At 35.4% G+C, this 72,089-nt stretch overlaps 4 protein-coding genes across 4 annotated transcripts; 3 read left to right on the forward strand and 1 right to left on the reverse strand.

The window, feature by feature from the left end:
- Window positions 1–20,548: 20,548 nt before the first annotated feature.
- On the reverse strand, window positions 20,549–21,257 carry LOC127135879 (uncharacterized). The gene is made up of 2 exons (XM_051062507.1): window positions 20,906–21,257; window positions 20,549–20,741 (listed from the first exon to the last, which is right to left on the reverse strand). Exons 1-2 carry the CDS (start codon window positions 21,192–21,194, stop codon window positions 20,692–20,694), a joined length of 339 nt encoding a protein of 112 aa, XP_050918464.1. The 5' UTR covers window positions 21,195–21,257; the 3' UTR covers window positions 20,549–20,691.
- Window positions 21,258–41,154: 19,897 nt separating this feature from the next.
- Window positions 41,155–43,512, forward strand: LOC127135884 (pentatricopeptide repeat-containing protein At5g43790). Its single transcript, XM_051062511.1, has one exon. It carries the CDS (start codon window positions 41,256–41,258, stop codon window positions 43,035–43,037), a length of 1,782 nt encoding a protein of 593 aa, XP_050918468.1. The 5' UTR covers window positions 41,155–41,255; the 3' UTR covers window positions 43,038–43,512.
- A 2,281-nt stretch (window positions 43,513–45,793) lies between these two features.
- LOC127106122 (uncharacterized) lies at window positions 45,794–48,663 on the forward strand. Its single transcript, XM_051043414.1, has 2 exons — window positions 45,794–45,877; window positions 48,127–48,663. The coding sequence occupies exons 1-2, from the start codon at window positions 45,794–45,796 to the stop codon at window positions 48,661–48,663; spliced, it is 621 nt and encodes a 206-aa protein (XP_050899371.1).
- A 3,688-nt stretch (window positions 48,664–52,351) lies between these two features.
- LOC127106132 (uncharacterized) lies at window positions 52,352–55,776 on the forward strand. The gene is made up of 7 exons (XM_051043424.1): window positions 52,352–52,914; window positions 53,125–53,642; window positions 53,685–53,780; window positions 53,884–54,005; window positions 54,103–54,121; window positions 54,241–55,098; window positions 55,199–55,776. The coding sequence occupies exons 1-7, from the start codon at window positions 52,352–52,354 to the stop codon at window positions 55,774–55,776; spliced, it is 2,754 nt and encodes a 917-aa protein (XP_050899381.1).
- The last annotated feature ends 16,313 nt before the right edge of the window (window positions 55,777–72,089 follow it).

Below are 72,089 nucleotides of genomic sequence, written 5' to 3' on the forward strand. Positions count from 1 at the left end.
ACATCATGCAGGGTTTTGCAGTTGGTCAGAAAGCTCTGGCTGATAAAGTTGAAAAGCTCGAGCGGGCTTCAGCGGCGAACAGCGGTGTTAACCTGGATGGTGTCTCCAACCAGGGGCAGGGGTCTCGTGATGGTGGAAAAAGAGAAACTGTGGGTATGGTGAACAACCCTGCTGGAGGTTTTGGTGCTGGTGGTCAACCTGGGCCCGGTCAGGGGCAAAATCTGAAAGACGGCCTGTTATCTCCATTCTTCGGTTTTGATGAGGACCGAGAGGAAGACCGAGAAGCCGATCAATTCTCAATGCACAACGAGCCATTTTGGCAATACAATACCCAGCCACAGAGCAAAGAGATCCAGTTGCTGGCAGAGAAGGTAAGGGCTCTGGAAAGCCATGCTACTCCGGGATTTGTCAATATGTCCAACATGGGGCTAGTTGAGGGGATCGTGATCCCACAGAAATTCAAAGCGCCGGCCTTTGACAAATACAATGGGAGTTCCTGCCCGGAAACTCACCTCCAAGCTTTCGTACGTAAGATTTCTGCCTACACGACGGATCAGAAGCTGTGGATGTACTTCTTCCAGGACAGTCTGTCTGGAGGATCTCTGGAGTGGTACACCAAGCTGAAATCTGCTGACATCGAGGGTTGGCAAGATCTGGGAGATGCTTTCTTTAAACAGTATCGGTTCAATGCTGATATGGCCCCGAGTCGTACCCAGCTGCAGGGTATGTCTCAGAAGAATACTGAAGGGTTTAAAGAGTATGCTCAAAGATGGAGGGAGTTGGCTGCCAGAGTGCAACCTCCTTTGGTGGATCGGGAGATGTCTGATCTCTTTATGGGTACTTTGCAAGGGGTCTTTGCCGAGAGAATGGTGGGTTGTCCCGTCACCAACTTTGCTGATATTGTGGTGGCGGGTGAGCGAATTGAAAGTTGGCTGAAAATGGGGAAGATCCAGGGTGGTAATGCTTCGTCATCGGGATCAAAGAAACCATTCGGGAACGGTCAGCGCAAGAATGAGGGTGACTCGAGTGCTGTGTATGAGCAAAGAGGATATAGTGGGGGTCGTTATTATCAGCATGCTGCTGCGGTAAACATCCCTGTTGGTAATCAGTCAGCCAGACAGCAACGTCAGCCACCGCAATCGAGAGCCGGGTACCAGGTGAAAGGGAAAGGAGTTGATCGTCACTTCGACAAGCCGCCCGTGTCATATGCCGTGCTGTTCAAAAAGTTGAGGGATTTGGGGTTGGTCCAGCCGAGGGCGACGGTTCCGATAAGAACAGATCAGTGGCCTCCCGATTACGATGAGAATGCCAAGTGTGAATTTCATTCTGGTACGCAGGGGCATAACATTGAGGGTTGTAGAGCATTCAAGAATGTCGTCCAAGATCTGGTGGACTCCAAGGCTATCAATTTTGCGCCATCACCGAATGTTAATGCTAATCCCATGCCGGTACATGGTCAAGCGACGGTGAGTGCAATTGCTGAAGATGCAGATTACACCTGTGCAGTGGGTGGAGAGACCAACAGTGACTGCAAGCTGAATGGTTGGGTAAAACCGTGTGCACCAGGGCAACAAATCCTGAACTGGAGGGTTTGAAAGATCAACATTGTTACTCGTCTGGAAGAGTATTATTTCTTGTTTTCAGTTTATTTGCATGAAAGCCATACGTGTTGCCCGACACGCAATGGTCCATTGTAAGGGCCACCTCATGTTTAAATTTGCATTTCTGCATCATTAATAAATGGATGTTTTTCAGTCAAAAAACGGTGTTCCCTGTTTTTCATTTATTTTGCAGTTTAAAAACAAATAAAAATGGCAATGTTTATTTTCATTTTTTATCTTTTTGTTTTGTCTCGTTCCGACTTCAAAAACAAGTTTCCGGATCTCGTTGATAACAATTTGGTTACCCCTCATATGACTTCGACAAACCGATCTATCTTGCTGAAGAAGAAGACGAAGAAGACTGTGATCTGCTGGAATTAACCAGATTGCTAAAACAAGAGGAGAAGGTGATTCAGCCGCCCGAGGAGCGGGTTGAGATTGTTATTCCACGCACCGCCGAGGTCAGGAAGGAGATGAAAATCCGGGCCGTTTCAGAGGCAAGTTGAAAGCAGAATGGTAGCCCTGTTAAAAGAGCATGTGGATATTTTCGCTTGGTCGTGTCAGGATACGCCAGGGTCGAACACCGATATCGTTGCTCACAAGCTACCACGGAGAGAAGACTGTCCTCTTGAGAAGCAGGGCGCCGATGTCGCGTATCAGGGTGACTTTGTTTCATGATATGATTCATCATGGAATCAGATGCTATGACATGATAGCAAAGTCCCAGTCAGAGAGGGGCATCTGGCAGACCGGGGCAAGTCGGTTAACCAGTTAAGACAATTCAAACTGAGGTTGAATTCAAGCAAGTGCACTATCAGAGTGCGATCCGGTAAGATGTTGGGGTTCATCATAAGTGGAAAAGAGGAATCGAGGTTCATCCTGCTTAAAAAAAAAAAAAAAAAAAAAAAAAAAAAAAAAAAAACGCCTGAACCGAGGATAAAGAAAAGAGGTTCGTGGTTTCATAGATAGATTGAACTACCTGTCATGGTTCATATCTCATCTAACAGCCACGTAGGAACCCATATTCAAGATGTTGAAAGAAAAAAAAAAGATCAAACGGTCAGGTGAAATAATGTGTGCCAAAGGGGCATTGGAAAAAATAAAAGAATAAATTGCAGGAACCTCTGATTCTGATATCTTCTGGGGAAAGAGCAATTGTCAAATCGGTGCTTGACGGCCTTCGAGGGGTCTATGGGGTGTATTGGGTCAGCATGGCGAGTCTTGTCGAAAAGAGCATGCAATTTACCTTAGCAAAAAGTTGATCGACTGTGAAACAGTACATTCACTGATCGAGAAAACTGGCTGTACTTTGGCATAGGCTGCTCGCCGACTGAGACAGTGTATGCTGATTCATGCCACTTTGTGGATTTCCGAGATGGATCCGATCGAGTATGGGTTTGAGAATCCAACATTGACCGGACGGGTTGTGAGAGGAGTAAAATGATGTTGACTGATTTGGGATACTCTCAGAAAGCAATCAAGGGGTGTATTGTCTGATTACATCTCTCTGCAACCCATTGAGGATTATCAACCGATGAGGTTTGAGTTCCCTGATGAGGACATCTCGAGGTACTCAAATCGAAAGATTGAGAGTGACCGATCCCGGAGGAGGGGCCTGACCCTGAATCCGAACGGATTCTGATGTCTGATGGGGAGGTTAAGGTGAATAAGCTTTTGTTGCACGGATAATGTCTGAAGGACCAACGATGGTGGTAGAGTACGAAGCTGGTATCCTGGGTACCGTACCGCGGTACGTACATCAACTGGGGCAAACGCCTTTCTCACTCAGAGAGCTTGATTGAAGAGAAGAGGCTAGCAGCCATCTGTCATGGGCAGTTATACCAGCAGAGGATGAAGCGTGCTTTTGACAAGAAGGTGCGACCTCGGGTATATCACGTGGGTGATATGGTGTTGAAAAGGATCCTTCCTCCTCAAAACGATCGAAGGGGCAAATGAACACCGAATTATGAAGGTCCATTCGTGGTCAAGAAGGTTTTCTCTGGAGGAGCCTTGTTGCTAACGACCATGGATGGTGAGGAGTTTCCATCCCCTGTGAATGCGGACGCAGTTAAAAAATACTTCGTATAATAGACCCGCTGGACGAAAAGAACAAAATAGTCCAGGCAAAAAAGGGCATCCCGGCGAACCAAAAAAAACAGAAAGAAAGGTTCGGGCAAAAATTAGGGATATAGATGAAAAATTGTACACCCGGCAAGTCGAAAACCTGAAAAGGCGACTTGGGCAAAAAAGGGGTATCCCGGTGGACTGAAAACCCGAAAGGGCGGTCCAGGCAAAAGAGGGATTGAAACGAACAACTGCGTCCTGCATGATCGTTTGCGCTTTGGTTAAGGCATCATGGATAATACCCGGTAGGGATCAATCAGAAACGTCTTGTTCAGAAGGCAGAAAGCATGGAGAGTCTGAGGACATATGGGGTGTAACCGAGTTGGAACTCGATGAGATCATGGGTTTCACATTGCCATTAGGATAGATTTTTCCTTTTGTGCGCAATTACCTCTTTTCAGGAATTGCTTCCTTTTGTATTGCTCATTTGAGCCACACACTTTTCCAATCAATAAAATGCATATTCAGTCAAATAATTTTGTTTTTGTTTTTCATTACCGCTTTGATTGCAAAAACATCCAGAAATTTTTGATAAAGAATTTTGCATTTTAAAACATACAGGTTTCCTTCCAATGCATGTTTATAAGATTGAAAGCTTGAAATCTTATTTGGAAGGATGAGTGACCCAAGTGTTGAGATCTTGACACGCCTGGGGCACGGTTTTATCTAACGATCTGTTTTGCAGGAACTGTTAGATGTTTTTCACTCACTTGCAGGTTGTGATGTGGAAGCTTTGAAACAAATCCCCGGAGAGTTCGTTCAGGAACGAATGAATGAAAGAACGACGAAGTGACGTTGCGGCGCACGACGATCCTTGATGGTAATCAAGAAGACTCTTCAAAGTCGGAAGATTTGAAAGTATGTAATTCCCCGCAGAGCCCGATCAGGGGCGAGTGCACGAAGAAGGGCGACGAAGAGACGACGAGAGACGCCCGACGACCATTGAAATTAATCAAGAAGACTCTTCAAAGTCGGAAAATTGAAATTTCTGTATAATCCCAGGAGTACGTCTCTCGTCGAGCGCGGAGCGACTTGGAATGCAAGATGATGGAGCAGAAAAGGTCCAGACGAGTCTGGGAGTTCTCAAAAGTGGAAAGCTGGTGCGAGATTAGGAGGTGGATACCTTGGTTCGATGAGTCGACAGGTGTTGTGCCAACTTTTCTTATTTCCCCAGCTAGTTCCCCGAGTGGAGCGGGTTTTTTCAATGACATATCTCTCCAACAGTGTTCATTCTACCAGTGGATTGAACGAGTTTCCGTAGCAGACGAATATCTGCATCCCCAGCCGAGGGTATCCTACATGTGGATTGATTGGGTCCTCCCCAGCGGAGTAGTTGTCGTTCCCCTAGCAGGGTCTGGATGGTATTCCCCAGCAGGTTGAAGATTGCTCATTTCCCCAGCGGGAGTATCTGTGAGGATTCCCAAAGCAGAGTTGGGATCTATATCCCCAGCAAGTCAAAGACTGTGGTATTCCCACAGAGTGCAGTGAAGGATCTGTATCCCCAGCATGTCCTCGAGAGGGTGGGGTGCAAAGGAGGTATTCCCCAGCATGTCCTCGAGAGGGTTGGGTGCAAAGGATCTGTATCCCCAGCAAGGGTTGTCTATTTCCTAGCAGCAGTGCTATCCCCGGCAGGGTGGAAATCGGAGCAGTGGCGAGTTCCTCAGCAGAGAGTCTCGTTTTCCCCAGAAAATTCCCTTGAGGGGGATATTTTTATGCATTCATCATGTAGAATAAGCATTGCATATTGCATAGAAAAATAAATAATCACGTAGCATTTCCATAATTATGGAGCATTACGCAGAAGAAATCAAGCATGCATCATTGCAAACGTCAGCTAGTCTCAAGCCGTGGTTACTGTTTGAGAGGTATTTTGCCAGAAAATGAAAGTGTTACTCCGAGTAGTATAGCCTCATGATTGGATCACAGGTATTGTCCCAGTGGTACGACACTGGAGAAGACTCCTTCTGTCGGACGGAGATGGAAAAGGGATGTATTCAACGCAACCCAAACTGTGGTTACCGCTTGAAGATTTGGGGTTCACCAAAGGTGAAGATGTTACTCTGAGGAGATTAGCATCACAACGTCAGATCAGCAATGTTCCCCAGTAGTGCGATATTGGAGGAAATGTTCCCGTCGGACAGAGATGGGGATACAGTCAGAAGTCGTTACGCGATCAACGCGATTCAAGCCGTGATTACCGCTTGAGGTTTGGTTTTGTCTGACAGCGAAGACGATGCTCCGAGGAGTTCAGCATTGTGAGTTTGGAACCACCGTTTCTTCCCAGACATCAGTAAGTGTTTGGTCGATCATTGTTTGATGTCTGTCCGCATCATTGTTTGATGTCTGTCCGCATCATTGTTTGATGTCTGTCCGCATCATTGTTTGATGTCTGTCCGCATCATTGTTTGATGTCTGTCCGCATCATTGTTTGATGTCTGTCCGCATCATTGTTTGATGTCTGTCCGCATCATTGTTTGATGTCTGTCTGCATCATTGTTTGATGTCTGTCCGCATCATTGTTTGATGTCTGTCCGCATCATTGTTTGATGTCTGTCCGCATCATTGTTTGATGTCTGTCCGCATCATTGTTTGATGTCTGTCCGCATCATTGTTTGATGTCTGTCTGCATCATTGTTTGATGTCTGTCTGCATCATTGTTTGATGTCTGTCCGCATCATTGTTTGATGTCTGTCCGCATCATTGTTTGATGTCTGTCCGCATCATTGTTTGATGTCTGTCCGCATCATTGTTTGATGTCTGTCCGCATCATTGTTTGATGTCTGTCCGCATCATTGTTTGATGTCTGTCCGCATCATTGTTTGATGTCTGTCCGCATCATTGTTTGATGTCTGTCTGCATCATTGTTTGATGTCTGTCCGCATCATTGTTTGATGTCTGTCCGCATCATTGTTTGATGTCTGTCCGCATCATTGTTTGATGTCTGTCCGCATCATTGTTTGATGTCTGTCCGCATCATTGTTTGATGTCATGTCAACATCATTGTTCGGTGCCTGTAAACATCGAGTTTCCTCCCGGTCATTGGTTAATGTCTGGTCGAGCTTTTTTTGGTGTCAGTAAACATCATCGTCCGATGTTCAGTAAACGTCGAGTTTCTTCCCAGTCATCAGTCAGTGTCTGGTTGAAGGTGTACCCTCTGACGTGTTGCCCTTAGAGTGGTGATTAGTGAAGTTTCCGACTATCAGGTTGAAGCACTTATGGTATTCAGGCCAGTTTTTCGGAGTTCAGACCGAAGTGGTTTTCGGACCAGGTAGAAGAAGAGAAAATTTTCGGGGTTCAAGAAAATAAAAAAGAAAAGAATGATAATCCCGAGTGGATGTGTGGTGATCAGACCATGGTTATCCCTGCGTTACCATTTATTTTGGCATCCAGGTCGTCGGTTTTTCGAGTTTTTCTTCGCCGATGCTGACAGGCGTTGTTAATTATTATCCCATCAGAGTGCAAATTGTTCGTCTGTTCTTGGTATTCAATCACTCTTCATCCTGATCATCCGAAATCCGAGGCTATTTCGTATCGACAGGTTCACAGTGGATTGAATAGGGGCAGCTGTAACACCTCAAAATTTGCCCTCCTCTCTTGGGACTAGCATTAACATATTTGCATATCATTTTAGGACATTAGGCATCTCATATTGCATAGCATGTGGTTACATAGTGCAAGCCATCTTCCCAAGTCTTGATCAGGAGATGAGGAAGTTCAAAGGTGCAAGCCTAGGGTTTATTGACTGATCATGGCCATCTGAGGATTGGGCTGTGAATTAGGGTTTCATGATTCTCCAAGGGTATTGGTCTTCATCTTGTTTGCAATGATACATCATCATCATCATGATTGGGTGTCATCAGAAGATTGAAGAAGATTCCTTGAGATTAGGGTTTTGACCACTGGTCAACCCTAATCAGTTGCATTGGGCCAATCAGGGCTGGATCAGGAGATGAGGTCTGTGATGGTTATGGGGTTCATTTTGTGATTATATTGTGCTTATTGAGGCTAGGGTGTCACCCTTGAGCCATTTCAGTTGGAGATTGGGGCTTAAATTGATCAATGCATTGCCAAATTCATCTATCAGATGGAAAAGTCAACTGTGGTCAACTGTACATGATCTGATGGATTTGGAGGTGAAAATGAGTTGAAGACACTTCATTCATGTTGGATTAAGTGTTAAATGACATTGCAAAGCTTGAGAATGAAGAAAATCAGGTCAGGACAAAAACTGCCAAAAATAGCAATTGACCTGTAACTGAAGTTTCCAAAAATGGAAAGTTTTTGACCTCAAAAACAGATGTCCAAGGAAGCTTCAAATGAAAAATTGTTCAACATGAAAGTTGTAGATCTTGTTCTCACCTTTCCAAAAAGTCCAAGAACTTGAAAATCCAATGTGTGGTTTGCAAAATATGGCTCAGTGAATTTCAGAAAAGACCCGTAATCAAGAGGCCATAACTACCACATACTTTGTCCAAATTGCAAGTTCTTTATATGCACAAACTCCATTTGACATGTACTTTGAGGGTGCATCATTGGATTTTCCCAAAAATGGCCAAGGCAAAAAGTCACTTTTCAACTGGACAGCTGAATTGGACCAGGGGCAAAATTGTCCAAATGTCAAAATAATTGGAATTTTTGAATGGGACTTTTTCCAACACCTCAGGAATGGCATTTGGAGTGTGTTTGAATATTCATTTCATGCCTAGGCCTTTTAAATTGAGATTTGGCTTGAAAAGTGAAATGGGGAAAATTGGACAATTACCACACATATGTGAATTTGAGAAATACAACACCAATGAGCATGGGACAAGTTTCTATGGTTCACATATGACATTTGGAGTTTGCATGAGCTGTCAAAACAGCTGGCAATGAGCTGTACATGGAAATTACATTTTTGCCCTTATTTGCAAAATAACCAATTTCACTTAACATGCTAATTTGGTTAATTAAGTGGATTAGTGGAGGATTAAGCATCCATATAAATTCTAAAACACTTCCTAATCATAACAGAAAATCATTCACCAAAAATTCAGATCAAAAACCTCTCACATTCTCTCAATTTTCATCAAGAACACTAAACCCTCAAATCCTTCAATCTTCCTCAATCTTGAACCAAATCTCGAAATTCTTTTTGCTTTGAACTTGTATCATCATGTGCTAGGACTGTTTTTGCTTCTCATCATCAATCAAGCTTCGAATCATGGCTGTTCCAAGAAGCTCCATCAATGGTGAAATCGGATTTTGAGCGATAGAAGCCGAGGCACGTGGATTTGGATGCATCAATCGTCTTCACCATAGCTTTTCTTCATCTGTTTTGTGGAAGTGAGGCTCGAAGCTGCACGAACATACACGGCCATTCCAGGTTTGAAAGAAATTCGATTATCATGTTTTGCTCGATGTTCATATGCGTTTTATAGAGCTTGCTATGTAGATCATGGTGATGTAATTAGTTTTGCAAATGATTAACTGTAGCTTGAGAAATCTAAGTTTGAAGTTATGAACACAAACCCTAAGTGATTCGATTCGGTTGATATAGGAACAATTAGGACAAATTGAGTTGATATTTGGAATGTGCTTGGTGAGACGGTTCGAGTGGTTATTCGCTTGTCCATTTTGGTGATGTTTTGAAATTTGAGTGTTCTTGAGTGGTTGAGTGGAGAAGACGAATTTTCTGGGCAAATAGGGGTGTTTGATCCGAAAAATCATTTGAAAATTCAAACTGGAGGTTTCCCTCCCGCGCCTGTTTTATTTACAATACTGCCACTGTGATTTTTAATTAATTCATTTAATTCTTAAAAAATTACCATGACCTTAAAAAATTCATAAAAAATAGTAAAAAATTCAGAAAATTGTGAGGATTTTTTCTATGACTTTGTTGACTTGTGTAGGATTTTTTTGACCTATTGGTCAAAGTTGTGCTCGGTAGAAAAATCATTTTTCTTAGGGTTTGTTCACACATGTTCATAATTGATACATTTTACCATTTGGTTCATGAAATGCTCATAGTGTTAAATAAATTCTTGAAAATTTTTGTGATGATTCTTGACTGGATGATGTTTATTTCCATATAAATTTCATGAATTTTTGATACCTGGTCAATGAGCAGCAAATTCTGGAACTTAGGTGTGACAATTTGTGTCACACCTCATTATGTCAACTTGCTGGATTTTTTTGAGTGACCTATACTTGTTGGATTAATGTGAAATTTTGCATGATGGTTGATTAACATGTCAAGATGCTATGTGAATTTTTGTGGAATTTTATGTGGCATTTTCAAATTGATTGCTATTTTTCATCTCTGGTGATCATTTATGCAAGCTCATGTGACATAGGTTGGTAGAATGATTGGGAAATGCTCATGTGGTACTGGATAATCATGAAATTTGACATGCTTGTAATAGACACATGATAGGACCTCCCTGTTTTGGTCTCATCCATTTCTTTTTTGTTTTCAATGAGATATGAATTTTTGATGTGGATGTATGCATTGATGGTGTGAATTGAAGCATGAAATTGTGTCTGTTTTTGTTGATTTTCATTGACATGGTTCCAGTTGCCCAATTAAGCTCAAATTTGACATGGTAGACCTTGATTGATCCCTGTTTAGGTGTAATTAATTTGAGAATTTTTGGATGTGTTTTGACGTGGTTTTGAATGCAATACTTCTGTTTGTGTGTTTGATGCTCCATATGGACCAATAGGGATTGTTTTGTGCATGAATTGAACATGATGGATGATATAAACATGAGACCAATGATGTTTGCTCTTGTTTGATGTTAATTTGAGATTGGTTGATGAATACCTTGCTGTTTAAATTTTTTTCTTGCTTTTGGACCCTAGGCTTGGCCTAGTGGTCTAGTTGCTAATGTTTGCTTGATTTTTCAGGATTAAAAAGCAATGCACATGGATAATGGTCCAAATCCATTTTAATTGATGTTGTGGATGTTTGTACACTAACATAACATTGTTTTGCAGGTGTTGAAGCTTGGGCTTAAGCCTTGAGCTTGCTTTGTGTTGTATAGTTTGACTGGTTAATTGTTTGTTGTTTACAGTTTGTCTGCTTGAGTACTGACTGAGTTTGATTGTTTCCAGGTACTTTAGTTGCTCAGTTCCTTGTGAACTATTGCTTTGCTTTGCTTTGCATAAGCAATTTTCATTGAGGTAACTTCTTAAAACTTCATGTAGTCTGGAGACCCGGCTGTTACCGGGCCGGGCAAATTGTCTGAAGTCCTCCTTAAGAGGCAATGCTTGTGTATGTTTATTTTTAAGCCAAGCAGGAAAAGCCCTTCAAGTAAGGCAATTGGTGGAAGGTAGGGACAAGCAGCCTGTCCCCCACTATTCAGTTGAGTCTTCTCCTTGCTCCCATTACATGGTTGTAGCATTGAGATCAAAAGCCCAAGATCTGTTGTGTCAGAGTCATCGAGTATAGGAGGGTTCCCCCATTCTGGACCCATGCTCATTTGTCAGCTCTCCCTGGTTAGGGATAAGAGCTGTGAGGTCTGATCCTCACTTCATCCTTTCATCTGCTTCACCTTAGCCTCGTAATGGCAAGGTTAAGAGCAAACATAGCCTGTACAGACGACTTGCTTAGGCAGTCAAACCTGATTGATTGAGCCCCCTTGTTTGGTTATAGTGGGTGCTATGTGGATATCTGATTGACATGTTTGTTTGAGATGCCTGTTCTCATTTAATGTTGATATATGATTGTATGCTTGTGTGCTAGCTTCTTTCCTGGTTAGGTTAGTTTGCTTACGCAAGTAGGATAGAAAACTGAACTTAGGGTAAGCGATGCATGACAACATTAGGCTCGAGTCTCAGCTCCCTAGTCGTGTGTCTTTCCCCGGTTTCTGGTTAGCAATTCAGTCCCTTTCAGGGGAACTACATCGCCCTGATCCTCGTTCCAGACGGGGTATGTAGGCAGGGGGTCGTACGAGACCTCTCCGGGCAACCTTTTTCTTTTTTGCGTGTGTTTACTTGTTATCTGATTATATGTTTGGGTTCGGATGCTGACGTAAGCCCAGTGATTGGCAGTCGGGCTCCACGTTTGCCCTTTTGAGTGTGTTTTGGTTCGGATGCCGACGTAATTCCATCCAGTGGTTGTCGGGCTCCATGTTTGCCACCCTTGCTTGTTTGTATGTTTTGTGTTGTTTGGCGTGCGTAAGCCGAACTACAGTGGCTCTGATTCTTGTTCCAGACAAGATATGTAGGCATAAGGTGCGATACCTTATCGAGCTCGTTCCTCTTAACCCCACCTGTGTTCCCCGTGTGTGTGTGTGATGTTTAGCAACCTTTTCTTTATTCTAGGACGTGGATCCCTAGGAGTACCTAGGACGTGAGGGGTGCTAATACCTTCCCCTCGCGTAACCGACTCCCGAACCTTTTCTCTCTGGTCGAGAGACCATGTCTTTCCAGGTTTCTCTGAGCGTTTCCTTTCCCTGTCTTGGGATAAATAACGTTTAGTGGCGGCTCTGTGTGTTTTTATTTTTAGGCTCGCCGGTTGATTTTTCGCAGGATGCGACAGGCAAGGATGGCATCGTTCGTCCCTAGCTCAAGCACTCCCGACTTCTTCAAAGAGTTTCCTCGACTTTGACTCTGAAGATCATTTAAAGCCATTCGATTTATAATGTTCGTGGCTTCTTCGACACTTTTTGACAATAAAGAGCCACCCGAGGTAGCATCCAACAACGTTTTGCAGTTTGGTTGAAGTCCATTTTTGAAGATATGGATTTGAGTCAATTCATCAAATCCATGCCCTTTACATTTCCGAAGCATGGACTTGAATCTTTCCCACGCTTCATTCAAAGATTCACTGGTTCCTTGTGAAAACACCGAGATGGCCGTCTTGGATTCCATGAACCGGTTATGGGAGAAGAATCTTTCGATGAATTTCTCTTCTAACACGTTCCAGTCTGTCATTACGGCTGGTGTTTGATCTAGGTACCAATTCTTTGCTTTACCGAGCAAAGCGTGGGGAAATAATCGTCTGAACAACGGAAGCTCCTGAGCCTGATCCACTCCGGCAGCCAATGCTATCTCATAAAATTTTGTGAGAAAAGCAAATGGGTCTTCATGGTCCATTCCGGTGAATGGACTTCCATATAATAAATTTAGAGTTCCCGTTTTCATCTCAGCTTGCTTTCCTGTGTGGTTGGCAAACTGAGCGGTGTTCCTTGGACTATTTATGCATGGAGTAGAAATAGGTGGTGGTGGTGGTTGCTCCATGTTTGGTATGAATGGTGATGGATTTGTGGTCGAAGAACTTTCTCCTTGCTCTTGGCGTTGTCTAGCCTGTTGCCTCCTACGTCTCGTTTTGCTATTGAGCCTCCTTGCGGTTCTCTCGATCTCGGGATCAAAAAGAAGTTCGTCCACAGGGATTTTCCCTCGCATAAAACGTAAGCTGCACACTAAACCAAACAGATTACAAGCACAAGTCAAAAATTCACAAGCTAAACTTAAACAACCATTGCGATGCTCGCAATATCAATTTACAATCCCCGGCAACGGCGCCATTTTGTTAGTTGTAAATTTACGTGTCGGGTTTTTGTTATCGTATCCACAGGGATTGTAAGATATCACCGCCGTTCGATGGTTGTATTAATCTTAGCTTAAGTAACAATAAGGTTTTGGTTGGTTGTCACGTTATCTTGCACAAAAAGGTAATAAATTGCGGTAAAAGTTATGGTTTGAATAAATGAGAAATATTGCCAAAGTTAGGGTTCGATGATCACTTTGCATGTATTTGTTCGGTCAACAATCATATAAACTCCTTTAGATGATAAATCATTTCACAAAGTCCTCCCAATATGTTTCTCTCGAACACACATTGTGAGTTTTCCCATTTTGATCCATTGTTTCTCTCGAACACAATCTATCAAAATGACAACTTTTTGGTTCAACCTTATGGTGAACAAAATCATTCATTACTATCTCTAGCTAACAAACAAGATTGGATGAAAACCTAGGTCAAGAGTTGGTAAACATCTCTCGATCATAAACCAACACAAAGAGTTTTAAATATAAACAAAGTTTTCATCATATATTCACCATTAAAGAGTTTACACATGAAGATCCTTACATTTACACACAAAGATAGTAATCACCTACATCTAACCTTGACAAATGGATGACTTAGCTACTCATTTTCATGGTAGCTTGGTCGGCAAGTTTCGGAAGAAGGTTGATCAACATCCAAGTCGGATAATCGAGATTGGATGGGAATCCACCTTCTTTTTGTAGAAGATGGTTACAAGATGAAGAGAAATGAAATCTAGGGCATAAAATCTCCCAAGAACAATGCTGTAAAATATCTCTAAGAAAGTACAAAAGTGGAAAAATTAGGTAAAACTAAGGTATGGCTCTCAAAAGTGACACTTGCTACTTATAGAGCTGTACTGGGCTGTCATGCTCGCTAGGCGAGCAGAATTTCTCGCCTAGCGAGGGTCTAATTGAGGCACCAGAGGCCCCTGCGCCCAGAGAAACAGCCTACTCAGACTGTCATGTTCGCCTAGCGAACAGAACCTTCGCCTAGCGAAGGTCACGCTTCAACCCTCGCTCCAGCGAGGTTGAGAGGTTTGGCTACTGGAATGCTCGCTGGGAACTCGCTAGAGCCTCGCCTAGCGAGTGAGTGCTGGCTGCGCTTTTCACCAAAACTGAACGAACTCGCTACCACCTTCGCTAGCAGCTCGCCTAGCGAATTTATTGATATTTTACTGGAGCTTTTCGCTAGCAGCTCGCCTAGCGAGCAGGCTGATGAATGCTTGTTTTCTTTGGTTCCTTTGCCAACTTTCTTGTGTCTTCATTTTCAATTATTTCATGCCTTCTTCCTGCACAATAACACACAAATCAAAGGTACCAAGATCGTTTATCAATGTAATGCATTTCATGTAAAACAAAGGTGGTTTTGACAATTTAGCAAGGAAATAGAGTGAAAGATGCCCACATATGATAGCTCAAATAAGCACTTTTGGGCATCTAACAACTACGTATTCTCATCAAGTGACGATGAATCAGAGTCTGAGTAGTTCGCAGTTGTTTGGTTAATTGTTTAATGGAACGATGTTGGGTCACCTTCGAGCGATAAACCTATGATACCTTTCACAATGGAGGTTTTATGCTTGTTTCTAGTTTGCATTTAAGGGATCGAACTATTCCTTTTTGGAAAAAAAGTTTGGCTTTTGTTAAGTTAGTGAAAAATGATTTGATTGGTTAAATGTTTTTTATTTAATGGAAAAATAAATTTAAATTAGAGAAAGAAATATTTTTGTCATTTTGAATATTTGACCACTCACTGTTTATTATGTTAAATACGTGATTTAATATAATTGTCAATATCGCGAAAACCTAAAAGGTCACATACAAAAGGACAGATTGATGAGAGACAAAGCAAATAAGGAACACAGACAGATACAATGCATTTAAGTGAATTATAGAACATCGTAAGGTACGATGCACTTAAGTAGAATACGAAATATGGTAAGGTACCACGCGCTTAAGTGATTTTTGGTATACCATAAGATATGTGTCACATACACTTAAGTGGACTTTTTAGCTTGCAACCCACATAAGTGGTTCTATAAATAGAACCCTTGTGCAAAAGCATTTCACTTGATGAAATTTTGTTCTCTCTCTCTCTCTCTCACTCACTCACTCAAATCCTTCATTCATAGCAACTAACATTAAGACTGAAGGAATCCGTTCGTGTGGACTGAGTAGAGGCGTTGTCACCACTCAACGCTCGTGATCACTCCTTAGATTTGTATCAAAGGTTTCAATCGCCACAAGAGGTAACGGTTTCCATCACTGATCATGCCCATTTGTAAGGATCACTAAAGGAAATTTTTTAATTTCCGTTGCATTTTGGATCGCAATTTTCCTTCAGATTTCAGTTGAAAATTATGGACCTACCTAATCAAGAAGAAAAGTGAAGTGATCGAGGTATTTGTCAAGTTTAAATATATGGTCAAAAGACAAAATGGTCAAAAGCTCAAGATCATGAGGAGTGATGGGGGTGGAGAACATGTGTCAAAATAATTTGACATGCTATATGAGAATGAGGGGATTATGCATGAGGTGGTGCCACCATACACTCCACAGCAGAATGAAACTGCAGAAAGGAAGAATATAACCATCATGAATATGGTGATAAGTATGTTGAAAGGAAAGAATCTACCCAAATAATTATGGGGAGAAGTTGTGTCGATAACAACATATATTCTGAATAGATGTCCGACGAAAAAAGCTAGATGGAATCACGCCAGAAGAATGTTGGTCTGGTATCAAGCCTAGCTTGAGTCATCTGAAAGTATTTGGATCTGTAACATATAGACATGTGCTAGATCAATTTATAAGAAAATTTGATGACAAGTCGAGTCAAATGATTCTAATAGGATATCATTTCTCTGGAGGTTACAAGTTATTCGACCCAGTGAAGAATCAAGTAGTGATAAACAAGGACGTGATCATAAATGAGCTTAAGGAATGAGATTGGAATGGAAAGATAAATAAGGATTCAATGAGAATCTTATATGAAGAACTAGAAAGTGAAGTCAAAAGAGAAGTTCAATAAGAATAAGTCATAGGTCAAGCAAGCACAAGCAGACCTCAAAGGACAAGACACATGCCTGCAATATTGCAAGAATGTATGATTACTTCAGATGATATGGTCGATGACGAAGGTGAGATGGTACATTATGTTTTCTATGCAGATCTCGAACCGGTCAATGCAGTTGAGGCATTGAAGGATTTGAAATGGGTGAAAGCAATGAATGAGGAACTGGAGTCCATCAAAGTCAATAACACTTGGTCACTTGTAAAATTGCCTCAAAGAAAGAAGGCAATCGATGTGAAATGGTTATACAAGGTGAAGTTGAATACCAAAGGAGAAGTAACTCGACACAGGGCAAGGCTTGTGGCGAAAGGATTTTTTTAGAAAGAAGGAATCGACTTCGATGAAGTTTTTGCACCTCTTGCTAGGATCGAAACAATCATGTTGGTTGTTGGTCTATCAAACATGAACAACTAAAACATATGTCAGATGGATGTGAAATGTGCATTCCTGAATGACCCCTTAGATGAAGAAGTTTATGTTGCACAACCAGTTGGGTTTGTGAAACATGGCGACAAAAGCAAGATATACAGGTTGCATAAAGGCTTGTATGGACTTAAGCAAGCTCAAAGAGCTTGGAATAAGAAGATAAATAGATTTCTAAGGGAGAAGGAATTTGTTAAGCGCACAACTGAGCATGAACTGTATGCAAGAAGAAGCAATAGTGAATTGCTTATACTCTATCTTTATGTCAATGACCTGTTGATAACAGGAAGTTGCAAGAAGGAGACTGAAGACTTCAAACATAACCTAAGTCTGGAGTTTGAAATGTTAGACTTGGGAAATCTCTCATATTTCCTTGGCGCCGAATTCTACAAGAGCAGTAGAGGGTTGCTGATGTAGCAAAAAAGATATGCATGTGAAATACTCAAGAGATTTGAGATGTAAGATTGCAACCGAACTTCGACTCCAGTTGAGTCCAGATTGAAACTGTCGAAAGACACATATGAAGATGATGTCGATCTAACAGAGTATAGAAGAATCATTGGATCACCTCGATACATTTGTCACATAAGGCCTGATCTAGCATATAATTTATGTATGAGGAGTAGATTGATGTAGAAGCTAAAGGTATCACACTTAGCAGTAACGAAGAGGATACTAAGGTATCTGAAAGGAAATATCGACTATGGAATTTTGTTTCCTGCAAATGATGAAGGAAAAGAATTCAATTTAGTGGGATACACCAACTTAAGTTAGTGTAGTGATGTTGAGGATAAAAAATCCATAGATTGCTATGTGTTTATGCTAGGTGGTGCATCAGTTGCTTGGAGTTCGAGAAAAGAACCAGTAGTATCACTATCATCGTGTGAAGTAGAATACATAGTTGCTTCTCTTTGTGCATGTCAAGCAACATGTATGGTGAATTTGGTCGAAGAAGTTACAGGGAAAAATCATGGAGTAATTACCATGAAGATCGACAACATGTCTGTTATCAATCTGGAGAGGAATATGATAGCGCATGGACGAAGCAAGCACATCGAAATCAGGTTCCACTATTTTAAAGAGCAAGTGGCACATGGGAAGCTAAACTTGGAACAGTACAAAACTGAGAATCAGATTGCAGACATCATGACAAAAGGAGTGCATGTCAAAGTGTTTAAGAAGTTAAGATCTATGATGAATATAAATAGCTTAGACACAACGAATTAGGTGATGTTTTAAATTGTAATTCCTTGTGTCAAACTAGGTTTCTCGATAGAAGCAAGGAAGTGTCAAACTGTGTAAATATCGAAACGTCGAAGTAGTGTACCTCGACAGAAATTTCGACTTAGGTCTAAATTTGTAGTGTTACCAGAATTAGGTGTTTTAGGTTTTGCTTAAGGAGTAAGCAAGCTCAAATCTATAAATAATGAGTAACCCGTATCATTGTAATAACTTGCAGTTGTAAAGAATAAAACTCCAGTTTGGAAGCAGAGAGAAGCTCTGCAGAAAATCTTTTTTTTCCCTATTTTTCTTAAACCCTAATTTCTTCTTTCTTCAATTTTATCTTTTTTCTTTCTTCTTCCATTATCGATTGTGCAGTAAAATCTTGCAACCAAAGTGTGGTTGATTCACTCGAGTGAAGAGTGAAGGACAAGACGAGTAATCAATCAGAAATATTGATTTTTGTTCATCAAAATTTTGTACGGAATTCATCAAGCTTTGGTGAAATTCTTGAGCGGGAATTAGCAGATTTTCAAAAATATTTTCCGAAGACTGTCTTGTTGAATTCTTTAAAATCTTTGAATCTCATTCATCCTTTTTATTATATTTTGATAATCGATCCCTAGGGCATTTAATGCATCTTTCTTTTCTCATCCTTATACCCCATTGGAATTTGGCTAAAAATGGTTTAATATCATGACATATGCCATCAGGAATTTTATAGCAACTCATAATGTAGTTTAACACTGCATGGGAAACTGCTTCGACGAAAACCTCTTTTCTAGATCTCTAAATGGTTTCTTCCAATAGTACAAACTCAACATGTCTTTTTTCACTCTCTCTAACCTATCCATGTCATCTTTCTCAGATGTCCAACTTCCTTGAGATTTTTTCCCACACTCACTATCTCTTTCAAATATTTTTGACTTGAAAATCCTCAAAGGCGGAGTCAATTCTATAGACTAAGATATTTTTAATATAAGTAAATTATAAGAAAGATTATTCTAGTATTGTTTTCAATTTTAGAAAAAAAAGTTCTAGAAAGTTTTTAAAATTGGCCATATCAGGAAAAAAAAAAAGGAGAGAATAGATAAACCTTATTCTTTTCTCTTTTAAATGTATGATGACAAAGTTTAAGATTTAGAGAAAAAAAAGTCATTTTAAAAAAATTAAAGGTTAAAATAGTTTGTTGGTTCATGTAAGTTAATTTTTTTTGTCTGAGTTTCTATATCTCACTTTTTTTATTTTACTTTAATCCTTAAAGTTAAAATTTACAGGATTCTTTCGAGTTTTATTTTTAAGAATTAAAACCAACAAAAATGTAAAATATAAGAACTCAGACAAAAACAATATATCAAAAACTCATTAACTTACCAATTGAGATAAAAAAGTTATTTAAGTTAAAAATATATTTTATTGGATAAGAAGCTAATAAAAAGAAAGTAAAAAGTTGAGAAGAAATAAAACTTAATATAGAATTAAATGAAAAATGGAAATAAAATAATAATATTTTAAATAGTGACTAAAATTTTAATAGTTAACAATTTTTTTAAAATTGTTTTGTTTGAGCAATAAAAAAGGGATATTAGATAAAGAAATATAGGAAAGTTTTGACCAAAAATTTAAAACTGAAGAGATTTTAAAATCTTAACAAAGAGAATGTAGGAAGATAATAAAGAAAGTAATAAAAATATTCAGAAAGATAGAAAAGAAAAAAAAATTGATAGTGATTAGAATTTCAATGGCAAACATTTTCTACTAGTCTGACAACTTAACGCATTGGATCTAAAATATTTTGTCACTAATAATTAACTAACTTTTTCTTTAAAGATAGAAGTTAGTATACTTTAAATGTAAATTAATTTTATATTATAATCTAATAGAATTATAACATACTATCTGTCATATTAATATTTTAAAATTAAATATATAATTAATATAAATTTATAATTGATTGATAATGTAAAAATATTTTATATTATGAATATATATTTTTTTATCGATTTAATAAAAAAATAAATTTTATTTATGAGTAATTAGTGTAAAGTGACATTTAGTCTTATTAAATCAACTCAATGTCACGTTAGAATAGAATGTAAGAACACATGAAAAAATGAAATTTCAATCATCGAAAGAAATAGACTTATTTTCATAAGTTTTAGATAAAATTATATTAGAGATTTTTAAATTATTTTTTTTATAATAGATTGTTCATTTAAATTATTTTTTATAATAATTTTTTTTTACATTTTAAATATTTAAATATATATTTGTTATATTTTTTGTTACACTTTATCATTTTATACCATTAAAAATAATTACATTTATAATTATCACATTCACTCTATTAAAAAAGATAATGATACAACCGCTTAATAACTCAAATGATCAAATTATTAAAAAGAAAATTAAAAGGATTAACTTGTTACATAAAAATAACTTAAAGAATCTTTAATATAATTTTACATAAATTTTATAAAAAGATAATATAGAAAAATTTATACTAAAACAAAATATTAATTAAAGATAAAATTCATGGAAAAATTTAAAACTAAAATTCAGAAAAGAAAAATAACAGAGAAGAGTTTGATTTATTGATTGCTACATATTATTCCAATACAAGTTTTTAAGTTCAAATTAACGACTGTATTGACAAAGTTACAAAGTCGATAGACAAAATTCATACTTTTTGATTTATTGATTGTTACATATATTCTAGCAAGTTTTCAAACATAAATCGACAATTGCGTTGACATCACGAGCATCTGAAAAAATAAAATATAAAAAATATGTATGAGATATAATTAATAAATTCAATAGTACTAGTATTTTATAAGATGAATTTAATATCAATAATTCTCTTCCATCACTATCATATTAAAGTCAAATATAACAATGATAAGAATGAAGAGGTAAACTAAGAGCATACCAGTATTAATATTATTGAGTTTGGAGTAAGTACAGCTTCTAGTACAAACATATGCAGCTTGCGATGGCTTTTTACTGCATAACAATTCACACAGAGCCATACATATTCCATATTGGACTGTATTTCCCAACTGAGGTGCACATTGTAAACCACACTTGACAAGACAAGTAATGTCACCGATTCCATTTTCTGTAGCCTGAGGTGGAAGAGAATGATTAGCTTCAACAAAAACCAACATAATCATTGTGATAATCATCATAACAACATTTTTCATCTCACTTCTTGCCATATTTTTTTCTTTATGTAAATACTGTTTTGCTCTTGGTATATATCTTGTGTTTTTTATTCGAGTGGACAGTACTTTAGGTTGAAAAAAAATCTCTATTTTTAATTAAATAATTCAGATATAATTAATTAAAAAAAGTTTTTATCTTTAATACAAGTCTTTATAATATTATCTCCGTTTTTTATTATAAGTCGTTTAAAAAAAATATTTATACCACAATATAAGTCGTTTTATAATATCAATAAATTATTAATGTTATTTGTCCTATTATATCCTTAAATATTTATTATTTTCTCTTATTTCAATTATATCAATTTATCTTTTCAATATCATTAATAAAGAATAATTTTATAAAATCTTTCGTAATTTATCTTTTTCATATCATAATTATTACATTTTTTAATAAATATGAAAAATTAAAAATAATTTATAATAAAAAACAGAGGGAGTATTGTTTTAATATCATTAATATGTATATATTGACTTGCAATAAAGATAAAATCTTTTTATATTGACTATGATGTGAATTTATTTAATTATAAATAGAGATTGTTTATTCAACTTAAATTATTATTTATAATTTTTTTAATTATTAATTTATATTGGCATTAAATTAATAATTATAAATGTTATAGTTTTATACAATATATGCATAATTAATTTTAAATATTCAAATAATATTATTAAGTATAAAAACGTCTTCTATAAATTATGTCATCTTTGATATCTTACATTGATATGTTGTTTACTTTATAAAATACTTTTATATTAGAATATATTTTTATTTTAGATAGTCATATTTTTTTTTGTCAACAAAAAAGGTAAAGTTATTATTATTATTATTATTATTATTATTATTATTATTATTATTATTATTATTATTATTATTATTATTATTATTATTATTATTATTATTATTATTATTATCAAAATGGTTTTCTGATTGATATTATTCAATCAATAATAATATAGTAAGCTTAAATAGTTTTTTGATCCTAGTAAATTGGCAAGGTTTTGGTTTTGATTCCTATTTTTTTTTTGGTTGAAGTCCTTATTGGTGTTAGTCATTAACGTCAAAGTTCTATTAAAAAAAGTCTATGTGGATAACGGTGTTGGGTTGACTTTTGTTTTTAAATTTTTATCATGACACATATTATTACACGTGGGAATGCAACATGTGGGTTATTAAAAGGAGAGATGCAACATTCTTCTTCATGGCTTCTTGCTCAATATCTAATTGTAATCCAATTCAAATTCCATTATGTGGTTGCAATAGATCAATGGAATTGTTCATCTCAAACTCACTTAAATACCCTAAACAAGAGATATTGGAAATGTCAAAATTCTAGGTTAATGTCAAGTTGCAAGTTGTTTATATGGGATGATGAACTTGAACGAAACACGTCTAATGAATCTAGAAATTTAAGTGGATGCAATTACTCAGAGGTTGTGAAGGATTTAAGTATCATTGTTAATGAGCTTGAGATTAGGAAAAAACAAAAGATGAAGTTGAAGTTGGAAAACGAAAGGAGAAAAGCCAATTTGCTCAAGCTCTTGTTGATTGTGTCATGGGGTTTCTTCATTGCTTAATAGAAATGGTGATGATTCTCAGTCGAATATGTTTGTAATTTTTTGTTTTTATTTTTAGTCCATGCAACAAGCACTCTTTCTGAATGTCGTCCTTGGTTCTACATGTAATGAGTATATAATGAATGTGTCACGGCGGGAAAAATCACAGAGTCTCCACCATCCTTTATTCGTTCCTAAGTAACAATAGAAATAATGAGAAAACCCTAAAAAGTAAAGATAAGCCGTTATGGTTCGGCATTCGATTAAGTGAGGGGAAGGTACTAACACCCCTCACCTCCATTGTACTCAATGGGAACCTTCTCTAACTCTAGGGTACTATGTTAAGGCTTGTTTGCTATGTTTAAGTTTATCTATTTATGCTATTTACAAAGGAAGGGATATTTACAAGGTTTATGATGGGAAAAGTTAAGTTTTATGTTAAGGGGCTCGCCAAAGTTTCGCAACTTTGTGCCTACGTATTCTCATCAAGTGATGAGGAATCAGAATCTGCATAATTCACAGTTGTTTTGTTAATTGTTTAATGGAACGATGTTGGGTCACCTTCGAGTGATAAACCTATGATACCTTGCACAATGTTGGTTTTATGCTTGTTTCTAGTTCGCTTTTAAGGGATCAAACTGTTTCTTTTTGGAAAAAAGTTTGGTTTTCGTTAAGTTAGTGAAAAATGATTTGATTGGTTAAATGTTTTTTATCTTTTTTTGTTTTTTGATTTAATGGAAAAATAAATTTAAATTAGAGAAAGAAATATTTTTGTCATTTTGAATATTTGACTTAAATATAAAAAAATATATTTTTGGTTTTTTTATGATTTTATTACAAATTAATTAAACTAAAATACCCTAATAAAAGCCCAATAACAACCTAAAGAATTAATTAATTAATAACTAAATTAAAATTAAAAAAATCAAGCTATTAAAATAAAGATAAACAAAATTGTAAAAAAAATATACTGGAGGTGTAATCGTTTTGGGGTCAGTAATTGAGGGTGTGCAGAAAGCAAAAATATAAACGCGCAAAGGTGTTAAGGCCTAGGCGTTGAGATAAGGGTTGGAGAAGAGTCAAAAGGTTAACTCTAAATACACATCGTTGGATTGATCTAAGGGGTCTGGACAGATTGAACCTCATACGTTGGATGTAAGTACTAAGGGAAGTAAACGAAACAAATGGTTGAGATTTAGAGTCAGAATGAGAATATGGTAGGCATACACATATGGGATGAGTCAGATTCATCTAATCAAGAGGCATCATCTAGGCCACGTGTCTTGATCAGATTCATATGAAAGGGGAAAACTTAAGGCATTTCTTTCAGAAAATCTTCATTTTTCCTCATTCATTCTCTCTCTTCTCTTGCCATTTCCCAACTCTCTCGTCTCTCTTCCCCCACCACCGGTCGGAAATCGTTTCCATCAATGGAGCCACCGCTAAACCCTCATCGGAACTCTTGCGAGACCACCACCTTTATACAACACCCATAAACCATCCTCTTGACCGCCATAACGCCACCTAGGGACACCCTAAAAACCCAAGTTTCTGGTGAATCTTTATCAGAACCTTCATACCTTCAACCTAGTTTTCCAGAAACCCTCTGTCGCTACGTGAAAAATACAGAGTCGCCATTGAATTTTATTTATTCCAAATAAAATGCAAAATATCTAGAAATCCCATAAATAATGGTCATCGCAGCCATGAATGGATTCAGAAGTCGGTTATACAAGGTGAAAGTATTAATATCCGTCACTTCCATCGTACTTGATGGGAACAATCTAGATTGTCATTCACTTGATTGGGTGACGTTATCTTAATGCTTATTTTCTAAAGGTTTACGGAGTGAAAGTAAGTTTTTTATTAGTGTGCTCGTCAAGGATTTGGACCCTCGTGCCTACGTATGCTCACTTGTTGAAGTGAGAAATCAGAGCTCTGTAGTTCGTGGTAAAAAATGCTTGTTTGTTGGGTTATTTTATACCTTGAAAAAGGATTTTCGGAGTGATGCCCTAAGACGCAAAAATATAGTTTGATGAGTTGATGTTGTTTTTAGGTTTTTTGTGAAAAAAGTGGTTGATCTGAATTACACGACTATACAGAGTGCGCAATCCTAATCATATTTTTATTAATTTTTTAGTTTTGATTGAAAAAAGGTCGCTTGTCATTGGATCAAGGTTTTGTTTATTGTTTTGAATGTGGTGACAATCCTACCTTCTGAGGTTGGCTAACAAGAAACAACAAAATAAAGGAAAACGAGGAAAAAAGTACACCAAAGTGGGGAGAGGGATGCATGAAAAATACAAGGGATATTGCGAGAAATAAAGGATTTCGTTATAAGGTAGCCCAAAAGAAAACCTTGTGTGTGCATTGTGTCATAAGCTAACAAGTGGATAATGGGATTCACATATCTCACTAGGGTAGTGTCATGAGTGAAAGTCATTCTCGCAATGAAAGATTACAAGTCCAAAGAAACTCCAAATTGTGCGTGGGTCAATTACAATAGTCCAATTCCAAGCAAGGGTACTAACAAGTTCTCTAAGTCTCACTCCATGTCAAGTTTAGGTCATACACAAATTCTATTACGTCCATAATACTCCAAGCTTAGGTCTCGATGAATATTAATTAAGTCTTTTTGGCCTTTTCCATTTTTATCATGTTTTTGTTCATTTTAGATTAGATGTCATAAAGAACAAAAGAAATGAAAGAAGATGAAATGATATGGATGCTAAATTGCAAGAATTTAAATTGCACAAATTTAAATATTAGGAGTTAGAAGTTAGCATTACATAATATAAAGGTTAGAAGTTAAATGTTAAAAAACAACCACCTAGTGATCATCTATCAACAAATCAAATGACCCAAACATATGCTTCTCCACAAGTAACTTATCATCAACTCAATGTGCAAAAAATGATCAATTGACCATTTATCAACATGTTTGAATTGAAAAAGATTGAATCAACCGAAGGATATTCATCCGTGAATGATTTGAGATGATGAAGATTAATAAAAAAATGAATAAAAGTTGAAAATAAAAATAATTAAAAGTCAATAGTTAGATGTTAATTTGCATTAAGAATTAAATTAAATTAAATTGTTAGTAAAGATGAAAAAAGTAAAATCAAGATAAAAATAATAGCATACGAATAATAATAAGAGAAGAAAAAAAATGCAGCACCGTGCTCCATCGATATCTCTATACCTCATGTGCAAAGTTCCATGCCAAGAACCAACCACCACTGGAGCTCCGACACCACCGCGTCGGAGGTGACAAAATTGGTCGGAATCAAGAAATAACACCACTATTCTACTCCTCTCAACCTCCTCTATCCTAATCTCTCATCTATTCTAATCAAGACTTAACCTATAAAGGTTAGAAGTTAAATGTTAAAAAACAACCACCTAGTGATCATCTATCAACAAATCAAATGACCCAAACATATGCTTCTCCACAAGTAACTTATCATCAACTCAATGTGCAAAAAATGATCAATTGACCATTTATCAACATGTTTGAATTGAAAAAGATTGAATCAACCGAAGGATATTCATCCGTGAATGATTTGAGATGATGAAGATTAATAAAAAAATGAATAAAAGTTGAAAATAAAAATAATTAAAAGTCAATAGTTAGATGTTAATTTGCATTAAGAATTAAATTAAATTAAATTGTTAGTAAAGATGAAAAAAGTAAAATCAAGATAAAAATAATAGCATACGAATAATAATAAGAGAAGAAAAAAAATGCAGCACCGTGCTCCATCGATATCTCTATACCTCATGTGCAAAGTTCCATGCCAAGAACCAACCACCACTGGAGCTCCGACACCACCGCGTCGGAGGTGACAAAATTGGTCGGAATCAAGAAATAACACCACTATTCTACTCCTCTCAACCTCCTCTATCCTAATCTCTCATCTATTCTAATCAAGACTTAACCAAATCTGAAAATTGGAGCATTAAAGTCAAGAACCCCAAGCACAAAAAGTGAAATTAAATGGAGATAGAGGAGAATCAAGCCACCAAACCTTGGGGCTTTGATTCTTCAATGCATAAACTACATTGTGGTAACAAAAGTTCAGCACACAGAAGGATAGAAAAATCGCCTACCTGCAAGACGGAGGATTATCTTGGAACATGCTGGAATTTGAAGGTGATAAAGATGAAGAAAACAAATGCATGCTTCTTTGATCTTCTACTTCTACTCTTCAATGATTTGGCTCTGAAAATGTTTAATTGAATTGTTGTTCTTGATGTTGATTTTATGAATTTTGAGGAGCGTACAATGTAAGAGGTTTAACTCAATGTGAAGCCTGCTCCAATGGTGAGAGAGCTTTAGTGTAGGTTTTTTTTTAGAGAAGATGGAGTGAGAGGATTTTTTTTTGAATGATTAAGGTTCAAGAGAAAAATGAATTATGGAGAATGAATTCTGATTTATAGAGTCTGATCAAAGGTAGATTAGGAATGAAATTGGGGAATTTGGATTTTGATCAAATGGAAATGAATTATTTGTGAATTTATTCAAAAATAAAATGCTACTGAATAATGAAAATATGTTGGGTCTGATAACCGGTTAACACCACGCGAATTGGAATTCTGGGCAACAAAACAACCGGTTACCGTAACCTGTTACCACCCCGATAACAGGTGTTCTGGACTACAGAGAAGGCAATGTGAAGCATGTGTAATCGGTTACCGTAACCCGTTACATGCACGAAGATGGCTGATTCATGGGCTCTGCTGATGGAGGTTGGGCATGGCGTAACCCACGTTCTACCTTATTTGCACTCATGGCATTCTCCATGAGGCCTTGACGTCCGCCCTGGACTTGGAGGCCAAAAAAATAGCAACTTCCAGACCCAATCCTCTCTCACTTCAGCTGATAACTCTCTCATTCTCCCTACATGATTTCAGACTCTTTTCATCCGATTCCAGCTCTATAAATAATAATAAGTCTTAAGTTTTCATCATCCAAATTTTAGAGTATTTAATTTTAGACAGAAATTTTACTATTATAAAAGTGGTAATTTCTCACATTGAAGGACTACGGCATCTTAGAGTTAGGAATTTACTGTGTTTACTTGGCTAAAATCTTACAACAATCTTTTGGATTTATTTGTAATTTCAATTTCAGAGTTCAATTTTATTTCAGTTTTTATTTTCAGGTTCTATTTTATTTAGGAGCCTTTATTTTTTCTTTAATTTTAAATTATTATTATTTCTGCTGTTATTGTCTTTATTGCTTTTCATTATTATTACTATTAATTTTCAGTTTTAATTTGTATTAATTTTATTATTATTTATTGCACTGCTCTATTTTATGCATACATGTCAGTTTTAGTTGTTACTATACGTATTGATTTCATTTATATGTGTATGCTTAATGACTCATAAACATATATATATTTTTGTCTGTCAAGGTTTTATATATATATATATATATATATATATATATATATATATATATATATATATATATATATATATATATATATATATATATATATATATTAAATAATAGTATGTTTCTCGTCATCATATTCAAATAATAGTATGTTTCTCGTAATCATATTCGACGGGACCTGGTAAAATATAGTAGCACTAATTTTTAATATTAATTTAATCTTTTGATTCTAAATTTTATTTCAAAAAGTTGAAAACTTTTGCGCGAAAGCGAAAGCACTCAAATATTGATTTCAACACGAAAGTATGAAAGCGGTTTCCAATCATAAAATTTGAATTTTTAATTTCTAAAAACAACGACAACATTTTTTTAATTAATTAGGACTTATCGATTTTCAAAAAGTGTTTCAAAATTGTAACTTGCGAAGCGACAACAAACAACTACGGTTCCGTAATATAACACGGGCTGCGCGAAAGTGAGTAGTATTTTTAAATTAGTTATTCCTCCGAAAACAATTTTAAAACCAAACGAAATGCATAATTTTATCTGAATCCCGATGGTACCCGAAAATTACATTATGATCTCCGTTTAATTCTCAAACTAGTTAATTTAGATTCGTTCTCAAACAAGACATTTTCTGATATCCTTAGATTTACAAAGCGACAATATACCATAATAGGTTGATATTATTTTCAATGGGTTTGACTTTTTTTATACTATAACTGATTGTTGAATGCATTTGCGAATAACACCCATCAAATTACAATTGAAATGAGGTAAACAAATCTATGAAAAAAGTGTTTTAACTAAAAAAACGGCTTAATATATGTTTTAGTACTTTAACTTTATTTAATATTCCGTTTTAGTCTCTTAATTAAAAAATATTATAAGTTAATCTATTAACTTCACTTCCGTTATCCTATTTGATGATATGGTGTAACAACAAGGTCATTGGTACAATTTAAGTCAACATATGTAATTAAAAACTGATACTTTGTTTAAACTGTGAGAGTTTTGTTTTAACCTTCGAAAACAAAACTCTCGCGGTTTAAATAGTATATCTATTTTTAATTACACATGCCGAATAAGATTTGTACCAATTATTCTGTTGTCACGTCATCTGAATTTAACATTTTTTTCTTCAAAAATTGACGGAAGAGACCAAATAAAAAACATAGATAAAGTTAAAATACTAATTTTTAATGTTTTTTAGTTAAAAGACTAAAATAGAAAATTAAATTAAATTAAATAATTTGATGATTAATTATAAAAAAAATTAAAATTAAAACAGAGATCAAATTCAAAACTAAAATTCAAAAGTGAAAAAGAATAGCCAAATGACAATAAAGGTTAGAATTAGAGAGAATGTTGGTAAATTAAACATATTTTCCTCCATTTATTAACTATTACATATTTTCTACAAGTATTCAAGTATTAATTCGATAGCATTGACACTGTCCATAAACTCAATACATATTATGATTTGTGATTTATTGATTGTTACATATAAAAATTGTATAAGAAAACATATTAATTAAATCAATATTACTATTATATTTTACTATTATATTTTTTCAATAAATACTATATTTTTTAGATATATTAAATGACAAAATATCAAATTTGTGTATAGACAAAATTAATCAATAACTCAATACTATCGGTAGACCCAGGAGCTGGAAGAGAATAACTAGCTTGTGCCAAAATGAACAGGATCATTGTCATAATCATAACATTTTTCATCTCACTCCTTGCCATAATTTTTTCTTTTCTGTTAATGTTGTTTCACTCTTTGATAATATGTTACTATGTTGAATCTCTATTTATAACTTTTTTAAAATGAAACAGCATAGATTACTAAAATATTATTTTATTTTATTATAAATTTTTATAGCTTTTATTCTGAAAAATGTTAATTCAACATGACAATGGCAAAAAGTTAAATAATGAGAATCCAAATAATAATAGATTTTAGTTAAGTAATGTATGTGAAATTAATAATTTTAAGTAATATAGTTTTGTACAATGTATATGAAATTAACTTTTAAATATTCAAATAATATTACTCATTATTGTATAAGTGTTTTTAAATATTACTAAAATTTAGAATCTGATCATCTTTTTTATCATAATAGTTATTTGGAAAAAATAATGCTATTTTTACACTAACTCCTAATCCAATATTTACATTAAATAATATTCATCATATTTATACAATGAACAATATATTTTTAAAAAATTAAAAAAAATAATGAAAAAAATTATTTTTATAACACAAATATTAAATCTTTCATTAATCAATTTTATGATGATATTAATCACAAAAATTTCGGTTATTACCCACATATTTTACTTATACTTATAATTTATTAGTCAAATTTATTATTTCATTAACAAATAAATTACATAACATTAACTAAGTCCATACATTAAAATATGAAATATAATAATCAATCTTTACCCTCTATTAATCAATCTTATTTGCTTTATTTCATATATTTCATAACTTAATATCAAAACTTAGTTAATAGAGTGTAAAAATTGATTATTATATTTTTATATTTTAATGTCTGAATTTAGTTAATGATATATATTTTATTGATTAATGAAGTAGTAAATTTGGTTAATAAATTATAAGAAAAATATGTGGTTGATAATCTATATTTTTTGAGATTAAATGTAGTGCATTGACAATGTAAAATAGTTTTACACTATCATATAATAATGATTCATCATTCAACCATGTCACAAACTTAAAAATATCAACCTAATACATGGTGGTGATTAGTTGTCAATGTAAAATTAATTTACACTATCGGTGCATATCCTTTTTTCTCTTATTTTTGTGATTAATTCAATAATAAAATTAATTAATCACATTATAAAATTAATTTGTTATAAATATTATTTTTTTATTTATAAAAAAATTATTGTTCACCGCATAAATACGGTAAATAGTATTTGATGTACATCATAATAACATTTTTCATTTGAAAAACATGACACATAAGAAATGATATCTATTTTTTTTTTCAAGGGACACATTTTTCAAGGGCCACATGTAATCTTTACTTTATGAATTTATCTTTATTAAATGTTTTGACATCAAATATCGATCTTCTCTCGCATCTAGAATCATAAAAATTAATTGGTATTTTCTTAATCATAATTGAATTGAGTGTAACACAAAGAGAAAATTCTAGAATATCAATTTGTGGTGACATATTTAGAGATAGTTTAAGAACATTCTTAATATTAATTTGTGGTGACATATTTAGAGATAGTTTAAGAACATTCTTAGAAGCTTTCTCAGCTAAGGATGGAGTTTGCACTTCCTTTCAAGCTAAATTGTATAAAATCATATTTGTTATCAAATATGATAATGAAAAGAATTAAAGAAATCTTTGGCCGGAAAGTGACTTAATATTGATCATTCATGCATTTTCTAACTTGAATATTATCTTATGACATATTTTAATTAAATGGAAGAAAAAATTACACATACAATAAACTCCTTTAAATTTAATATATCTCACATTTTCATAAAAAAAAATGCATGTGCAGAAAGATTAGAATATTAATTTTTATTTTGATTATCATATTCGGTGGAATTCACTCTATTTATGTTTTAGAAATATTTTTTAGATATATATTAGACATTATCTAAGTATTTTTTTACTTAACTTTTTGTTAGGTTGAGTTTTATGTCCTCGTTCTTTTTTGTTTTTCCTTTTTTCTTCTTTAATAAAGTACCTTTATTTAAATGAAAAAAATTGTTTTCAAAATATAACCATATGAATTATGTCATATGTGCTACCTTACTATTTACTTTTATAATATATTGAAAAAAAGTTTTATCTTTGACAATAATGACCAATTTTTTCTATCTTAAAAAAATAAAGTTTAACAATAATAATAATAATAATAATTATTATTATTATTATTATTATTATTACTTTACTATTACTTTATTATTATTTCGTATTATAACAAAATAATTGAGAGGTTAAAGATGTTCATTATGGAGTGACTTATGATGCAGTGGTTTTAGTCTCAAGTGAATAAAAAAGGGTTATCTGCAAGGTTATCACTCCAACGTTAAAGTCAGTAATTGAGAAATAGAAGTGTTACTATTGTGAGTGAGTGAATACTTGAGGGAGACGTAGAGTCACACTTATATAGTGGTGACGATTAGACTTACCTTTCTTGATCCGACTTGGATTGAGAAGAATCATTGTATGAACATCAATAACAAAGACGAAAGCGAGAGTCATTCTCTCATGCGATTTTCCAAATCAGAGGTCCACTTTCTATGCCAGCTAGTGGAGCACCTTAACTTAATTAAGCCTCTTGATTGAGTCGATCTTATTGAGTTTTTGACTAATCCAAAAATCTTTCCCCAAGTATTTACTTTTAGTAATGAAGTGGAGAGTGTTGCTGCATAAGTATTTTAGACCAGTCCAAAAGTGTGTTTCGTTTAGGTAGTAGATCATTTGAGAAGCCCGCCCTAGGAAGGGATGAGGCACTTTTGTGGCAATGAGTGGGAGTTGTTGACATTGGTAACAAGTGCATTTAAGACCCATAGTGTACTCGAAACGTTTCTTTGGGGGAATATCTAAACATAGTCTTACAAATCTATGGTGGGAAGGTGATGCACTTGGTTCTACTTGAGCATCGTTACAAAATCGAATCTTCATCTTGGCCGTTGAATGTGATTCTTTTATCTTATATAAAATTATTTTCTTTGATCTCGACACCTTTAGCATTTATAAATTGAGACTTGAAGTTGAATTTCACTTTTTCCAATTCCTTCATTCATGAGAAAGAGTGGGAAGATGGTGAAAAATAAGGTGAGAAAGGCGCAAACGACTCTATTTCTCTTGAGGCGAGAAAATGATCGTGTATTCATATTTCTTGTTTGACTCAATAAAGACCTCGATGAGGTAAGAGGTAGAGTTTTGGGGAAAATACCATTGCCAATTTTTTGTGAAAGTTTTGCAGAAATAAGAAAAGGGGAGGCACGACAAGGAATTCTGATGGGCAAGACACCATGAAGCTTTGAACTTGAAGACTTAGCTCTGGCTACTAGGAAACTTGACGAGGGAAAAATGTGATACAAAATTCCTTGGTGTGATCACTGCAAGTGCGAATGACATAAGCATGAAACTTGTTAGAAGCTCAAAGGAGAATCTCCTAACTAGAAGAAAAAATATGATCGTGCATTTCAGGCTAGTAATTCTGATCAAGGGCAGCAATCCTCTTTGACTTAGCTTCTACTCACTACGGAACAACTAGACTGATTATACAAACTCCTCGAGTCTCCAACCCTTTCTTGCTCTATAGCAACAAAAGGTAATTCTACATTTATTAGTGTCAGTCTCGGTCATACTTGAATAATAGATTTAGGTTCCTTTAGTCACATGACATGTGAATCTACTTTGTTCTCTTTATATAGTCCATGTGCAGGTAATCAAAAAATAAAAATTGCATATGGCTCCTTTTCAACCATTGCATGTAAAATGTCAGTTGTGTTGTCTCCAACGTTAACATTTAAAAATGTCCTTCATGTTCCAAACTTATATGTAATTTGATGTCCGTAAATAAATTATCCCAAAATATAAATTGTCAAACTAAAATTTTCCAAAGATTTGAACTCGAGGAAGATGATTGGCACTGCTAAGGAGACTGGAAGACTCTACTACCTTGACATTGGATTTGCATCACAACTACCTTTAAAAACAATAAGTTCATGTTTTGCGTCTTTTTTGTCTTGAATAATAAAGATGACAATATTATGGTATGACATTTAAGATTAGGTCATCCTAATTTTCGTTACTTAAAACACTTGTTTCCTAAGTTATTTCATAATAAGAACTTTTCTTCATTTAAATGTGAAACATGTGAGTTTGCAAAGTATCATCGTTCCCAATTTCAATGCAACCTTAAAAATCATCAAAATCTTTTTCTGTTATTCACATTGATGTTTAGGGCCCTAACCTTACAAGTACACTCTCTCTCAAAAAAATGGTTTGTCACATTTATAGATGACCATAACAGGGTATGTTAGGTGTACTTGTTAAAGGGAAAATCAGATGTTTGTCAAGATGTATAGAATTTTTTCCATGGTGCAGAACCAATTTCAAACAAATATCCAAGTCTTTAGAAGTGATAGTGACAAATAATATTTTATCACAATCCTGGATGAATTTTTTCTAAAAAATGGGATTGTACATCAAAGTTAATGAGAAAGATAAGTCTATCTCTATTTTTGAGAGTTTTATTTTGTATCCTGATATAGATGACCATGTTGCTATTAAAAAACATGTTAGATCTTGCACTAAACACTCCATGTCCAATTTTATATCCTATTCAAATTTGTCTTTATCTATGTCTGCCTCAAAATTGTCTAGTGTAGAAATTTTGAAAAATGTACAAGTTGCTCTGGAAATTCCAAAGTGGAGGGAATATGTACTTGAGTAGATAAAAGCCCTTAAAAATAAAAAAACTTGGAGTGTTACGACACTATCAGATCACAAGACAGTTGGATGAAAATGGGTGTTTACTATGAAGTATAATTTAGATGGACCAATTGAAAGGTACAAGGCTCGCTTGGTGGCTAAAGACTCTACTCAGACATATGGAATAGACTACTTAGAGATATTTACTCATGTTGCAAAATTGAACATTGTCAGAATTCGTTTATCTCTTGCTGTTAACCTGGATTGCCCATACATTAACTAGATGTGAAGAATGCATTTCTTAATGACGATATAGAAGAAGAAGTATATATGAACATTCCTTCTGGCTTTGAAAACAAATTTGGATTAAATGTATGCAAACTAAAAAAGTCATTGTATGGATTAAAGCAGGGCCCTTTGAGCTTGGTTTGAAAATTTTACTCATTGCATGAAAAAACAAGGGTGCATCCAAGGATAGGCTGACCACACCTTGTTCACAAAGTTCTCCAACGATGGGAAAGTTGTTGCCCTGATTATTTATGTTGATGATATTGTCATTACTAGAGACGATATAGTGGAAATGACAAGAGTAAAAGAGAAATTGACAGTAGACTTTGAAATCAAGGACTTGAGATTCATGAAATATTTTCTAGGTATGGAGGATGCTCAATCAAAGAATGGTATTGTTGTTTCATAGTAGAAATACATTCTAGACTTATTGAAAGAAACAGGAATGAGTGGATGTCATCGTGCAGATACTCCTATGGTTCCTTATGCTAAACTTTGGGAGAAGGTAATGTTCCTGTTGATACTAGAAGTTATCAGAAATTGGTTGGAAAATTGATTTATTTGTCACACATTCGATATGATATTGCTTTCTCAATTATTGTAGTAAGTCAGTTTATGCATTCTCTTTTCGAAGAACATCTTGAGGCAGTCTATAGGATACTGAGATATTTGAAGAGAAGTCCTGAAAAAGACTTATTTTTTAAGAAGACTAATGAAAGAAATGTGTCTATCTTCACCGATGCTGATTGGGCAGGTTCAGTCATGGATAGATGATCAACTTCTAGATATTATACCTATATTTTGGGTAATCTTGTGACATGGAGGAGAAAGAAATAAGGAGTTGTAGCAAGAAGTAGTTCAGAAGCCCAATTTAGAGCTATGTCTCAAGGTATTTATGAAGGATTATAGATCCTTAGAGTCCTAGAAGAACTTAAGATGAAAATTGAGCTTGCATTGAAATTGTAATCTGACAGTAAAGATGCTATTAACATAACTCATAACTTAGTTCAACATGACATAACCAAACATATTGAGATTGATCGACACTTCATAAATGAGAAGTTAGATGCTGAAATCATATGTCTATCTCTTGTGACTTCAAGTCAGCAAACTACGGATATTCTAACCAAAAGTTTGACAAAACTTATCTTTGAGCATTTGATAGACAAATTTTTGTTCAATATAGATATAAGATTACAAGGGGAAGGGTATTAGGGAAAACTGATATATACCTGAAACAGTCCAAAGCATTAATTACTGCTGTGTAGACAAATGCAACAACAACAAAAAACGATGTTTCATTCTTTAGGGCAAGGTCTTGATTTAACTACAGGTGGTTTATGGCCGATTGAAGGAAGAGGGCAAGACAAAGGGAACAGAAACTAAGGGCTTGTTTGAAATGCATCTTAAAAACTCTTTTTTAGTTTTTGAAAATTTAAAATTTAAAAACTTGTTTGAATATAATGTTTTGTAAAAGTGTTTTTAAAAACTCTTTTCTATTTTTCAGTTTTTAAAAAGCAAAAAAGTGAAACAGTTTAGTTGTGTTTTGCTTCTTACTTTGTAGTTTTTAGTATTATAAAACTTGAAGAAAAAACATAAAAATTTATAATTTTCATTAATGACATTAATGTAACTTTAATAATTTTTATATTTTAAAAATAAAATAGAAAAAATATTTGAAAGAGTATGTTATTTCTTTTATTTATGCTCTTTTTATGTATAAGTAACCTTTCCAAATATGTTTATTTATTTTACTTAATTTTTTTTTGTATTTCTTAATTATGTTCACTATATGATTTTTTTTCTATTAAACGTGAAATCCCATTTTTTACTTTTTTTCTTATTATTATTACAAACAAGTGTTATGTGATTTGTAAAATTAAAAATTGATTTAACCCAATTATTTGTATTCGACCAAATATCAATTAATTTTCTTAAGTTTGTAATATTTTATACAATAAAATAGATTTTAAAAATAAATGACAAAATATGCATTTTTATTCTCTTCTTAAAATACTATTAAAAGATTAGATTATCAAAAAAGTTTTTTCATTTTCATATTTTAAAAACAATTTTTAAAAATTAGTTTATCAAACAAGTTTTTTATTAATTTTCTTCTTAAAAATAGTTTTTTAAAATAGATTTAAAAAATAAATTTTAAGAATTAAAATTGAAAAGTGTTTCAAACATGCCCTAAATATGCCAATACCGAAAACATTTCCAAAATAGTAATATGCCTGTTAGATGCGAAGAACTTCTCAACTTCCCATCAATCTGTTCTCACAAATGCAAGACCTAGCTTCCACGTTAAAGAGAGCAACACTTCAATAAAGAGAATTGATAAAACATTAAAATACTTGAAATAATTTTTTAAGTAATATTTGAAAATGATATTTTAACTGGTACGTTTTCTTGTGGTGGCATGCAAAAATGATAGTAAGACAAAATTTAAAATTACAACATTAAATAATTGAAAATGATTTTTTTAAACTTGTACCTTTTCTTATAGTAATAGGTCAAAATAAATAGTAAGAAAAAAGTTATTGGCAAATTTATCTGATTGGAGGTATATGATATCTATGCAACTAGTCCATTAAATTTTCATCGATAATGTTATATATACTAATGGTTTTATTTGTTGTTAATATAAGTGACGGTTGGGATATGACAAACTTTTTCTAGTATTTATTTGTTTGTGTTAAGTGTCTTTGGAAATAAAGAAATTGTAGTAATTTTAATTCACAAAATATATTATTCCAATTAAATTATCTGTGTAAATCTAATTTAAAAAATAAATTTTAAAAAATATAAGTTTATATGGAAGTTTTAAAAAATCGGTATAAAAATTATAGATTTTAAAAATAAAATTATATTTTGCACCTATTTTTAAAAACAAACAGATGTAAAATTGATTTTAAAAACATTAAAATTTAACACCTACTTTAAACAAAATAGGTGTAAAATATATATTTAGTAAAAAAAAATATGTGGGCCTAATCCAGAGCTACAACACCTGCTGCACCTGTTGAATTATAATTCCTTCTGTCGAAGTAAGTTGCTCGACAGAGTGAGGAAGTGTTGAACCACCTAGTGTGTTGAGTTGTGTTAGTGTGTCGAAACATGTTGTTTCACACATGATTTCGACTTATGCCTATTTTAGTAGTGTTAGCTATTTTGAGCTTTTATAGTTTTGGACTTTGACTTGAGGTCCAAGTTAATCTAAATCTATAAATAGAGGGAGTAACCCTTATTTTTGTAATGAGGTGAATAGAACATTCATAACATTCTATTAACAGTATTTTGCAGTTGCAAAGTGAATAATAAGTTTCCCATAGTTTGTGGGCAAAGAGAAATTCTGCAGAATTTCACAGTTTATGGACAGAGAGAAATTCTGCAGAATTTTAATTCTTCTTCTCCTTCATCGTTCTTTACACTCTTTCTTTCTCCATTATTCTTTCTTTTCATTGCTATGTGTTCATCAAGATTAATTGAAATTCTCCATAGATTTTGGGGGATTTCCAACAACATCTGCTAACCCTGTGTATTGTGTATTGTGGAGGTTGATAAAGGAAAGTAGTCAAGAATTTTCTATGACTTTAACCAATCTTGGCTTAGGTAAAAATGTTTTTTATAGTTTACTTTAGTTTTAATAGTTTTACAAAAGAATTAAAAACAAAAAAATGAAAAATGAAAATAGTTTTTTTTTTAAATATTATACTAGATATTTTTAATAGTTTTTTATAAACTCTTTTTTTAGATTGTGATTTTAATTATGTTTTAATCTTTAATAATACATATCTATGTTATTTGATGTCAAATTATTCTTTTAATTTATAAAAAATAAGTTTAAAATAACTTTTAATGTTTTCTAAAACAATTTTTATAAAATTATTTTCATATAAAAAAAAGTATATTTTTTTAAAGTTTAAATAAACAGACCTCTAATTTTTTTTAAGGAGTCTTGATTTCGATAATTTTTAAATGTGTTTGATGTTTTGTTTTTTGCAATGGTTTTTTTTAGTTGGGTTTGCTATTGTAATCTTGATTGATATCTATTATATGAATATCTTGTCCAAAAACAATTTTTTTAAAAAAATTAATTTGAATTAAAAAAAAAACACCTTAAAGCACCTGTTTGATTAAATTTTAATTATCATTCATTTAGGGTTCATTCTTTATATTTGTACTTGTGATATAATGAGTTTGTAAATACAACTTTAATGAGATGGCAGTAAATAATTGAGTAAAAAAACTTGTGATTGAAAGTGATTCTAAGACTTTGCATCAATTTTTTATCTAACTAGAAGAAGAATACATTTGTATCTCATTGTTTTTTTCAAGGAAGAAGAAACAACAATATAGAAGTACCTCTTATATATTTTACTTCACTTTTTATATCATCCAGTGTTTGCATGTTTGTATCTTAGTTGTTAGATTGTTGTTGATTTTTTTTTTAATATAACAATATATTTGTATGTTTGGTTCATCAATTGAATATTTGTGTTTTCTCAGAGATATAAAAATTTATCGATTAGAATTTCGTGAGTTTCTCTTGAGTTTTTTTAAGAAATGTGTGGTATGATTTCTGCAGTCTTGATTCTCTCATTTTCCATCATCAACTTCTTCTTCTTGGGGCCCTATCATCTACTTCTCAATACCTCACTTGGTTCCAATAAGTTTGTTTTTGTTTTCTTTATTCTTGACTTTTCAATCTTTTTTCTTCATCTAGGATTCTTTGTTTTTTAATGGATTCACACCAATGATGAATAAAGTATGATGCAAAATAAGAGGTAGATGATGCAAAGTATGATGAGTAAAGTATGATTCTTCCATTATAACTTAATTTCTACTTTTGATGTTTCAAAAATTCAAGCTCCTGTTTTTGTTTCTCTTCAATTTTTTTCTTGAGATCTATGAAAGATTATAGATGAGATTTTAGATCTAGAGGCAATAACAGACAATAGCATCTTATATTTAAACTATGATAAATTCTCCTTTTTTATTTGATTTCTTTTCTCAAATTTGTTATAGTTTTTTAAAAATGTTTTTCAAGGTTTAGTATGTGTAATGTTTTTTATTCTTCCATTTTTAAACTTTTTGATGTTTCTGAATGTTTTGGTTTTGAATTGAGGTGTTGTTTTAATGCATTTTGATTTTGTTTTTCCGGTTATTCAAATGGTTTAACGCATTTGTTTGTCAACAACAACATCAAAGGATGGACTTTTTAACTTTATATCTCTTGCATGTCATTTTCAATGTCGATTAGGGTTATTTTTTATGTAAAAATTCAATATTTTTCACGTTTTTTTCATCAAAGCAATGATTTTGGAGGTTGAGAGAGATATTAAAAGGTGACTTAATCTGTAATATTTCGATTTTTTTTTTGTTTTTTTGGTATTGGTTTTGATTATAATTGTTTGTTATGGAAGATACTAATTTTGTGTTTGTGTTTGTGTTGGAATGAAGAAAAAGAAGATTTTGATTCTGAGAAACTAATTGAAGTCAGATAGAATAAAAGGAGTTCATTAATTTTTGTCCATGTGATATTTGTTGTCCCGTTAAAGTGGGTCATAAAGTTACTGATGTCCAAAGGGTATATGTTATCCTCTATATTTGGATTCGATCGACGAAGATTTGGTCGTTCAATTGCTTTGGATCGAAAGTTGCAGTTAGAAGTCTATTTCCCATGGGACATCTCGTAAAATATTTCCTCAACGGTGGAAATTACCACGATCACTGGTAGGTTTATTTTCGAGATTCTTATAATTTCCTCTTTCCTCAAACCTCTTTGTGAACTTAGATCTTCATTTCTTGACTCATTGTCAAATTTCTATATGGAAGAAGTGTTCTAGCAAGGTATCACCGTTGGTTCTAATGATGTTGTGGATCACCAAGACAATACTAAAATGAGGCAGAATAGAACCAAAATTTCTATCATGTCGCGTCACATCATTTTTTTTTGATGAGTTGATCTAAGAAATATCAAAAGTGAAAGAATCTTTAAATATTGGAGAAATTTATCAATTTTAATTTTAAAAAATGACCCATATGATTGAGGGAGTAGGTATTAACCCTAAATAATATTTGAGAGAGTGATCAATATTATTAGGTAGCATAGTAAAAAAAACTAGTTATTTCACAAACCAGTCTCCATTCGGTTTTGGTTTGGTTTTAAACCGGTTTATAATTCGCACCAGTTTGATATTCATAAACCTTATCCAAACCAGTTTATTTTGTTATAACTCCTCGCCCTCTTTTTCCTCAGCATCGCTTTGAAAATTACTCAAAACTCACCACCACCATCTTCAAAACTCATTGCCGGGAAGTGTCGGAAATGTTATTATGAAACCCAAAAACCACATATTTAACCACCCAACACTCCAAACACTACAACAAAAATGCAACAACCTTAACAACCTTAAACAAATCCATGCCCAAATCATAACAACTGGTCTTTCACTTCAAACATATTGCCTTAGTCACCTCATTAACATTTCCTCTAAATTTGATTTAACCTATGCTTTCACCATCTTCAATTACATCCCAAACCCAACAATTTTCCTCTACAATACTCTCATTTCATCATTGATTAATCATCAAAATAGTGAAAATAAAATCCATTTAGCATTTTCACTTTATAGTAAAATTCTCACACACAAAAATCTTAAACCTAATGGTTTCACTTTTCCCTCACTTTTCAAGGCTTGTTGTTCTAACCCATCATGGTTTCAATATGGTTTGTTACTTCACACCCATGTTTTGAAGTTTCTTCAACCACCCTTTGATCTTTTTGTTCAAGGCTCTTTGCTTAATTTCTATGCTAAATATGGGAAATTGTGTGTTTCTAGATATCTTTTTGATCAAATTGATCAACCTGATTTGGCTACATGGAATATTATTTTGGGTGCTTATGCAAATAGTTTTGATGATGCTGAATTTTCCTTGGAAGCTTTGTGTTTGTTTCATGATATGCAAGTGGCTAAAGTAAGAGCTAATGAAGTTACAATTGTTGCATTGATTAGTGTATGTTCTAGTTTAGGTGCTCTTAGTCAAGGTTTTTGGGTTCATTGTTTTGTGTTAAGGAATAAGCTTATGGTGAATAGGTTTGTTGGAACTGCATTGCTTGATATGTATTCGAAATGCGGGTGTTTGAATCTTGCATGCCAGATGTTTGATAAAATGTCTGATAGAGATAGGGATACGTTTTGTTATAATGCAATGATTGGGGGTTTTGCTATTCATGGTTACGGGAATCAAGCGCTTGAGCTTTATAGAAAGATGAAATTAAAGGGTTTAGTTCCAGATGATGCGACATTTGTGGTTACGATGTTTGCATGCTCTCATGTTGGATTAGTGGAAGAAGGGTTGGAGATTTTCAATTCCATGAAGGAGGTTCATGGGGTAGAACCGAAACTCGAGCATTACGGATGTCTGATTGATCTTCTGGGTCGAGCTGGGCGGTTAAAGGAAGCGGAGGATTGGTTACGAGATATGCCGATGAAACCAAATGCGGTAATTTGGAGGTCTTTACTTGGTGCAGCAAGACTTCATGGAAATTTAGATATGGGAGAAGTTTCTCTCAGAAAGTTAATAGAGTTGGAACCAGAAACTAGCGGAAACTATGTTCTTTTGTCGAATATGTACGCTAACGTTGCTAGGTGGAACGATGTGAAGAGAGTGAGGATGTTGATGAAACATCACGGTGTTAACAAGTTGCCGGGTTTTAGCCTAGTGGAGATAAATGGTGCCATGCACGAGTTTCTTACAGGTGACAAAACTCATCCGTTTTCAAAAGAAATATATTTGAAGATCACGGAGATTAATCGAAGACTACAAGAATACGGTCACAATGCGAGAACATCAGAGGTTTTGTTTGATGTAGAAGAAGAAGATAAGGAAGGTGTACTTTCTTACCATAGTGAAAGACTAGCCATAGCGTTTGCTCTTATAGCGTCCCCTTCGACTTCAGCTATAAGAATTATCAAGAACCTTCGAGTTTGTGGCGATTGTCATGCGTTTACGAAGCTAATATCGGCGGTGTATGGAAGAGATATTATAGTTAGAGATCGAAATCGGTTTCATCATTTTAAAGACGGGAGTTGCTCTTGTCTGGATTATTGGTGATAACAATTCTAAATTCACCTCACAGCAAAATCAATACATGAATGAAAATATATAGTTTCCTACATTCATTTGAAATTCATTTAATATATAATATCATATAGTTACATGAGTAACAGAAGCTATGCAGTGGAGTTTAATAAAGCATGTAGTGCTGATATAAAATGATAAGGATTTGAAATGTTAAAGGAAAGGATTTCTTGGGTTGAGATAAAGGAAAGGGAGTTATATTATCTGAGAGGTAGTCTCTAATATTGGGTGAATTAAAGGAGTTAGTTGCACTTGATGAAGTGGTCTTCTGCAAATCCAGATTGAGTGTTACCAAAGCAAGTGAGGAAGGATTCTGTCATGAAGAGATGAAGAGAGAAGCTAGGAAAAGGCGATATATAAAAATTGATTCATGAAAATTGTTGGTTGAATTTTTGTTCTCGAACACAATAGCTGAGCTATTTAATTTGTCATTCCCAATTGTACTTGACACCCATATTCTCATATTTTTGAAACTGTTTTTATTATTATTTACTAATTAATTTTATTTTTTTAAAATTTGTCACTTTTAATAATAATTTAAAAACGAAATTTTCAATACGCATTTTTTTTTGTATTTTTTAAAAATCAAGCCTTTTTATCGGAAATTTGAAATTTTCCGATGAAAAAGTATCAGAAATTTTAAAAATTTCGGTATTTTTCTGAAAAATACCAAACCCATATCGGAAATTATTGAAATTTCGAGAAAATTACTAAAACTTTCGAAAATTTTAAATTTTACGGTTTATCGAAATTTTGCCCATACTCAATTTTCAATAGTTGTGCAGAAAAATGTTTTACTTATGTGGTCCAGAGTCGAAGGAGTCTTCTACAGATTCCTGTATTGACTTTACGCAGTTGTTCACCACTGACGCAATATGTTTTATACGTAACAAATTTAATTTAAATGTTTTCTTATCTCTATATCATATTGATGGTATACTTTTTATATGTTGTAAATGACAGATATTTGAGTCTCGATCTTAAGTATTATCATGAGCACGTACTATTGGTAAATAACATGGTATTATTGTTGTGATTGTTCATTCTGATACTGCAAATGAGAAGCGTGGTTGAAAATATAAATTGATTATGGGTTGTGAGAAAGGAAGAAACTATAAAAGAAAGAATGCATCTGAAGGCAATAAATCCTCATAGGACATTTATAGTATGTTAGTTAAATGTCATTTTTTGTTGAGTTTTGTGTCAGGTGGTGTCAGTTGGAAGGTGATAGTTAGGTGCAGGTTGCACAATCATAAATCATCTAAGGATTTAGAAGGCCATAACATATTGGATCGTCTAAAAGATCATGAAAGACAATTTGTGAATGACATGACGAAGTACAACATGGCTCCAAGGTGCATAATTGCTGCTTTGAAAGACAAAGATTAAGAAAATCTCACAAGTGTAACCCGGATGTATAAAGCTAGAGCTACACACAATGCGTGCAAGAGACGTCCATTGACGGAAATGTAAATGTTGTTGAGTCTTATTCATAGAGAAAAATACACGTGCTGGACTAGAAATAGGAAAGACTCAAATGTTATTGTTGATATCTTTTGGACACATCCTGATTCAGTGAAGTTGTTGAACATGTTTCATTTGGTGTTGATTTTTGATTGTACATACAAGACAAATAGGTAAAGGTCAGCTGTTGATTTTTATATCTTTCGACATACTTTAGTTTATTAGATTTTTTATCATGTGCATCGTGATCATACATGTATCGGCTACCACTGCGTGAGATTGTTGGTGTTACGTCAACAAAGTTGACGTTATCGGTAGGCTTTTTCTATTTGGAACATGAAAGGGAGGATAACTTCAAATGAGCACTAGATAAGCTCAAAGAGTTGTTCTCTTCTGAGAATTTGCTATCGAAGACTGTGGTGACGGACCGGGAACTTGCGTTGATGAATGCCATATAAGTTGTGTTTCCAAATTTAACTCATTTGTTGTGTTCATTCCATATTTCAAAAAACGTTAGTATGAAATGTAAAGAGTATGTTAAATCAGAAAGACAAGAACATGTCATGGATCTATGGAAGAAAATCATATATGCTAATAGAGAATCTGAGTTTGTCGAACACTTGAAACAGTTTGAGACTGTTTGTGATGATATTCCTTTATTTTTTAAGTATACGAGTGAAACATGGTTGACACCTTATAAAAAAAGGTTTGTTGCTACTTTGACAAGCAAAGTCACTCATTTAGGGAACACAACAACAAACAGGCACACAAACGTCATTTTGATGTTATTATATTACTAAACATAATTTAACATATATTTCTAACTATGATTTTTAGGATGGAGTCTGCTCGTTAAAGACTAGAAAACATGTTGACTACAAGCTGGGGAGAGTTATGCCGAAGTTAGGATGTTGTGAACACCATCTTAAAGTTGCGACTAGGTTCAATTAGGGTCTCGTATCAAAAAAGTATTGTCAACATTGAACATCAGTATAACACTCTATTCTATACCAGCTTGCACAATTTTGTTACAAGACAATGTATACAACACATTGAAAAGGAACTAGAAAGGATAAAATTTATTGGTGCAAGCCAAAATGATTGTGGTTGCTTCATTAGAACAACACATGGGTTACCGTGTGTGTGTCAACTTGTTGATTTCCAAATATAAGACAATCTTGTTCCTTTAGAACCAATTCATGATTTTTTGAAAGGAATTACACATTGAAGAGCATGATGTCATTCATGAAGAAACTGGTACACAAATGGATTTAGAAGCAGAGTGTGAAGAGTGTAAGACATATTTCAGTACTTTGGATATTGTATGGCAGAAGGTGTTGAAGAAAAAGGTTAGGGAACTAACTCATATATCCAAAAAAATATATGTGTCTACCTGTCATACCCCAAAATTTGCCCATTAATATTTCAAGACATTTTTCAAAGGCATTCCGAATCATTTTTATGACACTGATCTCAAAGGAACGAAGGCCCAGCTCACGAATGGCCCAATCCAGAAAATGGCCCAAACTGGCCTGTTCGCTACGCGTTCGCTACCAGCTCGCCTAGCGAACGTTCGCTACCAGCTCGCCTAGCGAAGCAAACGTTCGCTACCAGCTCGCCTAGCGAGGCTGACAGACAACAAAAATTTCGGGCTTCATTCTGAGCCCATTAGGTCATGAAAAAGGGCATTATAAATACCAGCACTTCAGTAATGAAAAGGAGGACGAAAAACAGAGGAAGACGGACGGAAACCCTGGCACGGAAACCCTAGAGGCTACTTTAGAGAGTTCCGAGTGAAGAAACCCTGAAGGCCGCTTCCCCGCCCCGAAGCTACCGCCGCCCAACTCAATCCGGCTCGCCAATTCAAGGTTGCAATTCGATTGCAAACAGGTTTGCATTACTATTATCGTGTTATTTTCTTAATTTGCATGTGATACCGCTTTATGTTCTTAACTTGCATGTGATAATATAATTGAATTCATAAACATATTTGAGGTTTTGCATGTGAATTTAAGTGTGCCTGGATATTGTGAATGCTGAACCATATAATTATGTGTTGGATGCCATAAGCCATGCCGCAGGTTGAAGTCATACTGTTCTGAAATTCAAAACCCGCAGCCGCTCGCTAGCACATCGCTAAGCGAGCACGCAGCGAGTGTTCGCTAGACCTTCGCTAGGCGAAGCAGAGGCGAACAAGGGCAGCCGCCAATATTTTGTTTGTTATGTCTTATGCATATCTGGTCGATTCTATGTTAATTATACACTGTTTTCTTGCTGCTGTTTTTCTTTCACGGTGTAATCCTCGATTGCACCCGGATTTGGTATGCTAACCCGTTTGCTGAATTTTGCCAAGGTTCACATGTCCCAGGAAAAGATTGCCGTTAGGTCTTCCACTTTATTTGTGGGATACCCTTGTGGAGGCTCACCCTAAATTGCTTAATTAATTTTAATGTGTTAATTTTAATAATTAATTTTAATGTATTAATTTTAATGTATCATTTTTAATGTATTGACTTTAATGTGGAGATTCATCATAATCACCTAATTAACTTTAAAATGCGGCCTTTAAATATGTGATCTTGGACCTCTCTTTTGCCTTATGATATTACGGTATAACGGTCATGCCCCGCGAATGTGGGGATACACTTAGCAATGGCCCTTCGATTAAATCATCATAAAATAAATCATAGTCCCTCGGATGTTGCCTTCGAAAATACGATAGTGTCCCTCGATGACCCTTCGGTGTAGCCTACGGTTAAATGATGATCGTCCCTTCGAATGCTAAGGTATCCTTACAACTGTTGCCTTCAATGACCAATCGATGACCCTACGATGTCCCTTTACATCCAAAGGATAAAACTACTTACTTCTCAATAGTAAGGACAGTTTTACCCTCATAAGGATAGGAAATGCCCGGAACGACCTTAGGAAGGTATAACTCTCAATTACTGGATCCTAACCTAAAACATTTTCCACCCCTCACACTTTACAAATCCTAGAAAATCACCACTTGGTACACATTCATACTAGAATCATTACCGAGTTATATTTTTCTAAACCATTTTCAAAATCAAATGAGATAAATACTTTGTATACATTCATACGAGAATCATTACAAAGTTAAACTCTCTTTCAAACATTTTTTAAGCAATTCACCGACACTTTTCAGACAAAAATATAAGTGATCCAGTAATTAAGAGCCCATGGATAACCATGGATACAAAGGGTGCTAACACCTTCCCTTTGTATAATGTACCTCCCGAACCCAAAATCTATTGAGGTCTTTCCTGTTCTTTTCCACCTTTCCTTATTGGATAAAAGAAAAGTCGGTGGCGACTCTTGCTATCTGCGACATTGCGATAAAAAGCAAAACACCCCAAGTCAGTTCACCGTATGACACTACCACTGGTGAAGTACAAGCCAAAAATGAGGGGTTAAGAAGAGCAGAAAGGGTGAAGAGAGTGATGTGTATCATGATCCTTCATAGTGGGAGTATGGTGAGGGCTCATAGAGGAGTTAGACTACAAAGAGATCATGCACAAAAACAGCTAGAAGTCAACCGTTCACTGCATTTTCGAGAGATGTTTACTTGTTTCAGTTTCTTGATTCCTTACATCCATACATTAATGACATTGTTGATGTCGGTGACGATGGAAATTGTGGTTTTTGGGTTATTGCAACTTTACTTGGATGGGGCGAAAAGTCATGGCCTTTGATTCGTACGCATTTAGATACTCAAGTTCATCAACACCCTCAATTGTTTTCGAATTTGTTCTATGACACAGTTTCTATAGTTAAGAATGTGTTACGAGTAGAACACTTAGGTATGCAAGGTATTGATAAATGGACGAGGATTCCTGATATGGGTTATCCTATTGCTTGTAGATACATTGTTGTATTTGTCTCCCTGTCAAAGAGACTTAACATCACATTTTCCCCTTTTACCTTAGCTTCACCTATGTATACGAGCATGCATAAAATCATTGATGTTGGTTTTGTCAATAACAATCATTGGGATCAGGTAAAATTGAAACCTGATTGTCCATTGTTGTCCGTCACTGACCATTGGAGACAGTACTATACTGAAGGTGTAAAAACATGGGAATCAACATATCCAGGATGCATTAGGCACTGAGAAGATGAAGTTAAAAAGTCATCCTAATTTGTTTTGTATTCTCGTATGTAGCACAATTTTTATTACATGTATATATTTTATCAGGTAGTTTTTTTATCGAATCAGTTATGCAGGAAAAACATGAACAAGTTTCACCCACTAAATACCAGAAATTTCTCAATTTCCAGATTCCGTGGCAAATATCGAAAATTTCACAATTTCCAAAATTTTGTGGCAAATACCATAAATTCCTCAATTTCCGCAATTTTGTGATAATTCTCAGAAATTTCACAATTTCCGTTAAATAGGCATGACAACATAACCCGTACTCGCGGGTACCCACCTGAACCCGCCCCAAAGTTGACGGAGAAAACCCACTTTGATTGGGTTTGAGTTTTTCCCAATTATAAAATATGGGGACGAGTCGGGTAATGGGGACACTAGTACCCACCCGAACCCGTCCCGTTTATTTTATTATGTACATTATTATTTATTTTTGATAATTTAGAATATTAAATATGTGGTTAATGCTTTGATATTTTAATTTGAATTTATTATTTAAAATATTTTAAATATATGAATGAAATTTTTTTAGGTTGTTTTATTTTATTATTTGTAATGTAATTTTATTTTGGACAAAATAAATATTTCTATTAAAAAAATTGATTTCACTAAATGGTGGCGAGACGGGGATACCCGAATCCAACCCGAACTCGTTTGAGTTTTGATTCTCCATCCCCGTTTGGGTTTGGGGCGGGGAACAGGGACTGTTTGGGGATTCGGGTTTGGGTTTTGGGGGGTGGGGGGCTAAAAATCGTCTCCGACACGCCCTGTTGTCATGCCTACCGGTAAATATAGTTGTAAATCTTGGAAATTGTACAACTTTCGGTAAAATATTACATGTCTCTACCAATCTACTTTTAATATATAAAAGTTAATTACCACCATAATTACTTAATTACCCTAATTACAATCCATAATACAACTAATTTCATGTTCCTATAAGTAATTTCGTACTAAACTGTATTTAATACTCTAACTAACTCTACCATTTTACAATTTAATAAATTTGCCTCGACAACATAAAAATTAATTCAACTATATATTATATAAAATATAATTAAAAAATTGATTCAAATATATCAAAATACATTAAAAGAGAGTTTTTCATTGGGTAAGGTGATGTATGATATGAGTAATTTCCAATGGGTGAATTATTTTATGGATTTGGGATAAAAAGAGAATTTTGAAATCTTGAATTATGATGTGGATTTGGAATAAGAGGTGGATTTCCAAAATATGGGGTGTTTTGTTGATTTCCAAAACCACTGACAATATTATACCATTTTAACTAACTCTACCATTTTACAATTTAATAAATTTGCCTCGACAACATAAAAAAACGCCTTTTTCTATTACTTGCACGCCGAAAATCTCCTTGGGAACACAACATAAAAATTGATTCAACTATATATTATATAAAATATAATTAAAAAATTGATTCAAATATATCAAAATACATTAAAAGAGAGTTTTTCATTGGGTAAGGTGATGTATGATATGAGTAATTTTCAATGGGTGAATTATTTTATGGATTTGGGATAAAAAGAGAATTTTGAAATCTTGAATTATGGTGTGGATTTGGAATAAGAGGTGGATTTCCAAAATATGGGGTGTTTTGTTGATTTCCAAAACCACTGACAATATTATACCATTTTAACTAACTCTACAATTTTACAATTTAATAAATTTGCCTCGACAACATAAAAAAACGCTTCTTCCTATTACTTGCACGCCGAAAATCTCCTTGGGAACACAACATAAAAATTGATTCAACTATATGTTATATAAAATATAATTAAAAAATTGATTCAAATATATCAAAATACATTAAAAGAGAGTTTTTCATTGGGTAAGGTGATGTATGATATGAGTAATTTCCAATGGGTGAATTATTTTATGGATTTGGGATAAAAAGAGAATTTTGAAATCTTGAATTATGGTGTGGATTTGGAATAAGAGGTGGATTTCCAAAATATGGGGTGTTTTGTTGATTTGGGATACAAAGAGGACTTCCATCATTTTGCATAAAATTGGAGCATGTGTTATGTTGATTGAGGTTCATTTTCAAATGAAATGTGTACACAAAAAAATTAAAATTAAATAAAATAAATTGGTCAAATTTAGACTAGATGTGAGTGAAAAATGTGATAAAATAAATTACCTATTTATACTAAAAAATATTACTGTTATTTTATTGTTGTTGCAATCTTATCATTCCAAAATGAAATCAATATCCTGAAATCAAATTAGTTATTATTGTAGTTTTTTTGCCAAATATTATCATTGCTTGATTTTCTTTAAATGACAAAATGATTTTTTTTTAATAATAAATATTACCGTTATTTTATTGTTGTTGCAATCTTATCATTCCAAAATGAAATCAATATTCTGAAATCAAATTAATTATTATTGTAGTTTTTTTGCCAAATATTATCGTTACTTGATTTTCTTTAAATGACAAAATGAATTTTTTTAATAATAAATATACTAATTTTTTAAGTGGTCTTTCTGAGATGTCAAACCGAGAATATGAAAAGAGGGAGAAGTAATATGAAACGGTTTGATGAAAATTAGGGTTTTATTTAATTGAATAAATTGATATTATTATTATTATTATTGTTATTTATTAATATTTATTATCATCATTATTAATCTCATTTACCCACTTAATAACTCAAAATATTCCAAAACCACTATTCCAAAACCACTGACAATATTATACCATTTTAACTAACTCTACCATTTTACAATTTAATAAATTTGCCTCGACAACATAAAAAAATGCCTTTTCCTATTACTTGCACGCCGAAAATCTCCTTGGGAACACAACATAAAAATTGATTCAACTATATATTATATAAAATATAATTAAAAAATTGATTCAAATATATCAAAATACATTAAAAGAGAGTTTTTCATTGGGTAAGGTGATGTATGATATGAGTAATTTCCAATGGGTGAATTATTTTATAGATTTGGGATAAAAAGAGAATTTTGAAATCTTGAATTATGGCGTGGATTTGGAATAAGAGGTGGATTTCCAAAATATGGGGTGTTTTGTTGATTTGGGATACAAAGAGGACTTCCATCATTTTGCATAAAATTGGAGCATGTGTTATGTTGATTGAGGTTCATTTTCAAATGAAATGTGTACACAAAAAAATTAAAATTAAATAAAATAAATTGGTCAAATTTAGACTAGATGTGAGTGAAAAATGTGATAAAATAAATTACCTATTTATACTACTAAAAAATATTACCGTTATTTTATTGTTGTTGCAACTTTCTTCATACGTTGGTAGTCGTAGATATATGGATCAACTATACTTTGACGGAATGGCAATATGCAGCTATGTCGGATTTCCAGATCTTTTCATTACATTCACATGTAACCCCAACTAGCCTGAAATTCAGCGTTTGCTTGGTTCTGTTCATCTAAAAGCATCAGATCGTCCTGACATCATTTCAAGAGTCTTTAAAATGAAATTTGATGAGTTTTTGTCTGATCTCACAAAGAAAAGTCTATTGGGGAAAGTTCTTGCATATGAGTAACTTATTCCATATTCAATTGATCGTATTGTTATTTTCAAATTGATCATTCGTGTGCTGACTATTGTATATATTTTATATATTTATTTTTATAGATATGTATACAATTGAGTTTCAAAAGAGAGGATTACCACATGCTCACATCTTAATTTTCCTCCATCCATCTAACAAATATCCAACTCCAAGTGATATTGATCGCATTATTTCAGCTGAAATACCTGACCAAGATACCAATGAAGAGTTGTATAATTTGGTTAAAACTCACATGATTCATGGCCCGTGTGGATTTGCAAATCGATCTTCACCGTGCATGAAAGATGGAAAATGTTCTAAATATTTTCCAAAACAGTTTCAGCCCGAAACAATTGTTGATCAAGATGGGTTTCCGATATATAGAAGAAGGGACAATGGACATACAGTTCTTAAGAATGGAATTCAAGTCGATAACTGGAATGTTGTTCCATACAATGCAAAGTTGTTGACAAAGTACCAAGCTCACATAAACATGGAATGGTGCAATCAAAGTACATCGATTAAGTACTTATTCAAGTACATCAACAAAGGTTACGACAGAATCACCGCTGCCATTGTACCGAATGATGATGGAACTTCCAACCAGCCGCATAATATTGATGAGATCAAACAGTATATTGATTGTAGGTACGTTTCTAATATATCACTTGAAATATGATGTCATGCAATTTATCTATTTCAACTAAAAGTGTGCAATTTTTCTTTACATGCATGGTGTAGAAAATTTTATATGTACATTGTTTTGACTATATGTGTTATAATAAAATTTATATATTCTGTCTACAATAATCATTCTATTAATTTTAAATCCATTGCCTTTCATTATATTATTTGTAGGTACGTTTCTCCGAGTGAAGCATCTTGGAGGATATTTTCCTTTCCAATCCATGGTAGAAAACCAGCTGTTGAGAGATTGTACTTTCATTGTGAAGGTCAAAATTCGGTATATTACACTGATTTTGATCGTATCAATACAGTTCTGGAAAAACCAAGTGTAACTGAATCGATGTTTACATCATGGTTCGAAGCAAATTGCAAGTATCCTGAAGCACAAAATTTAACTTACAACAAATTTGTTTCAAAATTTGTTTATGTTAAGAAAAAAAGAGAATGGAAACCCCGTCAAAAAGGTTACACAATTGGTAGGCTTATATGGGTTCCTCCAACAACTGGCGAATTGTACTATCTTAGATTGATGCTCACACATGTCAAAGGCCCCCGCAGTTATAATGATATAAAAACAGTGAATAACGTAAAATATGATACTTTCCGGGATGCCTGTTTTGCTATGGGTTTTATCGGCAATGATAGAGAATTCATTGCAGCTATTAAAGAGGCAAATCATTGGGGTTCAGGTCAATATTTGAGATTACTATTTGTTCACATGTTATTATCAGGCAGCATTAACAGGCCAAGACATGTATGGAGTAAAACATGTCATCTCTTAGCTGATGGAATACTATATGCTCAACAGCGAATTGCAAACAATAGAGGTATTATTTTTCCTATATTGTGAATTTTTATTATATTTATTTGTTTGATTCTTAAAAGTAAATTTGTTTTATAGTTTACACTTATAATTACTATTGTATAAAGGTTTGAGGTTGTCGGATGAAGAGATAATGAATTTAACATTAATTGAGATTGAACGAAATCTTCAAAGGAAGAGCCGAAGTCTAAAGGAATTTGCTGGAATGCCTTATCCAAGTGGATATGTGGTTGAGTAGTTGGGAAATAAGCTCATATACGAAGAGCGGAGTTACAATCCAGCCGAACAATTGCAAGAATACAATAATTTGTTCTTAAATCTTACAGGTAAATATGTTAAATGTTTGTAAGTTTTGTCATAATTTTATAAAGTTAACTTTTAAAGTATGATTTTATCTTACAATTTTTTTAATGTATAATTAATTTATTCACTGCATGTTTGCTATGTATTTTTTTTTAAATTAGATGAGCAAAGAGGTGTATTCAAGCGAATAATGGAAGCAGTAAACAATCAACAAGGAGGCGTATTTTTTTTGTATGGATACGGTGGCACAGGGAAAACCTACATGTGGAGAACTCTAGCTTCCTACATAAGATCAAAGAAACAAATTTGTTTAACTGTTGCTTCATCGGGCATAGCTTCACTACTACTTCCAGGAGGTCGAACGGCTCATTCAATGTTCAAGATTCCAATACCTACAATGGAGTCTTCTACATGTAATATCGACAAAGGTAGTGATCGTGCAGAGCTACTAAAAATGGCAAAGTTGATAATTTGGGATGAAGCTCCAATGGCACACAAATTTTGTTTTGAAGCGTTTGATAAAACCCTTAAAGACATAATGGGGCGTTCCAATTGTTCTGACAAATTATTCGGAGGGAAAGTAATTGTATTTGGTGGAGATTTTCGGCAAATATTACCAGTTATATCAAGGGGCAGCCGTTCAAATATAATACATTCTACAATAAATTCATCATACATCTGGGATCATTGTGTTGTGCTGAAGCTTACAAAGAACATGCGACTCCAACAAGCCGACAATACTTCAAGTACATCTGAATTAGAATTGTTTTCTAATTGGATATTAAAAGTTGACGATGGGAAATTGGAACAACCTAACGATGGTTACACGGATATTCCTATTCCAAATGATTTCTTAATTTCTAACTATGATGATCCACTAGAAGCCATTGTTAGTGAAACATATCCGAATTTTCTTAACAATTACAAGAATCCAGAATTTTTGCAATCAAGAGTTATATTGGCAGGAACAATTGAAACGGTTGACATCATAAATCAATACGTTTTGGGATTCATACCAGGTATGCGTTATCCATTGTAAACATATTTATAGATACATTCATATATTTATATGTACTAACATAGATTTATAATAATAAAATTTCAAAAATTTTCCCAAAGGTGAAGAAAAGGAATATTTAAGTTCAGATTCTGTAGACACTTTTGACGGTGAAGGAAATGAAGCTTTTGATGTTTTGACCCCGGAATTTTTGAATACACTTACAACTTTCGGTCTACCTAACCACAAGATTAAATTGAAGATTGGGACCCCTATTATGTTGCTTCGAAACATTGATCAACCTGAAGGTCTCTGCAATGGAATAAGGCTTATAGTTCCAAGATTGGAAAACCACGTTATCGAGGCAAAGATTATATCTGGAAAGAATATTGGAGGGGTTATCTATATTCCAAGAATGGATATGACTCCAACACAATCTCCGTGGCCATTCAAAATGACTAGAAGGCAATTTCCCATAACTATATGTTATGCTATGACAATTAACAAATCTCAAGGTGAGTCATTGGATTATGTTGGATTGTATTTGCCTAGAAGTGTATTTAGTCATGGTCACCTATATGTTGCAATATCAAGGGTCAAAAGCAAAAAAGGGCTTAAGATATTAATCCATGACAAGGATAACCATCCATTGAATTCTACAACAAACGTCGTGTTCAAAGAAGTTTTTGAAAACTTATAGAACGTAAGTTTTTCATTAGTTATATTATATCAAGAAATGTCGTTGTTTATTATTAGAATTTTATTGAATGAGTTGTATAAAATATACATTATGTTTTAACATTTGTTTATATGGATGTAATTGTTTTTTACAGGGTAATGAATCATCACTTCCTAAAAGGTTGCGGGCAGGTTTTGTATAAACCCAGTTTTTTAAGGACCAAAGAATTGTACGAAGTTAAATCATTTTTGTTGCTGGACTTATTTCTCACAATTTTAACTAAAATTGTGAACCTTTTGTTTCAATATCTTTTGTTGCATTAAACCTTACTGTATCAATTGCAATTAATTTCAACATTTGGTAGTATTCATTACTATATTTTAAAACAAATGAGGTTCTGGTATTTCTTTTACATGGTTTATGTATTTTGGTTAAATAATCATTTATTATGAAGGTTAATATTTGCGCTTTTATACCTCAAATTAGTAACAGATTGGAAAATTTCATCAATTACTAAATAAATATATTTTTATTTCTTATGTCCAAAATCTCAATGATAAATGGAATGTTTATTCATAACATTAACAATGGAATGTTTATTATATATCAATATACCAATAAATTGTAAAAATATTTTTGTATTATATTTTTTGATTATTTCCTTAATATAGTATACAAAAAAATTAAGCAAATTATATTACTATAAATTAATAATGTTTTACTTTATTATGTCCCAAACTGGAAAAAGTTATTTGTGGAAATTTTTTGAACCCATTTATTGATCATTTAACATCCATTACATTAAAAAAAACTCTTATGCAATAAATTTGTGTACGTTGATCCAATTATATATATATATATATATATATATATATATATATATATATATATATATATATATATATATATATATATATATATATATATATATTATATTTTAATTTTTTAAAAATAAATTATTGCACTTGCGCGACCCGTGCGAACGCACGGGTCCTTTACTAGTTTTTTTAAAAGTTTTGGCATGTCTATATCGGAAATTCCAAATTCACGGTACCTATGCCTTTATTGCGGTAAAAAAAATGCAACTTTCAAAAATTTCGGTTACAAACTTAAATTTTTTGGTAAAAACAAGTACATTTAAAAAATTATGGTATTTGATTAAGAATACAATGGTAAAAATGCTCTAAATGTGGATGTGTTTGATACAACTGGGGTGATAATTAAATGTTTTACCCCTACAATAAAAAAATTTATTTTCTAGTGGCAGAGTAACCTTTTTTGAAATTTATATTCAACACGATCCATATATATCTTACACCTCTCTTCTTTCTCCAACACTCTCCTTCCTCCGAAATAATCACACAAATGAAATTGTTGTTTTTCAAATTTTATTATTTTTTTAGAAATGTTTAGCTATGTTTTTGGTTTGTCACTCATTAAATACTTTTTTTGTGTTGCCTCCTACGTCTCGTTTTACTGTTGAGCCTCCTTGCGGTTCTCTCGATCTCAGGATCAAAAAGAAGTTCGTCCACAGGGATTTGCCCTCGCATAAAACGTAAGCTGCACACTAAACCAAACAAATTACAAGCACAAGTCAAAAATTAACAAGCTAAAACTTAAACAACCATTGCGATGCTCGCAATATCAATTTACAATCCCCAGCAACGGCGCCATTTTGTTGGTTGTAAATTTACGTGTCGGGTTTTTGTTATCGTATCCACAGGGATTGTAAGATATCACCGCCGTTCGATGGTTGTATTAATCTTAGCTTAAGTAACAATAAGGTTTTGGTTGGTTGTCACGTTATCTTGCACAAAAAGGTAATAAATTGCGGTAAAAGTTATGGTTTGAATAAATGAGAAATATTGCCAAAGTTAGGGTTCAATGATTACTTTGCATGTATTTGTTCGGTCAACAATCCTATAAACTCCTTTAGATGATAAATCATTTCACAAAGTCCTCCCAATATGTTTCTCTCGAACACACATTGTGAGTTTTCCCATTTTGATCCATTGTTTCTCTCGAACACAATCTATCAAAATGACAACTTTTTGGTTCAACCTTATGGTGAACAAAATCATTCATTACTATCTCTAGCTAACAAACAAGATTGGATGAAAACCTAGGTCAAGAGTTGGTAAACATCTCTCGATCATAAACCAACACAAAGAGTTTTAAATAGAAACAAAGTTTTCATCATATATTCACCATTAAAGAGTTTACATATGAAGATCCTTACATTTACACCCAAAGCTAGTAATCACCTACATCTAACCTTGACAAATGGATGACTTAGCTACTCATTTTCATGGTAGCTTGGTCGGCAAGTTTCGGAAGAAGGTTGATCAACATCCAAGTCGGATAATCGAGATTGGATGGGAATCCACCTTCTTTTTGTAGAAGATGGTTACAAGATGAAGAGAAATTAAATCTAGGTCAAAAATATCTAGAGCAAAAGCTGGAAAAATAAAGTAAAACTAAGGTATGGCACTCAAAAGTGGCACTTGCTACTTATAGACCTGTGCTGGGCTGTCATGCTCGCTAGGCGAGCAGAATGGCTCGCCTAGCGAGGGTCAAATTGTGGCACCAAAGGCACCTGCGCCCAGAGAAATAGGGTATGTTGAACTGTCATGTTCGCCTAGCGAAGGACACGCTCCAACCTTTGCCCCAGCGAGGTTGAGAGGTTTTGCTACTGGAATGCTCGCTGGGGACTCGCTAGAGCCTCGCCTAGCGAGTGAGTGCTGGCTGCGCTTTTCACCAAAACTGAACGAACTCGCTACCACCTTCGCTATCAGCTCGCCTGGCGAATTTATTGACATTTTACTGGAGCTTTTCGCTGGGCGCTCGCCTAGCGAGCAGGCTTCGCCACAGCCTTCGCCTAGCGAGCATGCTGATGAATGCTTGTTTTCCTTGGTTCCTTTGCCAACTTTCTTGTGTCTTAAATTTCAATTATTTCATGCCTTCTTCCTGCACAATAACACACAAATCAAAGGCACCAAGCTTGTTTATCAATGTAATGCATTTCATCTAAAACAAAGGTGATTTTGACAATTTAGCAAGGAAATAGAGTGAAAGATACCCTTAATTGATGACTCAAATAAGCACTTTTGGGTATCTAACAACTCTCCCCAACTAGATTCTTGCTTGTCCTCAAGCAAAGTATGCCTCTTGAAGGACAAGAGGATTTGCTTTAAGAAAATGGTTTCTCCGAAGTTGGATAAACGGCTCAAACACAAGCGAAATCAGCATATACAAGTTTCCAACGGTTCGAATAAAATAATACACAAGAACTAAAACTTAAATAGCAATGCAAAATATTTATCTATCTACAACAATACTATTCTGAATGAATCATCCTATCTCTCCTCTTCGAATAAGGAATGAAGATTTTACGCGTTTGCAACCGCGGGAATAATCTCACTCTCTAACAAACAATGAAGAAATCAAATAGATTCATACAATGTCTAACAATTATAAATGGTACTGTGGAAGCATAAAGATCACTAAGGGCTTTTCGGTTGAAGCTTGGTTAGGTTAACAAACAAGGGTCATTTCTAAGGCCATTGAAACGAAAGTGCCGATGCAAAAGAGACATTCACAGTATTATTCACACATCTCGACTTTGTTTCATTTGTTTCTTATTTGAAACCTTCACAACACATATTCCACAACTTAATTTTTATTTTTCACTATTTTTCTTCCAAGCAAGCATTCATTTTCATTCTTTCTATTTTTGTTCTTTTCTTTCACATCAAATATACAAAACAGATGTTTCTTTTCTATATTTTCTATACATATATTTTTTTATGCTTGCTCGGTTTTTCTTTTCTTTTTCAAGAGTTGTGGTACTTACCGATTCTTTTTCGTTCTCCCCAACTTATTTCTTCCTCACCCTAAGTGAATGCTCTTAACTTTTTACGGAAAAAGAACAATAATCAAGATTTTCCGGGTTGTAAAAAAAAGATTTTTGAGATCTCGCTTTATTTCAAGCCGAGATTCAACTGTTTAAGCTCAAAGGGTTTAACAAATACTCTCTCTGCTCACAGGTAAGTTGTTTTTGGATGTAGTTGTGCTCAAAAGAAAACAAGTGCCTTGATCATTTCTAATTGCTTCCACAATTTCACAATAATAAAAGACAAAGCATGAATCACATGAATCAACAAAACTTATTAGAATCCAGCATTTAAGTGTACAATGGAGGTTTCCTCACAATTTGTGGTTTTAAGTTCTAGATGAAACATTCATTCAATTATGTTGCAAAAAGACAATATTCAATTTACCAAAAAGAGTAAAGTTCCTAATGCATTCTAAAATTCTAGCCAGAGGTAACCATGTACCTTAACTTCATTCACTTGTTTATTCTTATCATTGCCATCCAAGCTCGGATGCACCTTCATTTGGTACTTCTTGAGGAGCAACCAATCTAGAAGGTTTGCCACTTAATCACCCAAAAATTTATTAAACAAACAAAATTAAAAACATAAATAAATAACATTAACTGAAAATATAAATTTGTCCATGGGGGACAAAACACCCCAATCGTACAACACCAAAGTCAAGATACAAAATCCGAAAATACAAATAGAAATAAACATGAAAACTGAAAAGTACAAAAACTTAACCCTCTAAGGGCTCAGGACTCCTCCTCGCTACCGGCATCAGAACCGGTAGCCTCATCATCAACATCATCATCATCATCATCAGCTGCATCAGCGCCCACCCCCTCACTATACACTGGTGTGTCCACAGGCCAGTTGGCGTTAAGCAGAAACTGCTCACGCGTCATCAAAGCATGAGCACCACTTCCTTGCAGCTGCAACCGCTGCATAGAGTCGTGCATATCTAACATGGCTCTCTGGGATGCCGCCATCCATTCCAAACTGTAATTACACACAGCTTGGACGTATGGATCAAGTCTAGGAGTAGAAGTACCAGGACCATCAGAAGCCCGGGTACTTTCTGCAGCAGCACTGCCTCTAGCATTCTTCGCTCTACAATATTTGGCCACATACCGGTCATCGATAGGTGACGGGATCCTTACCTGACCCCGAGACGGAAGTCTCACCCTTGCCTGAATGCACAAACTCATGATCAAACACGGGAAAGCTAGGGGACAATTAACACGAGCCCCCGACTTTAGCCCGCTCTCGATCACGGACTTCAGCTCATTTGCGATGATCCTCGTGACATCGATCTCGACGTTGGTGAGGATAGAATGGACCAAATGTGCCACTGGGATCGGCACTGTAGAGGTGTGGGACTTTGGCTGGATGTTGGTCAAAACCAAGAGCAGTATCAGTTGAGCCATGGGAGTCATGTCCTCCCGGTGATACCTCATTGGAACCCCAGATGGGTTCAGCTCAACAGACTTCCCTGGTAAAAGCAGGGCGGCAGAAATTGCTGGAACATCACGGTGAAGCCGTAAATCAGTATGGCATGCGTCCCTCTCTTCAGCTCCCAGCTGGAGCGGTTCCCCAAGGATTCGGTTGATGGCATCCCGATCAAATGCAATTGGACGCCCGGTCACTCTAGATACCCAAGTAAAGGGCTCGTCGTCATCGGGCAGTGCGTTAGCATAAAATTCCCGCACTATTGCTATGTCATAATGTTCCAAAGGATTAATCAACCGATCCCATTTCTTCGCGTCAATCAACCCGGCAAAATTTCTGTTCGTGCCCTGTGGGTTGATTAGGAATCGCTTCTCTGGAAGAATTTTCCGCTTCTCCAGAGAAATGTATCTGGCGGCCTGCTTCGGGCCGACAAATTTGTCATTATCAAACTGGATAGGCACAGTCCGTGAAGAAGTCGCTCCCTTTCTTTTCTTAGACGCTCAAGACCTTGACTCCATCTGCACAATATGAGAGGAAACAACACAGACCAAACAAACAGATTAGACATCAAAGCAATATTCAAAAGACTGACATGCTCGCTGCTGTTTCGCCTAGCGAAGTGGCAGCGAACGCTCGCCTCAGGTTCGCCTAGCGAGTGCTAGCGAACCTTACGGGTTTTGGGGTTTTTCAGCATGTTCAGAGATTCTCCCCCAAAACCCATACTCAAATGGTTCCAACCTCAGAACCTAATGATTTATCAAGTAAATAACCGTTCTATGCTATTGGGGATTACATATTTGCATTCAAAACCTACAATCCCCAATTCTAAAACCTAAAATCCCAATTTGCAAAACCTAAATTACCACATGCACACCTAATGTTTCCCATACTCCACTCATCCTAATTGCAATTCAAATTGGAAATTTAGAGTTCAAACAAAAAGAAAAATGTAGTAGGGCAAACCTTAGTTACAGTGATAGGTTGAAAATGTGAAGTGAGTAGGATTTGCAATCGACCGAGTAGGAAGAGAGTGTTAGTGAGAGAGATGCAAATGAGAGATTGTGGAGAGCTCTGTAAAAAATGTTCTCAGCAGGGTTGCAAGACAGCAAAGTTGTGTTAGGGCAAAAATGAGTCCCCTGCTGAGTTTTTAAATACGTGCTGTCATGCAGCGCTCGCTGCTGCTTCGCCTAGCGAGCAGCTGGCGAGTTTGCTCGCTACTGCCTCACCTAGCGAGCAGCTGGCGAGCATGACAACAAATGTCTTTTCAAAGGCAGCAGTTCATGTTCATACAGCATGGTTAGCACTAGGAAACCCAACACACACAACACAAAAAACAGTAAATACTTACAATGTTGGGGTGCCTCCCAACAAGCGCTTGTTTAACGTCGTCTAAGCTCGACGGTGTGATGCTCACTGAGGAGCATCAAGCGGTAGAGCACAGCTCTCGCGATCCACATGACCGCCGAGATAAACTTTCAACCGTTGGCCGTTCACGGTCCAACTATCTTTCTTGTCTATGTCTTCAATGACAATAGCCCCGTACTCCTTCACCTCTTTCACCCGAAATGGCCCGGACCATTTTGATTTTAACTTCCCGGGAAACAATTTCAACCGGGAGTTGAACAATAGGACCAATTGTCCGGGCACAAATTCTTTGTTACGGAGCTTCTTGTCGTGATACTTTTTTGCCTTTTCCTTGTACAACCAACTTGAGTGGTATGCGGCATTGCGCATCTCCTCCAACTCAAGTAGTTGCACTTTCCTTTTGTCACCGGCCAACTCATTTTCAAAATTTAAAAACTTTAGGGCCCACAAGGCCTTGTGCTCCAATTCAACCGGCAAATGGCAAGTTTTACCAAATACCAATTGAAAGGGAGTTAGGCCAATTGGAGCTTTAAAGGCCGTACGGTAGGCCCATAATGCTTCGTCCAATTTTTGGGACCACTCCTTTTTTGAATTAGACACGGTTTTTTTCGAGGATTCTCTTAATCTCACGATTAGAGACCTCAGCTTGCCCATTAGCTTGTGGGTGATACGGAGTCGTCACCCTATGCGATACACCGTAATGTTTTAAAATAGTTTCCAAAGGTGCATTACAAAAGTGTGACCCTCCGTCACTTATCAACACTCGGGGGGTTCCGAAACGGGAAAATATGTTTTTCTTTAAAAAATTTATCACCGTTTTCGCATCCGCCCGAGGTGAGGCAATCGCCTCAACCCACTTAGAGACATAATCGACAGCAACAAGCATGTACTCGTTCCCATAAGAGGGTGGGAAAGGTCCTACGAAATCTATGCCCCAACAATCAAATACTTCCACTTCTTGGATATTTTGGAGAGGCATTTCATCTCTCTTACCTATCCCACCGCTTCTTTGGCAACTGTCACAACTTTGCGCATGGGTATGTGCGTCTTTGAAAATAGTGGGCCAATAAAATCCCGATTGAAGAATTTTAGTGGCCGTTCTAACCCCATTATAATGTCCGCCGTAAGGCGAGTTGTGACAATGCCAAAGGATGCTCTGGGCTTCATCTCCAGTTACGCATCTCCTTAATAGGTTATCACTACCCAACTTAAACAAGTATGGGTCATCCCAAACATAATACTTCGCATCCGAAAGGAACTTCCTTTTTTGGTTCGAAGTTAGGTCGGAAGGCACAAAACCACTAGCCTTGTGGTTTGCAAAGTCTGCAAACCACGGCCTAACTTGAACTTTAAACAGTTTTTCATCAGGAAATTCTTCCCGGATTTCCTTTTCAGACGCGGTAACCTCCACATTCACTAAGCGGGATAAATGATCCGCTACCAAGTTTTCCGACCCCTTCTTGTCTTTGATTTCTACATCGAATTCTTGTAACAAGAGGATCCAACGGATGAGCCTTTGCTTCGAATCCGGTTTGGTTAGCAGATATTTAATCGCCGCGTGGTCGGTATACACAACGACTTTAGACCCTATAAGATAAGACCTAAACTTTTCTAGCGCATACACTATTGCAAGTAGTTCTTTTTCCGTTGTGGCATAATTTATTTGAGCCTCGTTAAGAACCTTACTCGCATAATGTATCGCATGAAAAGTTTTGTCTTTTCTTTGGCCAAGTACCGCTCCAACAGCATAGTCACTCGCATCACACATTAGTTCAAAATTTTCATTCCAATCGGGAGCGACTATTATTGGAGCGGTAACCAATTTTTCTTTTAAAGCCTCAAAAGCTTGCAAACAATCTTCGGTGAAGAGAAATACCTGGTCCTTGGCGAGCAAATTGCTCAAAGGCTTAGCCACCTTTGAGAAGTCCTTGATAAAGCGCCGATAGAACCCGGCGTGCCCCAAAAAGCTTCGGATGCCCTTCACATTCACCGGAGGGGGTAATTTTTCAATCACTTCAACCTTAGCTCTATCCACTTCAAGCCCCCTTCTAGAGACTTTGTGGCCTAGCACGATCCCCTCGGTCACCATGAAGTGACACTTCTCCCAATTAAGCACCAAATTGGTCTTCACACATCTTTCCAACACCGTTTTCAAATTTACCAAGCATAGACTAAACGTCCCACCAAATACCGAGAAGTCATCCATGAAGACTTCCATTGTTTTCTCTATTAGATCGGCAAAAATGGCTTGCACACATCGTTGGAAGGTCGTCGGTGCATTGCACAGCCCAAAGGGCATTTTTCGGTATGCGAACACTCCAAACGGACACGTGAAAGCCGTCTTCTCATGATCGGTCGGGTCAACCGCAATTTGGTTGTACCCGGAGTAGCCGTCCAAAAAACAATAGTATTGTTGGCCCGATAGTCTTTCGAGCATTTGATCCATAAATGGGAGTGGAAAATGGTCCTTTCGAGTCGCGGTATTCAACCTCCTATAATCAATACACATTCTCCACCCCGTTGCAACTTTAGTGGGGATCAATTCATCCTTGTCATTCCGGATTACGGTAATTCCACCCTTCTTCGGAACAACGTGCACATGACTAACCCACGGACTATCCGAGATCGGGTAAATCATTCCCGCATCCAATAGCTTTACCACTTCCTTTCGAACAACCTCCTTCATGGTAGGATTTAAGCGGCGTTGTGGTTGAGCCACCGGCTTAAAATCCTCCTCCATCAAAATCTTGTGCATACAATAGGATGGACTAATTCCTTTTAGATCGGAAAGAGTCCAACCCATGGCTTCTTGATTTGTTTTTAGCACAATGATTAGACGGGCTTCTTCTTCATTTGTCAAAAGGTTGCTTATGATGACCGGCTTTGCCTCGGTCTCATTGAGGAATACATATTTCAAAGTAGAGGGTAGCACTTTCAATTCAATTGGCGATTTTTCGTCAATAACCTCCTTTTTCAAGTTTTCCTCCTCTACTTCCCATGGTTGTATGTCGTCTAAACTATCAAGTTCCTTTAAGCATTCCTCAAGAGCTAGCTCTTCTTCAACAGTGAAAACCTCCAATGAGTCGTCAAGAGCTAACTCCATAGGAGATATCTCATGAATATGCTTTGAAACCTCCATAATAGCGTCTTCGATCACATCGATACGAAAGCTATCATTTCTATCTTTAGAATGCTTCATTGCCTCGAATAGATCGAATGTCACTTCCTCATTTTGAACTCTCACCTTCATTAAACCGTCATCAACATCTATCATCATTCGCGCGGTCTTCATGAACGGTCGGCCCAAGATGAGCGGAGCATCATCATCTTCCTCCATATCAATAACAATAAAATCGACCGGGAAAAAGAATTTGTCGACCTTCACCAAAACATCTTGGGCTACGCCATGAGGATGGGTCGTCGACTTATCCGCCAATTGCAACGTCATCCGGATGGACTTAATCTCAATGTTGCCAAGTCTCTTGATAATTGACAAAGGTATAAGATTAATGCTTGACCCCAAATCAATAAGTCCTTTCCCGACATAGACGTCACCAATTTTAACCGGCAATGTAACTCTTCCCGGATCAACCTCTTTCTTAGGAAGCGTTGTCATACGGTGAACTGACTTGGGTGTTTTTCTTTTTATCACAATGTCGCGGATAGCAAGAGTCGCCACCGACTTTTCTTTTATCCAATAAGGAAAGGTGGAAAAGAACAGGAAAGACCTCAAAAGATTTTGGGTTCGGGAGGTACATTATACAAAGGGAAGGTGTTAGCACCCTTTGTATCCATGGTTATCCATGGGCTCTTAATTGCTGGATCACTTATATTTTTGTCTGAAAAGTGTTGGTGAATTGTTTAAAAATGTTTCGAAAAGAGAGTTTAACTTTGTAATGATTCTCGTATGAATGTATACAAAGTATTTATCTCGTTTGATTTTGGAAAACAGTTTAGAAAAATATAACTTGGTAATGATTCTAGTATGAATGTATACCAAGTGGTGATTTTCTAGGACTTGCAAAGTGTGAGGGTGGAAAATGTTTTAGGTTATGATCCAGTAATTGAGAGTTATACCTTCCTAAGGTCGTTATGGGCATTTCCTATCCTTGTGAGGGTAAAACTGTCCTTACTATTGAGAAGTAAGTAGTTTTATCCTTTGGATGTAAAAGGGTCATCGTAGGGTCATCGATAGGTCATTGAAGGCAACAGTTGTAAGGATACCTTAGCATTCGAAGGGACGATCATCATTTAACCGTAGGCTACACCGAAGGGTCATCGAGGGACAAAATCATATATTCGAAGGCAACATCCGAGGGACTATGATTTATTTTAAAGGGACATGATGATTTAATCGAGGGGTCTTTGCTAAGGGTATCCCCACATTCGCAGGACATGACCGTAATACCGTAATATCGTAAGGCAAAAGAGAGGTCCAAGATCACATATTTAAAGGTCATATTTTAAAGTCAATTAGGTGATTAGGATGAATCTCCACATTAAAATCAATACATTAAAATTAATACATTAAAATTAATTAAGCAATTTAGGGTGGATCTTCATAAGGGTATCCCACAAATAAAGTGGAAGGCCTAAACAGCACTCTTTTCCTGGGATATGTGAGCCTTTACAAAATTCAGCAAACGGGTTAGAATACCAATCAGGATGCAATCAAGAGTTGCACCAAAGCAGTAATAGTATCAGGTAAACAGAGCATGGTTATGATAAAACAGGTCAGATGGGCAAAGATCAAAACAGAGCGAAAAAACAACGGCATCCATTACAACAATTCAAGGTATCCAGGCATAATTAAGTCCACATGCAAAACCTCAAATATATTTATGCATTCAATTATGGTATCACATGTGAATTCGGAACATAAAGCGGCGATAGTAACGCAAACCTGTTTGCAATTGAATTGCAACCTCGAATTAGCCGATCGGATCGAATTGAGCGGTGCCGCCGGCTTTTCCTTCAGGGTTTCCTTTAGGGTTACTCGGAATAAGTTAAACAGTAGTCCTGAACACTCCACCACAAGCCGGTAGGATTTATTCTTGAATTCTTCAACTAAACAACAAATTAAAACGAAAGAAATAAACTAGATCCTAACGTAAGGTTAGATCCGGTGAAAAGGTACACAATAGTTTCCGTTGTAGAAACTATTGTGCGAAAAGAATTAACTAAATGCTAAAAAGGAAATAGGGAATTGCAAGGGAAATAGTGTAGAACCCGTAAAACACAATGCCTAAGCTGCTGGAAAAGAAAAAATGCAAAAGCGAAAACGGCAAAGGAAAAAATGTGAAAAAGCTTCCCCCCCTTTAGGTTTTCAAAGTGGCTATTTATATTGGTGTCATTAAGTAACTGCCTGCTGCCAAAAGGTCTTCAACGTGGCTAATTGCATGGCGTGGATATAGGGCCCAACACTCCTCAACGTCTCTTCAAGTCTCTGAGGCGTTACTTGCGCCCAAAAAGTAGGGGGATGGTGTGACGTTCGTCACAAGGCTGTTTTGCGTGACGCTCGTCACGCCCTCTGTGACGTCCGTCACAGGCACAGCATTTGTGTCTTGCGCTTTGGGCTGGGCTTTGGCATTTGGTTCTTTTTCTCTCCTTTTTGCACCTCTTTTCCTCCATTTTTACTTGTGCTTCCAAATAATCCACCTGAGACAAATAGGAAGAAAATACCGCGTAATATCTAACAACATAAAGTGAACTGAAATAAATAATGATAAAATTTAATTGAATTAAGTCCTAAAATATAATTTCATGTTATCACTAGGCGAGCGTGTAGCGAACAGGCCAGTTTGGGTCATTCGTGAGCTGGGCCTTCGTTCCCTTAAGATCAGTGTCATAAAAAGGAGTCGGAGTGCCCTGAAAAAAAATGTCTTGAAATATTAATGGGAAAATTTTGGGGTAAAACAGCTGCCCCTGTTCAATATTCTTGAACCGAGAGAGTAGAATGGTATGTGCCGTTCGTGGTCTGGAGGTGAAAGATTATTGAACACTAGAATGCCCCAAAAATTTGCGCTTGTCTATTAGGAGCTAGTCTTGATGGAGATGGGCTTAGAGATGCCATCCAGGAAGTTTGATGACGAGCTTCCGATTGTGTCGTACATTAGACGATGTCTGAAGACATGGATGTCATACCGGGTCATACGCTAGACCGTATAATGAATCATCCATCATGCTGTTGACTTCGCTGGGGAGTCAGCGTGTGCTATATACTGTTGGGGATAGGGGATCAGAAATGTACCTGTCCGAAGGTAGCATCTGAGTAGATGAAGGTCTAACTTGGTCGTACATTAAACCATATCTGAGCAGAATGAGCCGTCCATTAGGCTGTGTCTACTTTTAAAGGGAGTAGTCGTGTATTAGACTACCATTCAGAAATGTACCTGTCCGAAGGTAGCATCTGAGTAAAGGAGTAGCCGTATACTAGACTACCATTCAGAAATGTACCTGTCCGAAGGTAGCATCTGAGTAAAGGAGTAGCCGTATACTAGACTACCATTCAGAAATGTACCTGTCCGAAGGTAGCATCTGAGGAGATAAAGGTCTAACTTGGTCGTGCATTAAACCTTATCTGAGTTGTTGAAGATCAGAGTGGATCGTACGTTAGATCGTATCTGAGCTGGAGGTCCAAATGGGTCGTACGTTAGACCGTATTGGAGTTGCAGAATGAGCCGTACGTTAGGCTGTATCTGAAGAAGAAAGTAGTCGTATGCTAGACTACACCCCGGAATATACCGTACGCTAGGCAGCATCTGAGGATTTGAATGTCCAAACGGGTCGTACGTTAGACCGTATTGGAGTTGCTAAAAGCCAGAATGGATCGTACGTTAGATCGTATCTGAGCTGAAGGAGTCATATGTTGGGCTGAATCAGAATGAACCGTACGTTAGGCTGTATCTGATAATATTTGTTGTATTTGCAGCGAATATCTGAGGTGGGCTTAGAGATGCCACCATTGGGAGAATGTCAGAACGTTCGTCAGATGAATTATATCTGAGAGCTGTATTCGAACCTTGAATGTGATCAGGAGGATAATTAGCCTGAAAAATAAAGTTAGTTTCATGCAATGTCATGATGCATGAGATGCAAATGTTGTATGCATGCGTGTGCTGTGAAATGATGTGATGAGTGAATTATGCGTCTGGAATAAATGCGAGCATTGTATGCATGTATATGAAAGGATGTAATGTGTATGATGCGGAATGAAAATTGTATATAGGTATGTGATGTGAAATGATGTAATGAATGCATTAGGCGTCTGAAACATTCTTCCAGGGGACACTACTGGGGAGATAAATCTCAGTCTGCTGGTCGGAGACATTGGTATTGATGACCCTGCCTCGGCTGGGGGATACTTGATTTCTGTCTGACGATGGAAACACTCAACAGAGCCTGGCTGGGGATGGAAGAGATGACCTATCTGTCTGGTGGTGCCGACCTCTTCTGGGGAATAATTGGCGTTGCCGGGGAATCGAATTAGCAACGGATTCATTGGAAAGCATGGTTAGACCTTCTCCTTGGTCCTGAAGTCTCGTAGTAATTGCAATTTCCATTTTAGGCACGTATTTTTGATAAACATTAGCCATATTCAAATGCATATATCAATTCAAATTAAATCAATGGACGTTTACGCAAACAAAACAGAGGAAATGAAAACCAAAGCATCTTTTTTTTTTGGAGATAAGATTGTATTGATTTTGAAAGAGGGCCTATAAACAGGCAATTTGTGTACAAGGAGACAAAAATCCTAGTAAGAGGAAATTGTCAGGAAAACAGAGAGAAAGCTATGCAGAAAAAGTCCTATTGATTTTAATTCCACTACTGTCATCATGTCTTCAGGCATCTCATCTCCTGCTGTCGGATAGAGGTGATTGGCTTGTTCAGTCCCTTGAACTTGGTTGAAGGTGACAGAGAACGGGACATAGTCATACGCTTTAATCCCTAATTTTTGCCTGGACCGCCTTTTCAGGTTTTCAGTCCACCAGGATACCCATTTTTGCCCAAACCGCCTTTTCAGGTTTTCGACCTGCCGGGTGTACATTTGTATATGTTTATCCCTAATTTTTGCCCGAACCCTTTTGGTTCGCCGGGATGCCCTTACTTTTGCCTAGGTACGTCGACCTAGCGGGTCTCTTTTACGCGTAGTATTTTTTAACTATGTCAGTGTTCACAGGATGCGGGAACTCTTCGCCATCCATTGTAGCAAGTATCATGGCTCCACCAGAGAATACCTACAAATGGCCCTTCGTATGTGGGAGTCCATTTGCCCCTGGGATCACCTTGTGGTAGAATGATACACTTGATAACTAAGTCGCCGATTTGGTACACTCGTCTCTTGACCTTTTTGTTAAATGCCTGGGTCATGCGCTTCTGACATATCTGCCCATGACAAACAGCCGCAAGTCTCTTTTCATCAATCAGATTTATCTGATCGAGTCGAGTTTGAATCCATTCATCCTCATCTAAGCCTGCATCTTTCGCAATTCTTAGAGAGGGAATCTGAACTTCCACTGGTAAAACGGCTTCCATTCCATAGACTAAAGAGAAAGGGGTTGCCCCTGTCGAAGTGCGTACTGAAGTGCGATCACCATGAAGAGCAAACGGTAACATCTCATGCCAGTCTTTGTACGCTACTGTCATCTTTTGTATGATCTTCTTGATATTCTTATTAGCAGCCTCCACGGCATCGTTCACCTTTGGCCGGTACGGAGAAGAGTTATGGTGTTTTATTTTGAACTGCGTGTAGAGTTCGGTAATCATCTTGTTGTTCAGTGATAACTCTTTCAGGAGACAGCAGGTTTCTCAAATAGATATTTGATAGAATCCATCTTAGAAGTCAATAAAGTGGTATGATTCAACATATACTGTCTTAGTCGGCGAGCAGCCTAAGCCAAAGCGCAGCAAGCTTTCTCGAGCTGTGAGTATCTTGTTTCATAGTCGGTACCTTTTGCTAAGGCAGTGTATGACATGCTCTTTTCGACCAGACTCGTCATGTTGCCCCAGCACACCCTATTGAATTTTCTAACACGGTCAAATACGTGATTAAAGGTCTTCCTTCAACTGGTGGCATCGGAACCGGAGGTTCTTGGGGATACTTCTTGATTTTGTCATTCATCATTCCATACCATCTCTTGATTTTTCTTTTTTAGTAATTTGAAGATGGGTTTGCAGGTAGCAGTCAAGTGTGGAATGAATCGGGCAATGTAATTCGAGTGCCCCAAGAAACTTCTGACTTCTCTCTTGTTTATTTCAGTACCCAGATTTACAATTTCAATTGATTCCTCATGCGGCTGTATAGTCTTTCGTAGTACCAGTCTGGCAAGTTCTCTAGGGACTTCACAATCTTCCTCACTTCCATCCTCGGCTTGGTAGATCGGATTTTCAAAGTCATAATGAACAGTAGCAGAGTCATTACCAACAGGATCCAGAGTGGATATGGATCGGAAAATTGTTACGTGAGTGTGTGCAAGAAAACATAGCTTGCTTGAAAAATGACAGGAAAGATAAAGAGCGCAATATTTGAATGCAAAAAGTCCATTGATTTATTGAATATGAATATGCTTATGAAAATGACAAACCCTTAAAATTAGCTATTATGCCCCGGGTATAGACATAATGCTTTGAAGCACT

Source organism: Lathyrus oleraceus, chromosome 1 (assembly GCF_024323335.1).
Source record: "Lathyrus oleraceus cultivar Zhongwan6 chromosome 1, CAAS_Psat_ZW6_1.0, whole genome shotgun sequence".
Lineage (NCBI taxonomy): Eukaryota > Viridiplantae > Streptophyta > Magnoliopsida > Fabales > Fabaceae > Lathyrus > Lathyrus oleraceus.

Bases quoted from the DNA above. Each gene is read 5' to 3' on its own strand.
- LOC127135884 (XM_051062511.1), top strand. From the start codon at position 41,256: ATGAAACCCAAAAACCACATATTTAACCACCCAACACTCCAAACACTA.
- LOC127106122 (XM_051043414.1), top strand. From the start codon at position 45,794: ATGGATTTAGAAGCAGAGTGTGAAGAGTGTAAGACATATTTCAGTACT. The intron at 45,878-48,126 runs GTTAGGGAACTA...TACTTGTTTCAG, and splicing joins AGAAGGTGTTGAAGAAAAAG to TTTCTTGATTCCTTACATCC.
- LOC127106132 (XM_051043424.1), top strand. From the start codon at position 52,352: ATGTATACAATTGAGTTTCAAAAGAGAGGATTACCACATGCTCACATC. The intron at 52,915-53,124 runs GTACGTTTCTAA...TATTATTTGTAG, and splicing joins AAACAGTATATTGATTGTAG to GTACGTTTCTCCGAGTGAAG. The intron at 55,099-55,198 runs GTATGCGTTATC...ATTTTCCCAAAG, and splicing joins CGTTTTGGGATTCATACCAG to GTGAAGAAAAGGAATATTTA.
- LOC127135879 (XM_051062507.1), bottom strand. From the start codon at position 21,194: ATGGCAAGAAGTGAGATGAAAAATGTTGTTATGATGATTATCACAATG. The intron at 20,742-20,905 runs GTATGCTCTTAG...TTATTTTTTCAG, and splicing joins ACTCAATAATATTAATACTG to ATGCTCGTGATGTCAACGCA.